We start from the raw sequence: 72,089 nt of genomic DNA, 5'->3' as shown, positions 1-72,089 counted from the left end.
TCCTGTCAGGACCCAGATGATGGTGTTAACGTGATAACCCGGTCCCGGCACACAGGAACAGGAAAGAGACAGACCACGGCGCCGGGACCCCTGGAAGGCTGTCAGACTGTGCGTTGTTTTTAAGGCAATCGGCAATGCATTCCAACTTTGCGTGCAGATGTAGGAGAAGCTGGATGCATATAATGATTTGTATTTAAGTCCCTTACAGTTAGGGTAATGGAGGTTTTAAAAAGTACGTGAGGAACTTTTTGTGTTTCTTGCTGGTATGTCTATAAGGTCTGACATATACGTCGAGGCCTCTCTGTGGATGATTTTATGAGCCAGGGTGCAGATTTTGAATGTAATTCGGTCTGTTAGTGGGAGCCAATGTAATTTGTTTCTAAGGGGACTGGCGCTTTCATATTTTGCTTTTCCAAATATGAGTCTGGCTGATGCTGGGCTATGGGTGTGTGTGTGTGGGGGGGGGGGGGGGGGGTAGGGTAGAGATGAGAAGGGCTGGTGCTGGGCTACAGGGTTGGATGGAGGGGTAGGGAAGCAAAGTTTGAAGGATATCATTTCTTAAATTATACTGTAGGATCCTGTTGTGTGTTGATATGTTTGCCATTATATTAGACTTACTCCTGGTCAAGTTTAAGATGTGCGATAGTGTAAACTATATTTTAAAATATTGGTTTTTCCATATGTTGATGCTGGGCATACTACTTAGAAATCCATCATCAAGTGCATTCTAACGCATTATTTTGTAGCAAGAAACACTACTCATACCTATATATTTATTTATTACATTTGTATCCCACATTTTCCCACCTATTTGCAGGCTCTATGTGGCTTACAGAGTTTTGATATGACATAGTCATTCCAGGATATCAGATACAATTAGTAATATACAGAGATTAAGAAAGGGAAGAGAGAAGGAAGGTGTTGGGCAGGTTAGTATAGATGGTGGATTTTAATAACTGGGTGGGTTGGTGAGGTAGTTTTGTAAGGCTATGGGTTCTCTTTGTAGGCCTTATTGAAGAGATGTGGCTTCAAAGATTGGCAAAAGTTATTTAGTCAATGGTTCTCAGGACTGTAGGTAATGCATTCCACAACTGTGTGCTCATGTAAGAGAAGGTGGTGGCGTGTATCAGCTTGTATTTTGGTCCTTTACAGCTGGGGAAGTGCAGATTGAGAAATTTGCCCACCCATATTAGCTCTGGGCCCACCCAAAATGTTAGGTCTGGCTACGCCACTGGCGCTATACAACATGATGATTGTACCCAGATGGTTATATGTGTTTCAAACACTCCCACTTTATCTTCCAAGGAAAGTGGAACAGCAAATAAACAAAATACTGCAGAAATTCCTTTGGAAAGGAAAGAAAGCAAAAATTGCTCTGCGGATTCTGCAGATCCCAAGAGAATACGGGGGCCTGGGCCTCCTGAGTTTGCAATACTTAACGGTAGCCTGTGGAATCAGGCACCTATATGACTGGTTTTGAAAGACAAGTGAATACTCAGCTACCACCATGGAATTAGGCTTGTTTGGCTCAGACAACTTTACAGGATTTTTGCATGGTAGCAAGCAACATCCCCCAGCAGTCCTACAGAAGTCACACATTTTGCCTACGATGAAAGCGGTGTGGAAATGGATCTGCCGCATGCATGGATTTTTGCCTAAAACTACCCCCTACCTGTCGATTTGTGGCAACCCGGGGTTTGAGCCTGGGACAAGCAATGCTGTATTCAACAGATGGAAGGAAAAGGGGATAGAATATCTGTATCACGTGCTCACAGACGAAGGGCATATCAGACCGTTTCCAGAACTGAGAGCTCAGTTCAAAATAAATTCAGCGGACTACTTCCATTATTACCAGTTAAGGCACTGTCCTGCTTATAATCGAAAGAGAAAAACGCCTATAGTGCGACCTAAATCGGGAGATAGACGTTTATCTCCCAAAAACGAATAAATCAGTATAATGGAAACAAAACTTTCAGTGCGTCCGTTTCGCTTGTACGCTCAGATACAAACGCCCAAATAAGGGGCGTGTGGTGGGCATGCTAGGGGCGGTGTTACGAGGTGGTCGTCTACAACGTATAACGGATAGCGAAATGATTTTGGGTGGGCGGGAACATGGGCGTCATTGCTTAGACCCGAAATAAAAGCGACCAGAGCAAGGGGGAAATCGTCTTTAGACCCATTAGCGATTGTGTGGAGTTGGAGAGTGGCGAGATCGGTGTTGGGAAAGCTGAATTGTTGGTTGCAGAGAAAGCTGAGTGTGTGGAGTACCTGTTACGTTTGTCTGTCTGCCCTAGTCGGAACGTTGTCACCCTCACCTGTCTCTTTTGTGTCTTACCTTTTGACCTTTCCCTACTCCTCTGCCTTGCTCTATCGGTCCCTTCCCCTTCCCCTCCCCCTATCCCTCTCCATTCACTGTTCCCACCTGTATATTGTATTCCCTGACCTCCGTTTGTCTCTGTGTTCCCTGTACTGTTTGGCGCGCGAGTGGCCAGAGGGCGTGGTGGCTAGCAGTGAGAGATCTGTGTGCTGTTCTTGTGTTAATACTACTAGTACTAATACTTGCACTGGTGGGGATATGGATGCAATTAATGCACTGGTGGCTGGCATGGTAGAGGAAGAGGCCACACACCGCAGGAGGTATTCATGGCCCCGAGTGTTCAGGCCCCGCACCACCTTCCTACAACTCACTGACCAGCAGTGTCTAACAAAGTTCAGGTTTAATAGGGAGACCATCGTGCAGCTTTGTGAGCAGCTGAAACCCCTCCTTCAGCCCCAGACCCGTAGGAATAACACCATCCCTGTCCACCTCAAAATCACTGCCTCTCTCTCTGTCCTGGCCACTGGGAGTTTTCAATCTGTATTAGCTGCTAACACAGGGCTCACCCAGGCTTCTATTTCACACTGTCTCACCCAGTTCCTGGATGCCTTTCTAACTCACACCTCTCACTACATCACTTTCCCCACCACCCCCCAGGCCCTGCACAACAACATGGCTGCCTTCTATGCTGTTGCTAGATTCCCCTCGGTCATAGGTGTGATTGACTGCACACAAGTCACATTCAGACCCCCCCCCCCCCCCCCCCCCCGGCCACATGAAGTCACCTACAGAAACAGGAAGGCATTTCATTCTATGAACATGCAAGTTGTGTGTGATGCCCAGGGGAGATATTAGACGTGTGTGCCAGGTACCCCGGTTCAAACCACGATGCCTACATCCTACAGCACTCGGGTATCTTCCGCAGGTTTGAACGAGGGGAGTTCACCGGTGGATGGCTACTAGGTAAGTGCAACATAGATATACCCATACTATTCCTCCTCCACTGGGCAACTCTCCACCCTGCCTTCCTCCACCTCACTCCACAACCCACTATCCTAATCCCCCCCCCCCCCCCATACCTGCTCCAAGCAATACACACTCATCTATCTCATTCTGTTTTTCTCCAAAGGTGACCAAGGCTACCCGCAGAAGACGTGGCTCATGACCCCTGTGGTGCACCCACAACCAGGGGCAGAAGAAACCTACAACAGGAGGCATCGGAGCACCCGGGGGATCATCGAGCGGACCTTTGGCTTGTTGAAAAACCGGTTCTGCTGTCTGGACCGGTCTGGAGGAGAGCTGCTCTACAGTCCAGAAAAGGTGGCCAAGATCTTTGTGGCGTGCTGCATGCTGCACAATTTGGCCCAGCGCAGAGGACAGGCCCTCCCAAAGGAGTCACAGCCACCAGAGGAGGCCCCAGATGAGCAGGAAGGAGCCCCCTCCACCCCCAGCCCACAGAGCAGAGCTCACTGCTTACCAGCTTGGCGTCAGAACCAGACAAAGACTCATAGAAACAAGTTTTCTGTGAAAGTAAGTGCACATTTATTTGTATTATTCACATAAGTGGTACCATCACACCACCACCACCCACCAACCCTCACCCTCCAGCATGTGCCATCACTTTCCCCGTCCCCTCCCCGTCCCCTCTTACCCCTCCCACAGACTTCCTTTGCAGCTGGTGCTGCAGGGGAAGTCTGTTCAGACTCCTCTGATGGGCTGCTCCCACTGTCCTCCTCTGTATCCATACAGCAGCCTGCGGCTTCAGCTGCGCTGTGGAAATCCGGCCACCTTGTTGGCTGTAGCATGGCCACAGGACCCAGAAGGGGAGCTGGTTTAGTGGGTGCTGAACCAGTGGCTGCTGAGGCGGACGATCTCAACGCCCACCTCTTAGCTGGTGGTTGCTGCCCACTGGAGGAGGTGGATGGCAGGTCTTGCTGCAGCAGCACCGGTGGAGTAGGTGCTGTGACCTGAGGGCGCAGGCCTTCAATGGTGTGCTGCAGCTGTTGGAGTTGCTGGAGCACCTCCTGGTGGGCTTGGCGCTGCGCCTGGAGCAGTTCCTGATGGGCTTGGTGCTGCGCCTACAGTGCCTCCCGCTGCAGCTCTAATTTTTGCTGCCGGTACTCCTCCAAGCGCACATTGTGCCGCAGCAAATCAGTGGCCAGCCGCAGTAGTTGCCTCCTTTGGCTGGATGGCCTCTGGTGAGGAGCTGGCCCCCTATATGCATCCTCTTCATCAGCAAAGTCAACCGGTGGTAGAGGTCCAGCCTCTGCTGGTGGTGCTGGTGGAGGTTGAGCCTCTACTGCTGGTTCTGCTGCTGCAGGTGGTGGAGGTACAGCCTCTACTGCTGCTGCTGCAGCAGGTGGTAGAGGCAGAGGCTGTACTGCTGGTGCTGCAGGCGGTGGATTTAGAGGCTGTACTGCTGCTGCAGGCGGTGGAGGTAGAGGCTGTACTGCTGCTGCAGGCGGTGGAGGTTGAGGCTGTACTGCTGCTGCAGGCGGTGGAGGTTGAGGCTGTACTGCTGCTGTAGGTGGTGGAGGTTGAGGCTGTCCTGCTGGTGTAGGCCTTTGTTGGGATTGGAAGCCACTAGGGCCAGCCTCATCAGAGTCATCACCTGTATAGCACAAGGGTGAGGAAGTGTGTTGGTGAAAATAACCCACTTTTGTCTTTCAGCATTCATATACATTGCCCCACGCTTCATGACCCAGCAAAGAGAGATGGTGAGGAGGAATGGAATTGACACCCATGTGAAAGAGAGCACCACAGGCAGCTGGGTACAGGTGGTGGACGGACAGCCAAGAGAGGACACCGCTCACACCTTTGTGGACAAGCTGTTTGTTGTATATTTGTTAAAGTGATGGACATTTGAGCATGTCTTGTGTTACTACTGACTTGGTAGACTGCCTAGAACTGCTTTATGACCCCGATTACAGGCTCCTTAAGTTGCATGCATGTGGCCCACACTGACTAGATCACAGAGGTGACAGAAGGAAATAGGCACAGTTTGGTGATGGGAAAATAGGAGGGAGTAGGAAGGAAGGGCCCCAAAGTTGTGCCACAGTAGTAACCTACACACACCCATAGGAGTCAAGTGTAAAGTATTATTGGGGGTGCTAAGCCCAGTGCAAAGAACCCCTCCCTGGACACCTACATGATATTTCTTCAATATTGGGGGTGCTCAAACACCCACAGCACCCACAGAGTCTACTCAAATAGAGCTTACAATTTAATTAAGATGCACACACAGGACAAGTAAGAGGGAAGCCAATGAATACGGTAGGGATAGGGAGTAAGGCTACAGAGCAAGTGAGTAGGGGTTAGGAGGTCAGGACACCATCATACAGGTGGGCGTTTATTCCACATATGAAGACAGCCTGAGACACACCCTGGTGAAACTCCTCCCCCTACCTCCCTCCTTCTGCCCCCCCCCCCCCCACTCCTCACCTCCCTCCCCCTGGCCCCAACTTATATAACACAGTGTAGTGCAGCACAACAGATACCCCAACCTCATAATGGACAACCTACCTGAGCCCTCAGGCTGGGCCGAGGTGTCAAGGGACCCGATCCCGTGGATGCCCTCCTGGGGTAGGAGAGCGTGAACCATCAGCTCCATGGGGGTGAGGTTGGCTGTGTCATGTGCTGCGGTATTGGCCCCAGCCTTCCTCCTCACATCCCTCCTCAGCTTGCGCCACTTCCGCTTACAGTCCTCGACGTCTCTCCCACAATGGAAGACTGCATTCAGCCTGTCACATACCGCCTCCCATTCCCGCTGCTTTGTGGTCGCAGCCAGCCTCTGCCCTCTGGGAGCAAACAGATTGGTGTGCCTTTGCTCTATCTCCTGCACCAGGAGCTCCACCTCTGCATCTGAGAAATTACCCTTCCGGGTTGGGGGCTGGCGTGGCGGCATTGTACCAATGGGGTTTAGAAAATACGGAGTGGGCGTTTATATCATCGCCAGGAATGCCCATGTTGGACGGGGAATAGGCGTGTCTGATATGGGCGCTTTAATTTCGATTATACACACAATTCCTAAACGTGCCCAGCTGAGGTAGCGATTTGGAGCGCATGAGTTCGATTATGGGTAGATAACTATGGGCGTCCCCCCTGCCTTCCCCTTCTTGATTGCCATTTAACCCGCGATTTTATGCGCTGGGAGTTCGGCAGTTCTGATTCACATTAGTTCACACATTTTACCCTCACTTATATTAAGGTTTGTGTTTGGCAAGGTATGCTTCGGTACACCTGTGTATTTTGGGGGGTTGTTATTTGTGGTTGCCCTCAGCCCACAACGCTTCCGTCTCCATCCTTTGAGCCTCTTCCTGTCTCCCATTCTCTCTGCCTGGTTGTAGCAGGCAGTCTGTGGAAACTAAAAAATTGCTACAATCGCACCAAATCAAGCACCCCTCAGTAAGGGTCATTTTACTGAGGCAGATGTCCAGCTAATGTTCCAGAAGATAGAAGGCGCACTACACATTTTTGAAACAGACGTTCATGGTAAGCTTTTATTTCTCTACCACCTCTTCTCTTTCTGCTCATCATCAAGGAGTGTCCATTCACTGTATGTAGTCTGCAGTCATGTCTTAGCTCTCTTTTCACCAGGTTCCTGTGCACTGGTTGGAGGCCATCAGCCCCGTACTGTGTGGTTCTGCCAGGTCCTCAGTGCTGTGGGCCAGCTGTTGCAGCTGCTGTATTGGTTCCCGGTAGGTTCAACCTCAAATCCTTGTTTGTGTGCTCAACCCCAGTCCCCATTTATGAAATGGCCACCCATTCTCACTTTTGATAGGAGGGGGAGGGGGAACAATATAGGCAATTCATGTTTTTAGCACAGTATTGAACACAGTCCTACAATCCTCCATAGTTCTGGAACAACAACATTTCTAACATGTAGGCTGCAAACTAGTTTCAAGATGGCCACAGGCAGGGGCGTATCTGCGTGGGGCCACAGGGGCCTGGGCCCCCGCAGATTTCGCCCTGGCCCCCCTCCCCCCCGTCAACCCTCCTCCGCTGCTTACTTTTGCTGGCGGGGGGCCCCAACCCCCGCCAGCCGAGGTCCGACCCGCAATCTCCATATTTCGTCTTCCTCCGTGGCCATGTGCTTCCAGGAAGTAACGCTGCAGTGCTGATTCGTTGAATCCAGTTCGGCGTCTGACGTGCTGCGACGTCAGACGCCGAACTGGATTCAACGAATCAGCACTGCAGCGTTACTTCCTGGAAGCACATGGCTATGGAGGAAGACGAAATATGGAGATTGCGGGTCGGACCTCGGCTGGCGGGGGTTGGGGCCACCCGCCAGCAAAAGTAAGCAGCGGGGGAGGGTTGACGGCGGGGAGGGGGTGGAGAGAGGCAGAGGAGGCGGCGGCGGCGGCGGCGGGGGGGGGGGGGGCATAAATGTGCCCTCCCTCTCTGGCTCTGGCCCCCCCTACCGCCGGATTCCAGATACGCCCCTGGCCACAGGTACTGCCTACTGAGCCCTTAAGACATGGTGAGGGAGAGAGTTTGTGGTTACAGGTCCAAACTCAAATTACCTGCAGGTAGCTGCACCCTGGTGGCTGCCGTGGCCTAGTGGTTAGATCACTAGCCTTGTAATCACAAGGTTGCTGATTCAATTCCCACTGCTGCACCTTGTGATCTAGAGCGAGCCACTTAACCCTCCATTGCCTCAGGTACAAACTTACAGTCCTCCTGGGACAGGGAAAGACTTGGAATGTAGGTCACCTTGACCTACTACTGAAAAAGATGTGAGCAAACACCATATTTATTTGTGCCCTTCTGTAACTCTTGTATTATATTGCAACTGTGATGCAGTAAGCCTCCATCTAATGGTTTTCCCATTGTTTTCCCTTTTCTCCTCAGCACTATATACCATTGCAGATGCATAGAATGTGAAAAGGTGAGGCAGCTGTTTGTAGCTCCTTGGTGGGACCCCCCACCAATTTGGTATGGTTGTGGGTAAGGGTGTCTGGTGATCACACTGAGAAAACATCATGTATTTGCTACCTAGGGTTATGTGCAAGAGTGTACTTGGCAGATCACAAGTGCTAGACAACAAATCTATTATTTATGGCACTCTGTGCTGTGGGGCTGTATGGTAAGGGGGAGGGAGAGAGGCTGGATGGCCATTTGTGTCCCTCAACAGTAAATAGCCATCCAGCCTCCGCGGCCCACCCCCCTGCACATAGGACCATGGAGGTTGGAATGAACAGGTGGGCTTCTGTATGGGCACCATTATCACAGACATGCATCAACTTTCTCATTCACACTTCACATTTCATGCAATGCATATTGCTGCCTCCTCTCACATCAACAGCACAATTTGGTTATATGTAATGCACAACGCACACACTGTTACATTAAATGTGAAAAAATATTTTTATGTCCAAACCCCAACATATTCCCCCCACCCCTACCCCTACAAATTCCCCCCCCCCACACAAAAATTCCCCAACACCCCTACATATCCCCCAACCCCCCTCCAACATTTCCCACCCCCCACAAAATCCAAACAATTCACCCAACATCCCCCCCCCCCCCACAAATTCCAAACAAACCACCCAACATCCCCCCTCACAAAATGCAAACAATCACCCACCCTTCCCCCTCCCAAGTCTATGAAGGGTGGCCACGGCCTCTTATCAAGGCCCTGTATAGCAGGGTAATGAGCAGCAGCAGCACCACCCTCAGTGGGCCGTGGAGCTGCTCATTACCCTGCCTAATGGTTCTGAGCTCCTGCAGTACCTGGTTCTGCCCATCTACCAGGTGCTGCAGGAGGCGCAGAACTGCAGCTGGGCCAAGGACTGGAGGTGGCCCAGGGGATGGAGATGATGGCCCAGGGGATGGAGGTGGCCCAGGGGATGGAGAGGCCTCAGATGGAGGTGGCCCAGGGGCTGGAGCTGGCCCAGGGGATGGAGATGGCTCAGGGGACGGAGACGTCTCAGATGGAGCTGCACGTGGGGAGGGGTCCTCCATAATGTCCTCATCAATGATGAGGACCCCCTCCTCCGAGTCCGACTCCTCATGGGCCTCCTCAGCTGGCTCCTCCTCCTCCTCCTGCTGGTGGCCCTCCTGGGCTGACTCCTTCTCCTCCAGGTGCCCCTCCTGACCTGGCTCCTCCTCCTCCAGGTGGCCCTCCTCATCCGCCTGCTCCTCCTGCTGGTGCTGGAGCCCTGTGTATGTAAAAGGAGTATGGATGAGATCAGCACATGCAACATGGCTTGCATAGTGCAGTAGCTGGGTGGCCTGAGCCGGGGGATGGGGGAAGGTGTGAGGAGGCGTGGCCTATACCCATGGGGGACTGAAATGCATCAGATGACATGACAGGGAACCCTGGAAGCTGCTCTGACACCACAGAACACACAGGACATGTTGGCAGACCACACTCATTGGTGACCAGCATGTTTGCATTGTGAGATGCAACGAGGGTTTGGTGACCTGTTTTTGTTGTTTTTTTGGGGGGGAGGGCGGTGGGAAGGGTGTTTAGCACATAAAATTTATGTGAGGGAGGCCATGACATCCAGTAAAAGTAGGGCCTCAGGCAGGTCTACCAGAACACACTATCCACCCATCCCAGAAAGGGGGAGAGTAAAGTGAGGCATGTCATCTCATTCATCTGGGGGGGGGGGGGGGGGGATGGTCATTGGAAGTTGCAGCCACAGTCATGGGAGGGCACCTGCAACCTGCGTCCTTGATCTGGGACAGATATGTTATTACTTACTAGTTGGCTATTAGCCACATGGAAAGTGATATTGTACAGGACATTTGCATTATTCAATAAATATATTTACAAATCAGTACAGGTGTCCTGTTTTTGAATACTTACGGCGAGCCCTGAGGTGCCGTCGCACTGCCCGGATGAGGTCTGGCCTCTCCCACCTCACACGGCGGAACCTTCTCCTCAGGACTCCAGGTCCCTGTGAACTCTGAAGCGTCTGTAAGATATAAGTTTGTAGAGCAGGAGTCAGGGGATGGTCCTTCTTGCCCTCTGCACACACATTCATTTGTCAATCAAATAGCAGAGAGGGTCAACACTGTTGGGGGGGGGGGGACCATCTCCATTGGTACAGATTCATAGGAGCCACCTTTTTAAAAATTTTGGGGGTGCTACCCCCAGTGGAGATCACCCCTCCCTGGACACATACAAGGAATTTATTCAATATTGGGGGTGCTCAAGCACCCACAGCAACCACCGAGTTGGCTCCTATGCAGATGATGCCATAGAGGTGGCCATGAGGCCAGAAGGTACCGTTTGTATGCATTATAATTTATGCTTGTAAAACTACTTTATATGTGTTATCATTACCATGTTATGAAGATCCTTCTGTATGCTATTTTGTTAAATGTTTCCACTATTCATGATGTATTGTAAGCCACATTGACCCTGCAAAGTGGTGGGAAAATGTGGGATACAAATGCAAGAAATAATGAAATAACGAAATACATTTTTGTAGGGATATGGAAATGGTCGTCCTTTCAAGTACATACATTTTATTACTGATTGTGCATGTACCTATATTATTCATTATCCTTGCATGTACACTCCAGTTACTGGCTACATTGATGAGGGAGCTGTTATATGTGTAAGTACAGAAGGGGGGGGGGGGGGGCAAACACTTACCTCTCAAGCCTCTCCCTGATGCGGGACCAGGCTGTCATGGCAGGTGGTGGTGGATGATGAAGAGCCTGTGCCGGTGACTAAGGCATAGCCGCACCAGCAGCAGGCTCTCCTCCTCACTGAAATTTGGCTCCCTCCATAAGTTCGCCATCTTTTTCAGTGAGAATAGGTGTGGGAAAACAAGTGCCTTAAATGGATGTCCTTGCGTGACGGACGTCGTTTCGTGCACAGCTCCGTATATGGATTACCATCCCATATATGGCCCTATCAGCACGTGGACGCCGTCGTAAGCATAGACGTCTTTGGCGTACATGCCTGGTTGTTATGCGTGCGGGCCCTTCATGCATGCGGAACTTGCCTTATATAGATTAGTATGAAGCACCCGACCCTTTTCACATATACACAATATGCATATAGCTGCATGTTCAGTAGGTGTACAATGCATGCAGTTCCGGACATCCAGATAGGGCATATATGAGGAATATTCAGTGGAGCAGCATGATCTTTCTGTAGTTGACGCGTATAAACGTCCCTCATATTTTCCCTACCTGGATGTCCAGAACAGCATGTACTGTACTTGCGGTACACCTATGTACATTCTTTTACACACTTTCTGATTTGGTCATTTTCACCTGCGATAATCGAACGTGTTAGGGTGCCCTATTTAGTAACGCTTATGCGCTCCTCATTTGGTCATTTTGCAACAGGGATAATCGATTGTCGAAAAACGCTCATACTATTTTTCGATTATATATGCCTGATTTTGGATGTTTTCGTAAGCACGTCCTAATGCGTACTTGGACGACCTTTCGATTATGCCCCTCCACGTGTCCAGTCTGACTTGGATAGACCTCACCGAGGACGAGAGGGAAGAACTGGCTGCTGCTATGTCGCTGGGGACGCAATTGAAAGTGCCCATGGCCTACCATCATCGCCACATCTGAGATACAATGCCAGAATTGGATTACGTGGGCTACGCGGCAAAATGGAGCCAAGATCTGGGAAGTCAGATAACCGAGACTATGTTTAAGGACCATGTGCAGTCGCTTTGGCAGACCACAAAACTGGCGGAGTACTGGGAAATACAATATAAATTCGCACTAAGGATATATGTGGCACCTAGAAGAGCATGTCATATGGGAGCATCACCGGATGGAGCATGTGGGAAGTGCCATCAAGAAGGGGGCTACATTGGCTCACATGTTTTGGACCTGCCCAAGAGTTGTTTGGTTTTGAAAAAGTATACTGCGACAAGTAACAGAACTCTGGTCTTGAAGATGGACATATGACCCAACGTTGCTTTTTGGACACCCAAGGCTAAGCAAGCCAACGCCGAAGGGATTCACAGACTTTGTAAAAAGAGCTACAGTAGTCGCGAAAAAAGCAATCCTGCAGGAGTGGCTGGGGAACAAACCACCATCACTGCAATATTGGCGAACTCAAATGCTTATACTTTTACGTACAGAGCATCTGGCAATGCGGAACCAGCCACGGATAAGACGACAACAATTCGAATGCAGATGGGCGCCCTTTTGAGAAACCTTGACCCCAATGGTCCGGAGCCAGATATTGAACTTATAATCCTCGTTGCTTCTGCTCCTGTAACCTCTGCTTGTTATTGGACAAAGAAGGGAAAAAGGGGGAAGGCTTTGTGGAGGGAAGGGGGGGTAGGGAACGGGGAGGGGAGGGGGAGTAGTTTATGGGGGAAACTACTAATATTAATAAAAAATACAAAATGTGAATATATGCCAACTGCTGATATGGAACTTACTTGTGTAATGTGAAATGTTACAGCTGATTATGTCAACGTAATAAAAATGATTGAAACATAAGTAGATTGGTGTTGGATACACAGGTATTCGATATGAAGTCCATGAAGTGTGATTGGCATTCTTGCCAATTACCTGGTGGTCTATAAAATAGGACCCACACTGCTGCTAATGATGTTGAAAAATCAAAAAACAACATAAGCAGAGTAATGCTGTCTAAATATCAAAAATCACAGGGGGAAAAAGTCTCAACAAGTGCGGCAATTAATTTAAACATGAAACCTATTGCACGCACAACAAGTCATTATTGACTGAAAAAAACCCCAATAAAGAAAATAATTAAAAAAAAATTTTTTAATGCTGTTATAATAGTCCAAAAAGTCTTAATGCAATGCTGTAAAATTCATGCATCAATAATTTAAACCAACTTGTGTGTAAACATGCCAGAAAACCACTTATCTTATCTTTGTGGTATAACTCCCAATCTGTTCCTACTTGCGTTTGGATTCCGACGGTCCTGTTTTGAGATTCTTCTTCAGAGAACCATAACGTGGAACAAAGGGAAACTGATGACACGCGTTGCTGGAAACGCGAGTAGGAACAGATTGGGAGTTATACCACAAATATATTACCAAACAGGAGTACCGTATGACAACATTGGCAACAATCCTACCTTTTCTACAATGGACTTAACAGATGCGTACCTTCATATTCCAATCTGTCTTTCATCCAGACCTACCCATAACTACTGTAACCTCCCTCCCCCCCCCCCCCCCCCCCCGGTCAGGCAGGCGATGTTAGCCGTAGGTTCTCTGAGGGTTGGTTGTCAGTAGTCGTGACCTCTCTCAGGAACTCTCTGCCGCAACCGGAAGGAGGTACAAATCAACTAACCTCGTCCCCCATCCTCAAAGGGCGGGAGAGGAATATAAAACTAAATTTAGGATAGATTCTGAAACAAGAGGACACCAGCCTGAAAGCCAAACTTGGTTATGTTTATTTGGTTCAAAGAAATGTTCCAAAATTACTAATCAGGGGATAACTCTTTTAATTCCAGAGTCACTTTTAATATCGACTACACAAAGACTCCAGTATTTTTTCTTTATCACAAAAACATTTTATTATATTGCAATGCCCGCTAACCTCACTAGCACTGCTGCCTACTATTAAAACCTCACACATTCACTCCTCCGCTCACCTTGCACACCTGTATTTAATTTAAATACAAAACAGTTGATTTTACATTTTAAACTGCATACTTATACTGTTTCGTATTGTGCATATGTTTTGCCATGCTTATACATTATATCATACTCAAATAATCAAAACTCAGTCCTGCCAGCAAAATAGTCCTTTTCCTACAAACGCCACGCCTTCCGCATGAACGCAGTGAAAATGTTTCCACATAAACGCTGGATGACTGTTCTTCATGGACAAACTCTATATGTCCGTTAAACCTCCGTTGGCTGTTCAAATACGCCACCTCCAATCATTAGTATGCATCACAATACAGGTGCTGTGTGCTCGGTGACTAACTCAACAGTCCACCATATCTGTTTCATGTTATGCCTGCTCCTCAATGCAGGACCGCATTTCACAAATCTTCCTCAGGAGGAACCACCATCAAATCTATAACAGTTTAAATATTACCATTACTATCATCAATGTACTCTTACAATCTTATAACACTATAACATTCCAACTAACACTTACTTGTTCTATACCTCCAGTGGCTGCATGCCAGATTGAAACTCCCTTAGGGCTGAGCCACAGACCCCTCACAGGAAATCACTGCACCTAGCAGGACTATTCTGCTTTTAAAAGGGAAACACTGGAACACCTCCCTACATCCTTAAAGGGGAAATGCCTTACACCCTTAAAGGGGAAATGCCTTACACCCATTCAACCTCCAAATTGAGCCCATTCGGGGCTACCGTCCCCCATGAAAAAATATACCGTTGTTCAATCACCAGCAACCTGGCACTAACATCACCACCCCTGTTAGATAAAGGAAAATGAGTTATGACAGCGCACTGAAGTTGTTCTATAGTATGATTGCATTGCATCCAATGCTTCACCAAAGGATTTTCCTGCCTATTATGTCGCAAATTACTAATGTGCTCTGCCAAATGATTTTTAAGTTGTCTTTTCGTATGTCCTATGTAGTATAAACCACAAGGGCATCTGATACAATAAACAACACGTTTTGTATTACACGAGGTGTGATGTCTTAAACTATGCCATTTGCTGGTGTGAGGAATAGGGATGGTGGAGGTGTCCCATTGATATCTACAATAAACGCACTTGCCACACGGGGAATGCCTGCCCTCCACTATGGGACTACTAGATCTTTTAAGCAACTCCCCGACGTTTGCCTGGCGTTTATAGGCCACCTTAGGGTGCTCGTTAAACACTGGGTGAACCGAGAGAACCTGCCAATGCTTATGAATTATAGAGCTAATACTTGAAGCTTTTATTGAGTAAGGGATAACACATGCCAAGGTGCTGCCCGGAGTCTTCGGCCTGGGTGCTAAAAGCCATGAACAATGGGCATATAGGGCCCTTTTATACGCTCTTTTAAGGATACACATGGGGTACCCACGGGTCAAAAATCTATCAATCATGATTTTGGCTTGTTTTTTAAATTCAATCGTGGAGGAACATAAGCGGCGTAGCTGCAAAAACTGACCGACTGGAACACCCCGCTTCAATGCGCTGTGATGGTAACTTTGAAAATGTAATAGGGTGTTGCGGTCGGTAGGCTTACGAAAAATGGTGGTAGTAAACGCACCCTCCTTAGATCTCATGAATTTAATATCCAAAAACTCAAGCTCTACATCATTGATTCTAGAAGTGAATTTAATATGCGGATTCACCGTGTTTAAATACTCAATAAAGACCGGCAGCTCATTCAAAGGACCCCGCCAGAATAAAATAATATCGTCAATGAATCTCTTCCACAAGACCACCTTGTCAAACCAAGAAGAACAATACACGTATCTGTTTTCAAACTGAGCCATATACTGGAGGAGCCCAGTTAAGATTATTTTAACCCCTAGGTTACACTACACCCCTGACATTTTCACTCAGTGCATTCTGTGGTTCTATATTTTCTTCCCACTGCACCATAACCACCTTAGGAAGGCACAGCTCTGAAACTACATGGTTTTTGAGGCGGATTTATCTTTACTCTTTTTTAACTAACTTTTTTAAATTTTGCATTGCTGTTTTATTTTTAGGGCCCTGTTTACTAAAGTGCGTTATAGACGTGTTAGCATTTTTAACGCACATTAACCATGTATACACCTACAATATCCCTATAGGTGCCTACATGGTTAGCATGTGTACTAATTGTTGGTGTATTAAAAAGGCTAGTGCACCTTAGTAAACAGGGCCCTTAGTATCAAAATTTCAGTGATACTTTAGTGCATCTTTTCATATTTTTGTTTTTTACTTTTTTCCTATTGTTTGCTCTGCACTCTCTCCCCTTTTTAGTATACATTTTTTTATGATTTATAAGGATATTACATCGTTTTATCATGTATGATGTGTACTCACAAGCTGACTATCCTGCTTATTTTCGAAAGAGAAGGGCGGCCTTCTTCCGACACAAATCGGGAGATGGCCACTCTTCTCTCAAGTCCGGCCAAATCGGCATAATCGAAATCCGATTTTGGCCGGCCTCAACTGCAGTCCGTCGCAGGAGCGACCAAAGTGTAAGGGGGCATCTTGGAGGCGTAGCAAAGGCGAGACTGGGGCATGGTTAACAGATGGCCGCTTTTAGCCGATAATGGAAAAAAGAAGGCCGGCCTTGACAAGCATTTGGCCGGTTTTACTTGGTCCATTTATTTTTAGGACCAAGCCTCAAAAAAGTGCCCCAACTCACCAGATGACCACCGGAGGGAATCGTGGATGACTGCCCCGTACTCCCCCAGTGGTCACCAACCCCCTCCCACACTAAAAAAAATTTAATAAAAACAATTTTTGCCAGCCTCAAATTCATACCCAGCTCCATGCCAGCAGTATGCAGGTCCCTGGAGCAGTTTTAGGGGGTACTGCAGTGCACTTCAGGCAGGTGGACCCAGGCCCATTCCCCCCTACCAGTTACACTTGTGATGGTAAATGTGAGCCCTCCAAAACCCACCCGAAACCCACTGTACCCACATGTAGGTGCCTCCCTTCACCCATAAGAGCTATGGTAGTGGTGTACAGTTGTGGGGAGTGGGTTTTTGGGGGGATTTGGGGGGCTCAGCACCCAAGGGAAGGGAGCTATGTACCTGGGAGCAATTAATGAAGTCCACTGCAGTGCCCCCTAGGGTGCCCGGTTGGTATCCTGGCATGTGAGGGGGGCCAGTGACTATGAATGCTGGCACCTCCCAAGATCAAATGCCTTGGATTTGGCCGGGTTTGAGATGGCCGCTCTCAGTTTCTATTATCGGTGAAAACTGAGTTCGGCCATCTGTAATGTCGACCTAAATGTTGGGATTTGGGCGGGCCGGACCATATTATCGAACAAAAGATGGGCGCCCATCTTTTTCGATAATACAGTCTGTTCCGCCACTTCCCTAGCCCGCCCTTAGAGATGGCCGGCCATGTTCGATTATGCCCCTCCACGATTCTTATATACCTGGTCCTTCTTGGCTATTTTTTTTATATATACACTTTTATCAATATGTATTTTCATTAATCATTTTACTGTTTTCTGTCATCCACCCTTTTTTTCTGATTATTAAGACTGAATATTTTAATTGATATCCTTCATTTATCCCAATGTATTACAATGTTCTTTTCTGATTACATATTAGTTTCTTTTCCTGCTGTTGATTCAGGTGTTATCATTACAAGGTATACTTCACTCTACATTCTGCACCCATACTTTGTGATTTTCAATCGCAAGGTCAGTTCTGTTTTTATTTCTTACATGCCTTGTAATTTGTTTCAATATATTGCTTCTGATGATGTCTTCATCTTCCATCTGCTTATTTATACTCTGATTGTTAATATGTTATTTATGCCCTATTTTAATATTTTTTATGTATGCATGTTTATTGATGTTTTATGATTGTAATGCTTTCTATGTATTTATATATTTAGGCAGACAGTTGTTCCATTAAAACACGGCCCCATGTCGGGTCATATACACATATCTGGTGATGAATAAAGTTGCTTCAATGACATTTCCTGGTCCACCCCACTTTCCTGTACTGACTTCTTCAATCTTGGCCCTCCCCATGATAGGGAGGATCCTTCACAGGATCCTTTGACACCCAGGTCTGGTGGTTCTGATCACTCCAAATTGGCCTTGAAGGACTTGGCATGCAGATCTGGTTTGCTTACTACTAAACAACCCTTACAATCTTCCTCTTTGCCGAAACCTTCTGATGCAGGGAGAATCCCAGGGCCGTGCCAACACGGTAAGCAGGGTAAGCACCGCAGAGGGGCGCCGACCTCTGGAGGGCACCGCCCAGGTCCGTTCACCTGCAAAATCTTTTACCTGAAGTTGTGATTGTCCTCTCTCCCCTGCCCTTCCCTCTCCACGTCAGAAAGTGAAGGCAGCCCAGCAGTGCTAACTGAGGCAGACACCTCTGCTAAAGTTGCTTAAAAGAATATGAGTGCTATATATGTCTTTGGTGTGGGAACAACTTTTCATTTGGGGTGAGCTTGAAGTGAACAACATTCAAATTAAAGAGAACAGGTTTGGAGGGAGGTGTGCAAGTGAGACTGGGGAGAAATAAAAAATAAATAGTGTAATTGTTTGTTAAAATCTGTGAGTGATTCAAAATTCTTGTTTTTTTTTTTTTTTCTGAGAGGAGGGCATGACTGCAATGATGTGTGCATAATTATCTTATCAGGTAACCTGAGATATCTACAGCTAAAAGACATTTCATTGGCTGATGGTTCAAACAGTAGGTTCAAAGAGGAAGTTCAGCTGTGAAGAGCTGGTAAGTGAAAATCTGATTGCTTTTTTTGTGTGTAATTACTAAATGTTTATTTCTTATATATCTCCAGCATTCATGATGTATTGTAAGCCACATTGAGCCTGCAAAGAGGTGGGAGAATGTGAGATACAAATGCAATAAATAAATAAACATAAAGCATTCTGCTTGGATAGGAAGAGTTTGTGATATGTGAAAATACATTTTGCTTTAATGAAATTGCTAAACTTTAGAGTCAGTGCTTTTTTTGTGTTTGTTTTTAGGTTATGGATTTTGTTTGTTTTTATTTATTAACCTTTTTATGTCTGTGCAGAAAGTGCCTTTGAGAAAGAACTTAAAAAAGAATCCAGCACTGGCTTCTGTTCTTTATGATCTGGCAGAAAGGCATCTGCTCACCCTATTGGTAGTTAAAGATGATATACTGCTTAGTCTGGGTGAGAGAGATATGGAGAATGACAGAAGGGAATGACTGTAAGGCCCACTTGGGTCTGCCCAAGCCTGAAACAGTGCTGCAGAGATTGCACAGTTTCTGGCTTTTATGTGGTTCAGGGGAGAGAGGAGAATCGCTGGACATGGATGAGAGGGGAGGGCAGGGAAGAGAGATTCTCTGGACATGGATGAATGGAGGAGTTGGCGGGGAGAGAGGAGAAATGCTGGTCTTGGATGGAGGAGAGGGAAGAGAGAATTATTGCTTTATATGGATACAGGGGAGGGACGAGAGAGGAGAAATGCTGAACATGGATGGAGGGGATGAGAGAGGAGAAGTGCTGGATGGATGGAGGTGAGGAAAGAAAAAAGAAGATGCACATGGATGGCGATGAGGGAAATGGAAGAGAGGAGAAAACTGCACATGGATGGAGAAAATAGGCAAAAGCTGGATCCACGTTATACCTCCTCCAGTAAATTCCACAGAGGAGGACACAGCTTTTACTTATGGATGTAGGGCAAGAAATGAAGAAGAAAGGAGGAAAGTAAAGAAATAAATGGTAAGGAAGCCCTGGAAACGGAGTTAAGAGAACAGATAGAGAGCAGCAGAATCAGAGACTCGGACCAATATGGATAGAAAAACAGTCACCAGACAACAAAGGTAGAAAAAAATCATTTTATTTTCATTTTAGTGTTTGGAATATGTCCACTTTGAGAATTTACATCTGCTATCTTATTTTGCAATGTATAACAATTTGTTTTCTAAGAATATTGCTGACAATTCCTGTCAGTGTGGCAAGTGGTGAGCGATCATTTTCACAGTTAAAAATCATAAAAAATTATTTGTGATCAAGTATTTCGCAAGAAAGGCTTGTAAGCCTTGCCATCTTGTGCCACACCGGGGTGGGGGGAGGGCACCAACTGATAGTCTGCAGGGGGGCACCACAGACCCTAGGCACGGCCCTGGACAATCCAGATGGAGGATCCATCCCCCTTTCAAGGCGGTGTACAGCAAGAATAAGTCAAACATAAGCAATAGACAATTACAGCAGTAAAAATGTTCAAACAATAATGCAAAGTATGGAATAGTACAATACAATACATAATAGAACATTTTTGGTATAAACAAAGATGGCACTTATAGATAGAGTAACAGGAGTAAGAAACTAAGGGACTAGTTTAAAGAAAGTTGCTTAAACATCATCTTAGCTAGGGTAGGAGTGGATAAACATGTCCTGTTATAGTATGTGCAGCCGGTGTCATTTGCTTCTTCTGTTAAAGGCCTGGGCTGAAGACCCAAGCTTTCACCTGCTTCCTGAAGTAGAGATAGTCTTCGGTTAAGCGAATCCTTTCAGGGAGTACATTCCAGAGTGTGGGGGCTACTACGGAGAAGGCTCACTTGCGGGTATCACATTGTATTGTCGCTGATACAGGACTACAGGACTGCATGATGTACTGAGGTTAGCAATGTAAGATGATACCTACAAATGTCCATCAAGAAAAATGATTTCAAAGAAAACATTGAATAGCTTCCAAAAACTGAGATAATACAAAATTTAGCAGATGCTATTTATGTTGCTATTACTGTAGATTACTGGACTTCCATGGCCAATGGAGTTTACTCTCACTTCATGGATAAGAACTGGATTCTTCAGTTGTTTACACAAGGCATTTTTAATTTCAGTGAGCAACATACATCGGAAAATGTTGAACAACTCATTATCTTGGATATAGATGATTGGAACCTGTGAGACAAAATAACCACTTGGAACAGACAATGCCCGAAACATGATCAAGGCTCCAACCGCATTGTTGTACAAGCTTGTTCCGGGTATGACACATTCATTTCAGCTTTCTGTAGATACCGCAATTATTTACAGCACTTATATCCCACAATATTCCCGCCCACGGGCAGGCTCAATATGGCGTACAATAGTTATTAAACATATAATAGTTCAAGATACAGTATATAAGGTCACAAGAGGAAAAGAAAAATAACTGAGGAGGGAAAGTGAGAGAGGATGGGTGATAATTTATCACTGAGAAAGTCATGAATCAAAAGGATGTGGCACCAGATGGACTCACAGCGTATGCTGTGCCAAAGAGGAAGGTCTTGAGTCGTTTCTTGAAGGTCAGGTGATCTGGAGTGAATTTGACCTCTCGAGCCAGCCCATTCCACAATTGAGTGCTGAGATAAGAGAAAGAGGAAGCATAGATGGTCTTATATTCGAGTCCACTAAAAGCTGGGTAGTGGAGATTGAGGTACGAGCGAGCTGACCTTTGGGAGTTCCTGGGCAGCAGGTTAATAAGAGTGTCCATATAGGCAGGGGCTTCACCATAGATGATTTTGTGCACCAATGCACAGATCTTGAAAGCGATGCGGTCCTTCACAGGAAGCCAGTTCAACCTCTCACGCAACGGTAGCAAGCTTTCAAATCTCGATTTGCAGAAGATGAGTTGAGCTGCTGTATTCTGAGCAGTTTGCAATTTTTTTAGGAGCACTTTTGTGCATCCCCCGTAGATACTGTTGCAGTAATCAAGATGGCTTATAGCTAGAGACTGAACTAGGTTGCGGAATACTTCTCTAGGGAAGTAAGGCTCGATACGCTTAAGCCTCCAAAGAGAGAAGAACATTTGCTTGATTGTAGAGTTTACATGCTGCTCCAATGTCAAAGATCTGTCAATCAGGACTCCCAAGATTTTTAGGGACTCTGAGATTGGCAGGACGAGCTCAGGAGCAAATAAAGCAGTCAACTTGGAAATTTGTCTTAGAAAGTGCTGAAAAATCGATACGCATTTCAAACATATTTGAGCTAACACTGCAGAGTTGCATAAACAACAAAAATTGAAAGATCAGTCAGAGGAAAGTTTAATACCCAAGATACACCTACATGTTGCAATAGCACCTATGATATGCTTCTATGACTTCAGAAACATATGAATGAAGCCATTGCGGTACTGTCCGAACAGAAGCACTCGCCACCTTGTCAGCAGCTGAATGGGAGAAGATAACATTTCAAGGGTGCTGCAGCCATGCAAAACAGCAACAGAACTGCTTGGATATGAGAAGTACATTTCGTGCTCTGTCATTTTATCATCAATCTTACATCTGGAGCATGAGTACACAGGTTCCAAAGAAGATCCTTTCATTATAAAATTCAAAGAAGCTTTTTGTGCTGATCTGGATTCCTGAAATCAGAACATTTTAACTAGGATTGGTTAAAATTTGCATCTACCTTCGATCCAAAATTTAAAAAATTGTCTTTTCTAAATCATGCCAATTGAGAAGCCACGTAGAATTCTATTAAGCAGTTGCTGTCTTCAGTAACTCTGTCTCTAAATGAAAGATGCCTGTTAAATTTGAAGCCAGATTCAGATGATGAAGATTATAGGTCATCAAGACCATACTGATGCAGACATTTTATGACTGTGTGGCGGCAGCTAAGAAAGCAAATAGAATGTTAGGTATTATTAGGAAAGGGATGGAAAACAAAAATGAGGACATTATAAATGCCTTTGTATCGCTCCATGGTGCAACTGCACCTTGAATATTGTTTGCAATTCTGGTCACCGCATCTCAAAAAAGATATAGTGGAATTAGAAAAGGTACAGAGAACGGCGACGAAAATGATAAAGAGGATGGGTTGACTTCCATATGAGGAAAGGCTAAAGCGGCTAGGACTCTTCAGCTGGAGAAAAGATGGCTGATGGGAGATCTGAAAGAGGTCTATAAAATAATGAGCGGAGTGGAATGGGTAGCGCTTGTTTACTCTTTCCAAAAATACTAGGACTAGGGGGCATGCAATGAAGCTTCAAAGTAGTAAATTTAAAACGAATTGCAGAAAATATTTCTTCATTCTGTGTGTAATTAAATTCTGGACAGAAGATCTTTCAGCCACACAGACAAAGTGATACTACTGACCTGGGCCTTTCAAAGTTTAGAAAGCTCTCAAAGAGCTTTGTGCGCATGTCCTCCACTTCCTGCCACTGTAGTAACAACATAAACACTGTAAAAGCTGCTGTGAAACACTCGGTTCTTTTTTCTCCGAAATAGCGTAATGACCGTCAGTGCCAGTTTAGTCCTTCTCCTTCCTCAGTGCTAGATTTTGGCATTGTCGTCCATCAACCTTATCATCTTCTATGGATTATACATACTCACGAAGAAGCTCTTCTCGATGCCAATGGCATCATAGCTCTACTCAGCACTGACATCATCGCCATCATAGTCATTCGACTTCTGGTTCTTCCAAATTAAGATGATCCTACAGATCTCGTAAGTCTAGCTCTACACATAGCTCACTTCCACCTCAGCATTCTGCATTAAAACATCAGTAACAAAATCAATCAACTGCAGAATTACTTCAATTTTTATCAAAATTCTTCCAATAACAGCACTTTCCTACTCCCATTCAGCCTTCCCAATATCAGTTTTCAGCACCGTCAGCTCCTCTACATCCTCCACAATCAGCTGATGAAAGAGCTTTACCATCTACATCTAAAAGCATTCTTGGTCTGTATCTTTTTCATACACTCAACTAGATGATGAGCATTCATTAATGCATTCATCTCCATCCTGACTGCAATCTCACTCTCATTCATCTTCTCCAATGTTTCTTAAGAGAACAAAGAGGGATACGCCTTCTATATCTCCACAAAATAATCCTCTTTTCAGGAAGATTTAAGTTATGCAAAATTCCTTTCTAAATTAACAACAGTTTTGGACTTACCACCTATATCCAGGCAACAGCCAGCTTCTGATAAGCATTCAGTCCTTAAATATTAAAATTTTCAAAAACAGACTATTTCTTTACCTTTCGATCAGTTTTTACAAGATATGCACACAACCATACAGTCTACTCCTTATTCTACAAAACCTGTTGTAACCAGGTACCTCTAGATGCAGCCAAGGATAGAACAATCTCCTCCAGCCACAGGCTCCCGGTACAGTCAAGAAATAAATATCCACCAGCAACTTCAATCTTAAGGACTTTATTCCATGTAGGTTTCTAGTACACCTGATACACAGTTCCCACAGCAGCATTCACCTTCAATCTTAAGCACATGTAAGCCACCTGAAAGTGTGTGGCAAATAGTCCCCTTTAAGCAGTAGGCTATCAACACACACCAGGGTTCAATACAGGCTCACAGTCAGCTTCAGTCTGGGCTATTTATCCAGTGCACAGTAACAGTAGTTCAGTTCCAGATAAAAGCAGTTCATTCAGTTCATCATAGTAAACATAGTAAGCATAGTAAATGACGGCAGAAAAAGACCTGCACGGTCCATCCAGTCTGCCCAAGAAGATAAATTCATATGTGCTACTTTTTTATTTGTACTGTCCTCTTCAGTGCACAGACCGTATAAGTCTGGCCAGCCCTATCCCCGTCTCACAACCACCAACCCCGCCTCCCAACCACCAGCTCTGGCACAGACCCTATAAGTCTGCCCAGCACTATCTCCGCCTCCCAACTACCAGTCCCGCCTCCCACCACCAGCTCTGGCACAGACCATATAAGTCTGCCCAGCACTATCCCTGCCTCCCAGCACCAGCTCTGGCATAGACCGTATAAGTCTGCCCAGCACTATCCCCGCCGGCCAACCACCAGCCCCGGCACAGACCGTATAAGTCTGCCCAGCACTAGTCCCGCCTCCCAACCACCAGCCCCAGCACAGACCGTATAAGTCTACCCAGCACTACCCCCGCCTCCCAACCACCAGCTCTGCCACCCATTCTAGGCTAAGCTCCTGAGGATCCCTTCCTTCTGCATAGGATTCCTTTATGTTTATCCCACGCATGTTTGAATTCCGTTACCGTTTTCATCTCCACCACCTCCCGCGGGAGGGCATTCCAAGCATCCACCACCCTCTCCATGAAAAAATACTTCCTGACATTCTTCTTGAGTCTGCCCCCCTTCAATCTCATTTCATGCCCTCTCGTTCTACCGCCTTCCCATCTCCAGAAAAGGTTCATTTGCGGATTAATAACTTTCAAATATTTGAACGTCTGTATCATATCACCCCTGTTTCTCCTTTCCTCCAGGGTATTCATGTTCAGGTCCGCAAGTCTCTCCTCATACGTCTTGTAACGCAAATCCCATACCATCCTCGTAGCTTTTCTTTGCACCGCTTCAATTCTTTTTACATCCTTAGCAAGATACGGCCTCCAAAACTGAACACAATACTCCAGGTGGGGCCTCACCAACGACTTGTACAGGGGCATCAACACCTCTTTTCTTCTGCTGGTCACACCTCTCTCTATACAGCCCTAGTAACCTTCTATATACGGCCACCGCCTTGTCACACTGTTTTGTCGCCTTCAGATCCTCGGATACTTTCACCCCAAGATCCCTCTCCCCATCCGTACCTAGCAGACTCTCCCCGCCTAACACATACGCCTCTCTTGGATTTCTACTCCCTAAGTGCATCACTTTGCATTTCTTCACATTGAATTTTAATTGCCAATTTTAGACCATTCTTCTAGCTTTTTCAGATCCTTTTTCATGTTTTCCACTCCCTCCGGGGTGTCCACTGTGTTACAAATCTTAGTATCATCCACAAATAGGCAAACTTTACCTTCTAACCCTTCAGCAATGTCACTCACAAATATATTGAACAGAATCGGCCCCAGCACCGATCCCTGAGGCACTCCACTACTCACCTTTCCCTCCTCCGAGCGAACTCCATTCACCACGACCCTCTGGTGCCTGTCCGTCAACCAGTTCCTAATCCCGTTCACCACTTTGGGTCCTATCTTTAGCCCATCCAGTTTATTTAAGAGCCTCCTGTGGGGAACCGTGTCAAAAGCCTTGCTGAAATCTAAGTAGATTACGTCTATAGCACGTCCACGGTTCAATTCTCCGGTCACCCAATCAAAGAATTCAATGAGGTTCGTTTGGCACAATTTCCCTTTGGTAAAACCATGTTGTCTCGGATCTTGCAACTCATTTTCTTCCAGGAAATTCACTATCCTTTCCTTCAGCATCGCTTCCATTACTTTTCCAATAATCGAAGTGTGGCTTACCGGCCTGTAGTTTCCAGCTTCTTCCCTATCACCACTTTTGTGAAGAGGGACCACCTCTGCCGTTCTCCAATCCCTCGGAACCTCTCCCATTTCTAAGGATTTATTAAATAAATCTTTAAGAGGACCCGCCAGAACCTCTCTGAGCTCCCTCAATATCCTGGGGTGGATCCCATCCGGTCCTATGGCTTTGTCCACCTTTAGTTTTTCTAGTTGTTGATACACACTTAAACCACAAAACAGAAGTTTCTACCTTCTACTCTCTTTACCTTCAGGAGGGGTCAACATTTTTAGGGATTTCTCATACCCACCTTACATCCGCTTCACGGGTAGATTCAATACTTTAGGAACCTCTCTTACCCAAGGGTTTTCAGCCTGCAAATACTTTGGGGACTTTCTCACACCCAAGGCATTTCACCCTGCATCTGCTTCTCTCTACTCTCTTCTTCCCTTCTCTTCCTCTTGGGACTCCTTCCCCTCTGCCTAATCAATCCCTGGCTTCTGCTCTCACAACCAATCATTCTCCTCTCATTAGCTTCCCCCACACCCACACCAGCTGAGTTAAGCCTTAGACTAAAGATGAGCTCCTGCACACAGGGTTTCCTATCTCTCTTTCCCCCTAGTGGCAGTCAGTCTACACGTCCTGCCAGCTTACACCCATGTCTTCCCCTATTGCAGCTAGGAGTCCAGTCCGGGTTCTTCATCTCACTCCCTGACTCCTTGCCAGCAATGCCTTCTGAGACTTGTATTTCAGACTGAAACTGCCTTAACCTAACTATCGTGGATGTGACTCTTTCACACTGTAAAGCACAATTTAGGTGCAAAATACAAGGTTCAGAATATTTTGGGAGATTTAGTATATTTTGGGACATGGAAAAAAACAATTAGCCCACTCTTCAACAGTGGTTAAGTCGGCTGTGAGAAAAACTAAATCTACCAATGTCCATCTAATCTTCCAAATAAAGATTTAAAGTGTATATATCAGATGAAAAAGAAATCTTTTCAAGCTGCAATGTTAGCAGCAATAATTTCTGTGCATCAATATCACTTTGTACAGTATCTCTGTACCATAATGGACGATTTACTTAAACTTGCTGACAATTTCTCATCTAACATTCAGCAACATTTCCAAAAAAATATGGTTAATTTTGAGGAATGCTCAAAACATATGATAAGAGCAGCCAGTGAAGGCTATGATACATCAATTAGAGCAGCAGCGACTGCTACTACTACTAGAAGACTAACACGGCTTAGAGCTTCCGCTTTAAAAGAAGATATATTTGAGAGAGTGGCTTACTGTACTGGAGATGATCTTTTTTGTGTGACAGTAAAGAAGTTAATTGAAGTTGTGAAAGAAGAATGTACAACACTAGATACAATAGAAAATGAGACAAAAAAATCACTTAAAATCAGGTTATAAATGTTTGCCTTATTTCACATCGAAAAATCAATATCAAAATTGTTGTTCACATCAAAGATCCTGAGATGGTAATAAAACATCTACGTAAGTACATAAGTAATGCCACACTGGGAAAAGACCAAGGGTCAATTGAGCCCAGCATCCTATCCACGACAGCAGCCAATCCTGGCCAAGGGCACCTGGCAGGCTCCCCAAACGTACAAATATTCTATACATGTTATTCCTGGAATTGTGGATTTGTCCCAAGTCCATTTAGTAGCGGTTTATGGACTTGTCCTTTAGGAAACCGTCTAACCCCTTTTTAAACTCTGCCAAGCTAACCGCCTTCACCACGTTCTCCGGCAACGAATTCCAGAGTTTAATTACACGTTGGGTGAAGAAACATTTTCTCCTATTTGTTTTAAATTTACTACGCTGTAGTTTCATCGCATGCCCCCTAGTCCTAGTATATTTGGAAAGCGTGAACAGATGCTTCACATCCACCTGTTCCACTCCATTCATTATTTTATATACCTCTATCATGTCTCCCCTCAGCCGTCTCTTCTCCAAGCTGAAAAGCCCTAGCCTCCTTAGTCACCAAGACAACAATATAATCCAAGATTCAACAAAGTTCGCAAAACTCAATTAACTGCAGTTTCAGTTAGGGAAACAGTGTACTAGTTTTTGACCAAAGTACTCTTCAACCAATTCCAGTTGGAAGATGAATTCAGAATTTTTAAGAGGCTTGGGAAGAAATAACAACAGACAACTGGGTACTGCAGATAGTATTTCTAGGATATTCATTGCCCCTTCCCAGTCTACCACCTCATTGTTTACCAAACATTTACCCTATTCCACTGAACCAACTTTTTCTTCTCCATCAAGAAGTAAACATACTTCTAGAAGTACAAGCAATAGAAGACATCCTTCTTGAACAGCGCAACAGAAGTTTTTATTCCCAGCACTTCCTCATAAAAAAGAAGGGAGGTGGATTTCGAGCCATCCTAGATTTACGAGCACTTAACAAATATATTATCAAACAGGAGTACCGTATGACAACATTGGCAACAATCCTACCTTTTCTACAGTGGACTTAACAGATGCGTACCTTCACATTCCAATCTGTCTTTCATCATGACAGTACCTCAGATTTGTCATTGGAGATGATCACTATTAGTTTGAGGTCTTACCATTCGGCCTTAATTCAGCCCCCAGGTGTTCACCAAATGTATCTTAGTAGCAGTAGCTCACTTGCACCAGAAAGGTTGTCAAATCCTTCTATACCTCGATGATTGGCTCATTGTAGCATCATCTCCCCAAGCCAATCTACAGACATCACATGCTAAAATTCATCTTCTTTCTGTTTTCGGTTTTCTCATAAACTAAATAAAGTCACATCTGATACCAACTCAACAATTAGACTTTATCAGAGCAACTCTAATTATTCCATTAACAAGATCGAAACTATTGCCACAAAGATTCAGAAATTACTCTCCCTTCTTCATCACATTTAATCTGTAGAGATCACAACAGTCAGAGCATTGTTGGGTCACATAATCGAACGGGGCGCTCAAGTTTTCCTGAGGATGTCATCGCAGGACGTCCCGCGAAGGGGTGGGGAAACCCGTATTATCGAAACAAGATGGGCGTCCATCTTTCGTTTCAATGATACGGTCGGGGACACCCAAATCTCAACATTTGGGTCAACCTTAGAGACGGTCGTCCTTACGATTTTCGGCGATAATGGAAACCGAAGACACCCATCTCAGAAACCACCAAATCCAAGCCATTTGGTTGTGGGAGGAACCAGCATTCGTAGTGCACTGGTCCTCCTCACATGCCAGGACACCAACCGGGCACCCTAGGGGGCACTGCAGTGGACTTCAGAAAAAGCTCCCAGGTGCATAGCCTAATGTGCTGAGCCCCCCAACACTCCCCCCCCCAAAAAAAACCACTTCCCACAACTGTAGACCATTACCATAGACCTTAGTGATGAAGGGGGGCACCTAGATGTGGGTATAGTGGGTTTTGGGTGGGTTTTGGAGGGCTCACATTTACTACCACAAGTGTAACGGGTAGAGGGGGATAGGTCTTGGTCCGTCTGCCTGAAGTGCACTGCAGTACCCGCTAAAACTGCTCCAGAGACCTGTATACTGCTGTGATGGACCTGGGTATGATATTTGAGGCTGGAATAGAAGCTGGAAAAAATATTTAAAAAATTTTTTTTTTAGGGTGGGAGGGGGTTAGTGACCATTAGGGGAGTAAGGGGAAGTCATCCCTGATTCCCTCCGGTGGTCATCTGGTCATTTAGGGAACATTTTTGTGGCTTGGTCGTAAAAAAAAAAGGACCAAGTAAAGTCCTCCAAGTGTTTGTCAGGGACGCCCTTCTTTTTTCCATTATCGGCCGAGGATGCCCATGTGTTAAGCACACTCCAGTCCTGCCTTCGCTATGCTTCCGACACGCCCCCAGGAACTTTGGTCATCCCCGCGATGGAAAGAAGTTGAGGACGCCCAAAATCGGCTTTCGATTATGCAGATTTGGGCAACCCTGTGAGAAGGAAGCACCATCTTGCAATTTGTGTCAAAAGATGGGCTCCCTTCTCTTTCAAAAATAAGCCTGATGGTGTCAATAGTACATGTTCATCCATTAGCGCACCTTCATATGCGTCCTCTTCAATGGCATCTCAAGCATCTCTGGGTACAATCTGTTCACCCTCTCAGTTCTATGAATCCAGTACCCACCAATCTCATCCAACAATTGAATTGGTGGACTCTTACTTCTAATATTTTCACAGGAGCTCCATTTCAACCACCTTCCCCATTCGTCATTCTAACAGATGCATCAAAATAGGGATGAGGAGCACATCAACAAACCATAATGACACAAGGGTTTTGGTCCCCAGCAGAAAAATTCTGCAGCATCAATCTGGAGTTGCGTGCAATTTGACTTGCATTAAAGGTGTTTCATCAATCTTTACACAATCAATACAGGTTCATACAGACAATCAATTAGCCATGCAGTATGTGAACAAACATGGAAACATGGGTTCATACTCCCTCTGCAGGGAAGCAGTTCTAATTTGGAAATTCATTCTTGCCCTGAACTCACATGTCTCAGCAGTTTATGTTCCAGGCAATCTCAACACATTACTAGACTCAGCAGAAAATGTCTACCTCACGAATGGTCTCTCAAGACCACAGTTACGCCAAAGCTTTTTGCGAAGTGGGGTCAAACAGATATTCCCTCTGTGTGTTCCCACAGAACAGCAAATGTCAACAATTTTTCTCTAGGTTACCAAGTCAGAACAGTCTCACACAAGATGCTTTTCAAATTTTGTGGTCCCACAGTCTCATGTATGCATTCTCTCCAATACCGATCATTGTTAGGACAATTCAAAAAGCACAATCAGAAGCTGCTCAAATGAGTCTTATCACACCTCATTGGACCAGGCAACCATGGTACCCAGTGCTACTCAATCTAGCAAGTTCTCCTCCTCTATTTATTCCTCACTTACCACACCTTACAACACAAAATCAAGTTCAACTTTTACATTGAAATCTGCAATCACTGAACTTAGTAGCCTGGCTAAGTCATCCTCTCATCTAACACCTGATGTATTCTATCTACAAGTTCTAGATGTACTTCTTGCTGCATGAAAAGAGTCTACTCGTCAATCCTATGCCTCAAAATTGCATTACTATATTCATTGGTGTCAACTGCAACATATAAATCCAATTTCATCGTCCATATTGTCAGTTTTGTATTATTTGCTTCACCTCTCCATTTCTGGGTTATCTTACTCTTCTATTAGAGTTCATACAGCTACTTTATCAGTGTTTCATGATACTCTTGAAGATCTTACTTTAGTCAGCCATACCATTGTGAAAAAATTCTTCAGAGGCTTAATTAATCTTCTGCCACCAATTCACCTACCTCTTGTGGCTTGGGATCTCAATTTGGTACTCAACATATTAACCCAACCACCTTTTGAACCAATGGATTCTACTCCTTTGACATTTCTAACTTGGAAAGCCTTGTTTCTTATCACTTTGACTTCATCTAGAAGAATTGGACAGATTCAAGCATTAGTATCCTACCCTCCTTGTACTCAGAGACTCCAAGACAAGGTAATTCTATGAACTCATCTCAAGTTTCTTACCAAAATGATATCTCCATTTCATCTAAAACCAAAATCAAGACCTGGTTATTTATACAAGTGTTCAAGTTCCAGATAATTAAGATTTTCCTACTATCCTGTGTCCATCCTTTTCTCCTCAGCTCTTTTATATGATTATTTTATTCCTCCTCCTCCTATTCCTTCTCTAATCTATTATACGTGTCTCAGTACTGTGTGAATGCCTGCACTATCCTATCAAAAAATGGAGTTCCATTTCTGTTTCTATATGTGTTGTAGAAAGTACACCACTCAGTTCTGCCCAATCATTAAAGCAGTATAGAAAGCACTAATAAACTGTAAATCAGATGGAATTACCAGTTTTCTATCCTCCTCCTCATTACTCTGCCAGACATCAGTGTTTGCATATGCTAGATTGTAAACATACTCTTACTATTTATCTTCATCACACTTCTTCTTTCACAAGACCTTCACAATTGTTTCTTTCTATCAGTGACCTTCATCATCAAAACCAGTTACAAAGAGAACATTGTCTATCTGGATTTCTGCATGCATCCGTTTTTACTGCCTTCAATCTCAATCATATGGTATTCCTCTATTCCTTATATTACCACTCACAAGAGCTATGGCATCTACTCAAGCTCATCTTCGACACTCCTCCTTTATTGGACTTGTCGTACAGCAACTTGGTCATCTCTGCATACCTTCACTCAGCATTATTGTCTTGATGCTGCATCACTGAAGGATTCTTCATTTTGGTCATACTGTTCTCTCGACTGCAGAGTGAGTGAGAACATTACACTACCACCATACTTAGGTACCAGTCTTACTACGCATATATTTGAATTGCTTTATCTATACTACTTAAGACTAATACCTTTATGTTTTTACTTCTCAGCTTGGAAGTCTTCGGCTGTGTGGCTGAAACAGTCTTTTATCCTGTTTTGAGACTCAGAGAAGAACCGAGAAGAACTGATAGGCTGTATTTGGCGTTTGGCAGCCCCACCAGCCACAGACTGTGTTTTGGGCCTGCCAACCTGTAAGGGCTGCTTAAGACCGTATTTACTGAATTACAGAGGTATGTTATCTTGTGTTCATGGCCCTGTGATATAATGGACCTTGGGGTTCAGTTAATACAACACTTGTTTTTCATTTATATACCTTTGTCTGTGTTATTTCACAGGCCAACCCTCAACCTTCACTCTGGTATCATAGTAACATAGTAGATTATAGCAGATAAAGTCCTGTATGATCCATCCAGTCTGCCCAACAAGATAAACTTATAGCATGAGAGATGGGAAGGTGGTAGAACTAGATCTCAAGAAAAATATCAGGAAGTATTTTTCACAGAGAGAGTGGTGGATACTTGGAATACCCTCCCATGAGAGATGGTGGAGATGAAAATGGTAACGGAATTAAAAAATGTGTGGGATAAACATAAAGGAATCCTTTTCAGAAGGAATGGATCCTCAGAAGCTTAGCGGAGATTTTGTGGCAGCACCAGTGGTTGGGAGGCAGGGCAAGTACTGGGCAGACATCTATGGTCTATACCCCGAAAATGTCAAGGATAAATCAAGGTCAGGTATAGTTAGGCAGACTGGATGGACCGTACAGGTCTTTATCTGCTGTCATCTACCATGTTACCACGTTACTACATATGAATACTTGATCTTTATTTGTCCTTGCCATTTTCAGGCAGAGACTGTTCTCGAGATACTGAACCTGTCATTGAAACCCTCCTCCAACCCATCCAAATCTATCCAGCCATGATCAGGGCACAGACCATAGAAGTCTGCCCAGCACTGGCTTTGCTTTCCAATTACTGGTGTTGCCATTTAATCACCGCTAAGCCTAAAGGTCTGACCAACTTACTCCACATAACTAAAATATTGTCTTCTGGAAGACTCCATCATCCTCTCCCCACCAATGTTCCAGCCCCATGTGTAGAAAATTTCAGAACTCTAGGCACACAGGAGTCAAACACTGCAAAACAGAAAGAATTCAGTGATAAAATATTGATCACTTCTCCCAGTTTAAGAAAGCAGTGATAACACACACCTTACCACAGGCAAAGAAAAGGCAGAGCTTTGGGTAGTTTTGACCTATGCAGTCAATAATCAAGTCTGCCACAAGAAAAGAGAAACCTTCCAGCTCATTCTTGAAAGAGATGGGCGCCCGTATTTCGACCCAAATCGGGATATGAGCGCCCTTCTCTCATGGGCGCTCAAATCGGTATAATCGAAAGCCTATTTTGGGCGCCTCCAACTGCACTCCATTGCGGGAATGAATAAAGTTGATGGGGTCGTGTCAGAGGCGTGATGAAGGCGGGACTGGGGCGTGTTTATTGGCTGAGGTGAGATGGGCGCCCTCGGCCGATAATGGAAAAAAATAGGGTGCCAGTAGTGAGAATTTGGGCCGGTTTTTTTGGACAATGTTTTTTCACAAATAAGTCCCAAAAAAGTGCCCCAACTGCCCAGATGACCACCGGAGGGAATCGGGGATCCCCTCCCCTGACTCCCCCAGTGGTCACTAACCCCCTCCAACCCAAAAAAAAACTTTAAAAACTTTTTTCTTCCAGTTTGTATGCCAGCCTCAAATGTCATACTCAGGTCCATCACAGCAGTATGCAGGTCCCTGGAGCAGTTGTTAGTGGGTACAGTGCACATCAGGCAGGTGGACCCAGGCCCATCCGCCCCTACCTGTTACACTTGTGGTGGTAAATGTGAACCCTCCAACCCCCCCCAAAACCCACTGTACCCACATGTAGGTGCCCCCTTAACCCATAAGTGCTATGGTAATGGTGTAGAGTTGTGGGGAGTTGGTTTTGGGGAGCATTTGGGGGGCTCAGCACCCAAGGTAAGGGAGCTATGCACCTGGGAGGTATTTTAATATTTTTTTTTAATTTTTCAAAGTCCCCCCTAGGGTGCCCGGTTGGTGTCCTGGCATGTGAGGGCAACCAGTGTACTACGAATCCTGGCCCCTCCCCCGACCAAATGCCTTGCAGTTGTTCGTTTTTAAGCTGGGCCACTTCGGTTTCCATTATCACTGAAAAACGAAACCGCCCAGCTCAAATCTGCCCAAATCCGATGCATTTGCCTGGCGCAAACCGTATTATCGAAACTAAAGATGGACGTCCATCTTTTTTCGATAATACGGTCTGCCCGCCCCTTCGCGGACCCGTTCTCGGAGATGGGCGCCCATGGTCTGGATGCTTTGCTTCATCCATCAGTATGCACAAAATTACATCTGGAACTAAAAATAAAGCATGGAAGTAACAACTTTAAAATACTAGGTGTTACATCGGATGATACAATTTAATATTAAGGCTTAGATTTCATCTGTTGTTAAACTTTGTTTCTATAAATTTAAATTGATCCATTCAATTTGATATTTATTTCATCAGCTTGCTCTTCAGATATTAGTCCATGCTTTAGTCATTAGTAATTTAGATTCCTGCAATGCCTTCTATCAAGGTATCAAAACTTCCGACATCTAACATCTTTAACTAACTCAAAATATGGCAGACTAATCACGTGAGTAAAAAAGTATGAGCATGTTACGTCTTTTCTCAAAGGGACACTGGTTACCCCGTCCCACTGCAATACGTATCAAATAATATTACTACTTTATAAGATTCAACAGTTGAGTCAGCCATATTTTATAATGTTTATTAAATTCGTATTATCTTAGTAGGACACTTAAAAGAAGAAGGTGGAAATGGATTTGATATACTGTACCATCTTTCTATGGGTACAAACAAAGCAGTTAACTTATGGTCCCCACATTTAGGTCTTATTAAATATGAGTACATTCAAAATAATCCTTGTCCCCACCGTGTAAAGCTATCTGGGATTCATTCAACCCCAAAACAGAGGAGGCTTTCATAAAACCTTGCATGACTTACAGCCAACATCCTTACAGCTGGCATCAGAGGCCTTTTTGAAAGGGCCACAGTTGTTTACTGTTGTGAAAGGGCAAATGCCAATGGCACTAAAAGGTCTGTCTTGTGCCCCCTACTGACAAGGACAAGCTGGAAAACTACTGACCAGTGTCTAACATCCCTTTTCTGACAAAACGTATAGAACAGACAGTCTGTCTCAAAAACATACTGTGGGATCCTTTTGGCACTCGACAGGCGTGCGTTAGGCCACCATGTTAATTTTTATGTTAATAGCTAACACAGCTTTGTAAGTAGCCCCCAAATGTTACTACTGTTTCACATTAATACGATGAATGCAGGAAGACCCTGAAAAGCTACTCACATGTATAAGGTTTAATCCAACAATGTATCAATGACAAAATTGTTATTGACTGTTATATTTACTTACATTTTATGTTCAAATTGTGAATAACATCTTATTTTAGCTAAAATAATAAAAAAGAAAAATATGTGAACTGTAGGATGGCCTTGACCAGTGATGCAGCTTCTGCAAAAACAAACACAGATAAGTCACTTTGGATTAGCCCAACAAATGGTAACAATAATAAATTAATCTATCATTTGCACAAATTTTAATCATTCCAGTTTTTAGTTAGGAATTTTCTACTGTTCCTTTCAGGCCTCAGCAGAATAATGAAGCACTTAGGGAGAAAGATACAGCCCAGAAGTCCAGCACTTGAAGCCAGGATAGCAAATATCTCCACTGCTACCACGTACTTGCCCTTTGTGCTCAGATACGTTGGGATGAAGGAGACCCAGACACTGCAGAACACCAGCATGCTGAAGGTGATGTACTTGGCCTCATTGAAACTGTCAGGTAGATTTCTTGCTATGAAAGCTATGATGAAGCTGATACCAGCCAAAAATCCTAGATATCCCAGAACACAGTAAAATGCAACTTTTGACCCTTCGTTACATTCAATTAGTATTGTTCCAGTTTCTGATCTCATATTAAGATATGGGAAGGGAGGAGCAGTACACAACCAGATGAGACAGAGAAGAGCCTGAAGAAGGGAGCAGGAAAGGACTATAGAGTTTGAGAACCTGGAACCCATCCATTTCCGGAGCTTGTTCCCAGGTTTGGTGGCTTGGAAGGCCATGACCACAGTAATGGTTTTTGCTAATACAGAGGAGAGTGAAATGGAAAACGTGATCCCAAAGACAATCTGTCGGAGAATACAAGTCACCTTTTCAGGACGGCCAATGAATATCAAAGAACAGAGGAAGCAGAGCATGAGTGAGATGAGGAGAATATAACTGAGGTCTCGGTTGTTGGCTTTCACTATGGGAGTGTCTTGGTAGTAAATGAAGATTCCCAGAATAACAGCAGTGATGAGAAAGAGGAAAATTATGATGAAAGTCAAAGTTATCCCCAAAGGCTCTTCATAGGACAGGAAGGTTATTACTTTTGGGATGCAGGCATCTCTCTTCTGATTAGGCCATTGGTCCTCTGGGCATGTTATACAGGTATCCATATCTGAGAATGAAAAATATTATCTTATTATCTCATAGCATCTGTTGCAGAACATACATGAATGTCTATGTACTTTTATAGAAGAGACTCCTTCCAGGCATCTTCTAGGCACCTAAATATTAGTGTCCTTTTATAAACTTACCCCCTATCAGCCAAACCTTTTTCAACCACACCTCAAATATTGTACAGTATTCTTGTAGTTGCATAGCATTATTACAAAAGGTACAGAGAAGTTTGATTAAAAGGATAGATCAAATCTCATATTAGGAAAGGCTAAAGAAGTTATGGCTCTTCAGCATGGAGCAGAGGGGAGATATGCCAGAGGTCTGTAAGAACAGGTAAACATAAAATGTTTGTTTACTCTTTCAAATATACTTGGACAGCAGAGGCTGGTAAGAATAAAGGAAATAACCTTTTATGTATAATGAAGAAAATAGAAAATATCCTTTTATGTGCAATAAGTAAGAACAAGAGGAATCGTATGTTTTAGAAGAAATGAAACTTATAACTGTATATAAGTGCAGAATGAGAAAGCCAAACTGAGCAGCCTTGTAACTCAGTCTGAATGTCTTGCTGGCTGTGTGACAAAAATGCTCCAGAGGGAACAATCACTTTTGTACCGACTAAGAGAAATACCAGTAAAGATTTTACTTGGTTGCTGCTTATCCGAGTCTGATTGTCTCTCTTATACTAGCCAAGGAGTGTATCTCCAAGGCTGAAGTGTCTTCCCCTCCCAAAGAGCAAGGGACAGAAGTACAGTAGTTAGCTGCATTATGAAAATGTTAAAACAAATTCCTGGAGGAAAAATTCTTAAAACATTATTAAGGTAGATCTGGGGCAAGACAAAGCTTATTCCTGGGAAAAAAGGGACATGAAGTATCTACTTTTTGAGATTCTGCTATATACATGTGACTTGGATTGACAACTGTTGGAAGAGGATACAAGGTTAGATGGACCTTTGGTGTAACCCATTAGGGCAACTCTTATGTTCTTATGTTTGCAAATTTGGACAAAAATCCTTGATTACCCACAAAACAGAACATTTGCAGGCTCATTTTCGAAAGAGAAGGACACCCATCTTTCGACACAAATCGGAAGATGCCTGGTTGGTGTCTTGGCATGTAAGGGGCACCAGTGCACTATGAATGCTGGCTCCTCTCATGACCAAAGGACTTGCATTTGGTCGTTTCTGAGATGGGCGTCCTTAGTTTCCATTATCGCCGAAAATCAGAAACGACCAAGTCTAGGGACGACCATCTCTAAGGAAAACGTAACTGTCAAGATTTGGGCATCCCTGACCGTATTATCGAAACGAAAGATGGAGGTCCATCTTGTTTTGATAATACGGGTTTCCCCTCCCCACCACAAGGACATTTTGCGAGGACGTCCTCAACAAAACATGGGCGACCCCTTCGATTATGCCCCTCCATGTGTTCTAAAGTTCTGACTGATATCAATAGAAGTCAAGAGTAACAATACCACTAAACACTGGGAACAACTAAATAATTTTTCCATCATATCAATTCTATGTGCCCCATATTTTCAAATCCAAATGCTCCCATAAAGCAGCTTACTCTAAAATTTCACCATTAGTGTGGGAACACTTACCAACACCTATTTTCTAGGCAGTTAGGGTTCCCTGCTAATCAAGCGCTAATCAGTTGCTGCATGGAATATAGCTGCGCTGATTAGCACAGAATACGCCTATTCTCTGCCCCAAAGACACCCAGCACCCCACACTGAATATTGGACCGATAGTTTATATAAAACATATCTATGTGAGTACTAAATTTATCTGGATATTGGTGATCAATACCTTGCTTTTTTTTATAGCCATATCCGTTAGTATTTTTATAATGCTGACTGCAAAGGCTGGATATGGGCTCAATGATGAATAACCAGTGCCCAAGGGCATGTCTCATTATAATGTCATCGCTCACCAGTTTGGTTGGAGATCTCGCCTTCTGAACAGCGAATACAGTCATAACAGCAAATGAATTTTCCTTCCCTGGTTAATTTCCTGAATCCAGGAAGGCAACTTGGGTTGCATCTGGACTGAGGAGGTGCCTGAGGATTGAGAAAATAATCGTACAAAGTTGTGATAACACTGGAATACGACTTTTCAGATGCAGTTTCTTTGTAAACGTGAGGTGGTTCTAGCCTTTTACATTTTTTATCTCATTACCAAGCTACTCAGGAGAATATGGGAATGTGGTATGAGCACTATATTTTGAATGGAAGATAAAATATAATTTAATTTAATTAATTTTGTTTTTTTGTAAGCTACTTAACCATAAAGTTCAAGTTGGTTAGGGTGGTGGACTTTGGTACTGGGGAACTAAGTTCGATTCCCACTTCAGGCACAGGCAGCTCCTTGTGACTCTGGGCAAGTCACTTAACCCTCCATTTCCCCAGGTACAAATAAGTACCTGTAAGCCGCATTGAGCCTGCCATGAATGGGAAAGCGCGGGGTACAAATGTATCAAAAAATAATGAGTACTTTGCCCAATCTGCACATGTACATTTGGAAGACATAATGCTGAATTTTACTATATGGATCATTAGTGGCCCTCTATGACCCACTGATACTCATTTACTAACAATGATGATTAATATTGCAACATCAGACATTCGTCATTGGAGCACAACAGCTAGTTTGCTCGCTCAGATCCAAAAAAATCTCAGAGCTTCCACTTCACCATGACATTTACAACACCCTTGCAAAACACCTTCTGTTGAGAAATTCAGTCTGTTTTTACCTTCCAGCCCACACCTGACTGTAAGCAGTCTGAGGTGCAAGATATGGCTGACCACAAAGGCAAGCTGGCAACTTTAAAAGTCATTTGTGGTCATGGCTATACCAATTTCAGTCAGACTGTAGTCAATAAGCATTCAAAGGACGGCAGTGGGTCTTTAGAGGTGATCCACAAGGCCCCTATCCTGCTTATAATCGAAAGAGAAAAACGCCCAAGAGCCGACCTAAATCGGGAGATGGACGTTAATCTCACAAAAACGAGTAAATCCATATAATCGAAAGCAATGTTTCAGTGCGTCCGTGTCGCTCGTACGTGGACGTAAAAACGCCCAAATAAGAGGCGTGTCGGGGGCGTGTTAGGGGCGGTGATACGACGTGGACGGGTACAACGTATAACGAATAGCGAAATGGCTCTGGTTGAGCGGGAAGATGGGCGTAATATGATGGACCCGAAATAAAAGCGACCAGAGCAAGGGGGAAAGCGTCTTTAGACTCATTAGCGATTGTGTGTAGTTGGAGAGTGGCGATATTGTTGGTGGAAGAGCTGAAGTGGTGGTTGCAGAGAGAAAGCCGAGCGTGTTCAGTACCTGTGACGGTCGTCTGTGTGCCCTGCCTCTTTTTGTGTCTTACCCTTTCACCGTTCCTTACTCCTACTCCTTTGCTCTATCGCCCCTTCCCCTCCCCCTCCCCCTCCCCCTCCCCATTCACTCTTCCCACGTGTATACTGTATTCCCTGACCTCCGTTTGTCTCTGTGTGCCTGTACTGTTTGGCGAGTGAGTGGCCAGAGGGGCGTGGTGGCTGGAAGTGACAGATCTGTGTGTGTTGCTTTTTGACTACTAGTCCTAATACTTGCACTGGTGGTGGGGATATGGATGCACTTAATGCACTTGTGGCATTCATGCTACACGAAGAGGCCACCCACCGCAGGAGGTATTCACGGCCCCGAGTGTTTAGGCCCCGCACCACCTTCCTACAACTCACTGACCAGCAGTGTCTAACAAGGTTCAGGTTTGATAGGGCCACCATTCGTCAGCTGTGTGAGCAGCTGAAACCCCTCCTTCAGCCCCAGACACGTAGGAATAACCCCATCCCTGCCCACCTCAAAATCACTTCCGCTCTCTCTGTCCTGGCCACTGGCAGTTTTCAATCCGTATTAGCTGCTAACACAGGCCTCACCCAGGCTTCTATTTCACACTGTCTCACCCAGTTCCTGGATGCCTTCATAACTCACACCTCACACTACATCACTTTCCCCACCACCCCCCAGGCTCTGCACAACAACATGGCCGCCTTCTATGCTGTTGCTAGATTCCCCTCGGTCATCGGTGTGATAGACTGCACACACATAGCCCTCAGACCCCCCCGGGCACACGAAGCCACCTACAGAAATAGGAAGGCATTTCATTCTATGAACATGCAAGTTGTATGTGATGCCCAGGGGGAGATATTAGACGTGTGTGCCAGGTACCCCGGCTCCAGCCACGATGCCTACATCCTACAGCACTCGGGCATCTTCCGCAGGTTCGAGCGAGGGGAGTTCACTGGTGGATGGCTACTAGGTAAGTGCAACATGCATGTACCACCCATACTAGACCTCCTCCACTGGGCAACCCTCCGCCCTGGCTTCCTCCACCACAACCCACTATCCAAATCCCCCCCGCCCCCCCCTGTACCTGCTCCAAGCGATACACACTCATCTATCTCATTCTGCTTTTCTGCAAAGGTGACCGAGGCTACCCGCAGAGGACATGGCTTATGACCCCCCTGATCCACCCACAACCAGGGCCAGAAGAAACCTACAACAGGAAACATCGCAGCACCCGGGGGATCATTGAGCGCACCTTTGGTTTATTGAAAAACCGCTTCCGCTGTCTGGACCGGTCTGGAGGAGAGCTGCTCTACAGTCCACAAAAGGTGGCCAAGATCTTTGTGGCGTGCTGTATGTTACACAATTTGGCCCAGCGCAGAGGACAGCCTCTCCCAGAGGAGCCACAGCCACCACCAGAAGAGGCCCCAGATGAGCTGGAAGAGGAGCCCCCTCCACCCCCAGCCCACAGAGCAGAGCTCAATGCCTACCAGCTTGGTGTAAGAGCAAGACAAAGACTCATTGAAACAAGTTTTAGGTGAATGTAAGTGAGCATTTATTATTTACATACAGTGCATATGTGTTTGGTCAACCCCACCACCACCACCACCACCCCCCTCCCTCCCACACCCACCCCCCTCCCACCAACCCTCACCCTACAGCATGTCCCATCATTTTCCCCTTCCCTTCCCCCGTCCCCTCCTACCCCTCCCACGCCCTTCCTTTGCAGCTGGTGCTGCACGGGAAGTCTCTTCCCCCTCTTCGGAGCTGCTGCTCCCAGTGTCCTCCTCCCTATCCCCACGGCAGCCTGCGGCTTCGGCTGCACCGTGGAAATCGGGCCACCTTCTTGGTTGTAGTGGTCTGGCCACAGGACCCAGAATGGGAGCAGCAGGAGTGGGTGCGGAGGCTGAGGAGCGCAATGCCCACCTCTTAGCTGGTGGTGGTTGCTGGTGGTCAGTGGAGGAGGAGGTTGATGGCAGGGGCTGCTCCAGCAGCACGGGGGCTGGAGTAGGCGCGGTGCCCTGAGGGTGCAGGTGTTGGATGCTCTGCTCCAGCCGTCTCAGTTGCTGGAGCACCTCCTGGTGGCCTTCACGTTGCGCCTGGAGGAGTTCTTGGTGTGCTCGCTGCTGTGCCTCCAGTGCTTGGCGCTGCAGCTCCAGTTTCTGCTGGCGGTACTCCTCCAAGCGCACGTTGTGGCGGAGTAGTTCCGTGGCCAGCCGCAGGAGTTGCCTCCTTTGGGCGGATGGCCTCTGGCGGGGAGCTGGGCCCTCCTCCTCCTCACCAAAGTCCTCCGGTGCTGGAGGTGCGGCCTCTGCTGGTGCAGGTGGTGGTGGTGGTGGTGGCAGAGCCTGGACAGCTGGTGCAGGTGGTGGTGGTGGTGGTGGTGGCAGAGGCTGGACAGCCGGTGCAGGTGGTGGTGGTGGTGCTGGCAGAGGCTGGACAGCCGGTGCAGGTGGTGGTGGTGCTGGCAGAGGCTGGACAGCCGGTGCAGGTGGTGGTGGTGGTGCTGGCAGAGGCTGGACAGCTGGTGGTGGTAGAGGCTGGACAGCTGGTGCAGGTGGTGGTGGACGCGGAGGATGCACAGCTGGTGCAGGTGGTGGCGGCTGGACTGCTGGTGCTGCAGGCTGTGGAGGTTGAGGCTGGACAGATGGTGTAGGGCGTTGGCCTTGCAGGCCACTAGGGCCAGCCTCCTCTGAGTCTTCACCTGTATAGCACAAGAGTGAGGAATAGTGTTGGTGCAAATAACCCACTTTTGTCTTTCAGCATTCATATACATTGGTATGTCCCCCAACCTGATGACCCAGCAAAGAGATGGTGAGGAGAAATGGAATTGACACGGGTACGAAAGAGAGAGGCCCGCAGGCAGCTGGGTAGAGGTGGTGGATGAGCAGCCAAGAGAAGGACACCACTCACAACGTTGTGCACAAGCTGTTAGTTGTATAATTGTTAAATTGAACAACATTGCAGCATGTGTTGTGTTACTACTGACTTGCTAAACTGCATAGAACTGCTTTATGACCCCCATTACAGGCTCCTTCAGTTGAATGCATGTGGCCCACACTCAGTAGAGCACAGAGGTCACAGGAGGAACTAGGCACAGTTTGGTAATGGGAAAATAGGAGGGAGTAGTAGGGAAGGACGGCCCCCAGAGTTCTGCCACAGTAGTAACCTACACACACCCATAGGAGCCAACTGGAAAGTAGTATTGGGGGTGCTAAGCCCAGTGACCAACACTCCTCCCTGCACAGCTACATGATCTTTCCTCAATATTGGGGGTGCTCTCACACACACACAGCACCCACCCTGTCTGCTTGCTCCTATAACACACATGACCACTACCACTACTCAAATAGAGCTTACAATTAATTCTATAAATATGGGCACACAGGACAAGTAAGAGGAAACCCAATGACAACGGTAGGGATAGGGAGTAAGGGTAGAGAGCTAGTGAGTAGGGGTTACCAGGTCACAACAGCATCATAAAGGTGGCCTGTTAATATACAGAAAGACAGCCAGAGATACTCCCCCCCCCATCCCCACCCACACCCACACCCACCTCCCTCCTCCTGCCCCCCACTCCTCACCTCCCTCCCCCTGACCCCAACTTCTATAACACAAGTGTACTGCAGCACAACAGATACCCCAACTGCATAATGAAACACCTACCTGAGTCCTCAGCCTGGCCCGAGGTGTCCATGGAGCCAATCCCGTGGATGCCCTCCTGGGGTAGGAGGGAGTACACCATCAGCTCCATTGGTGTAAGATTGGCAGTGTCATTGCCTGGGGGATTGGCCCCTGCCTTCCTGCGAACATCCCTCCTCAGCTTCCGCCACTTCCTCTTGCAGTCCTCCACGTCTCTCCCAGCATGGAAGACAGCATTCAGGCTGTCCCGTACTGCCTCCCATTCCCGCTGCTTTACTGTTGCTGCCAGCCTCTGCCCTGTGGGAGCAAACAGACTCCGGTGCCGCTGTACAATTTCTTGTACCAGGAGCTCCACCTCTGCCTCGAGAAAATTACCCTTCCGGGTCGGCGGCATGCGTGGTGGCATTGTACCAATGGTGTTTTCGAAAATACGGAGTGGGCGTTTATATAGGCGCCAAGAACGCCCATTGAGACGGGGGAATAGGCGTTTCTGATTTGGGCGCTACTTTTTCAATTATACACATAATTCCTAAGCGTGCCCAGCTCAGATAGCGATTAGGAACACATGCTTTCGATTATGAGTAGATAAGTATGGGCGTCTCCACCTGCCTTCCCTTTCTTCATTGCCATTTTACCTGCCATTTCCTGCACTGAGACCTTGCCGGTTGTTCGTAATAATCATTTACAGGGTTTTACCCTCACTTAGCATGCTTGGGTACACCTGTGTATTTAGGGGGGGGGGGGGGAATAATTGTTGGCCCTCAGCCACCACGCCTTCCGTTTCCTGTCTTCCACATCGCCTGATGCTCCCTTCCTTTCTCCCATTCTCTCTGCCTGGTTGTAGCAGGCAGTGTGTGGGGGCCACGAATTTGCTACACTCACCCCAAATCAAGCACCCCTCGGTAAGGGTCATTTCAATCAGGGAGATGTGCAGCTAATGTTCCAGAAGATAAAAGGCGCACTACACAGTCTTGAAACAGACGTTCATGGTAAGCTCTCGTTTGTCTGCCACCTCTTCTCTTTGTGCTCATAGTCAAGGAGTGTGCATTCACTGTATGTATGTAGTCTGGAGTCAGATGTTAGGTAGCTCTGTTTTCACCAGGTTCCTGTGCACTGTACTGTGGGGTTGGCAGGTCCTCAGTGGTGTGGGCCAGCTGTTGGAGGTGCTGTATTGGTTCCCGGTAGCTTCCATCTTCCTTGTTTATGTGGTGTACCCCAGTCCCCATTTATGAAGTGGCCACCCATTCTCAAGGTCCATAGGCGGGGGAGGGGAGAATGATTAATGCAATGGATGTGTATAGCACTTTATGCAACACCTTCCTAAATTGCTCCATAGGTAGTAGGGTAGGGAACATGCACATTACATTGTTTTTAATCGGTAGCCTGGACAAAATGATCGAGGTGGCTACAGGTAGTGCCACTGAGGCCTATGACGTGGTGGTGAGGGAAAGGGGTGTGTGTACAGGTACCAACCCAAAGTAACTGGTGGTGGATAAAGCCTGGTGGCTGCTGTGGCCTAGTGGTTAGAGCACCAGCCTTATAATCATAAGGTTGCTGGTTCAAATCCCACCTAAGGCAAGTCACTTCAGAGACAAAGTTGGACACAAACCCAGAATACTTGAATGTAACACACCTTGGTTCACTACTGGAGAAAGTGTGATCACACCTGCAAATAATGAGCACCATTGTTATTTGTGCCCTTCCCTAACACAAGTATTACATTGCAACTGTGATGAAGTAACCATCCATCTATTGGGTTTCCCATTGTTTCCCTTTTGCTCCTCAGCATTATATACCATAGCTGATGTATTCAATGTGAAAATATGAGCCAGCTGTTTGTAGGTCCTTCTTGGGCCCCCCCCCCCCACCCCACCAATGTGGCTTGTGGGTAAAGATATGTGTCCATCAGACAGCAAACACTGTGTATGTGGTACCTGGAGTTATGTGGAAGTGTGTACCTGGCAGATCACACGTGGTACACTATTAATCTCTTATTGATGGCACTCTGTAATGTGGGTCAGTATGGTGGAGGGGAGGGAGGGAGGAAGGGAGAGAGAGATGCTGGCTGGCCATTTTTATTAATGAACACAAATATCCATCCAGCCTCCCCGGCCCAACCCCCCTGCACATATGGGCCATGCAGGTTGGAATGAACAGGTGGCGTTCTGTCTGGCCAACATTCTCAGACATACATCACCTTCTCATTCACACAGCACATTTAATGCTATGCATATTGCTGCCTCCTTCCTCTCAACTCAACAGCACCATTTGGTGATATGTAATGCACAAGGGAGACAAACACACACACACACACACCCTGATAGTTATATTATAACAAAAATTTATTTGCCCCCCATCCCCACCCCCACCCCTACAAAATAACCCCAACAATGCCCTCCTCCCCCCCACAACTCCCCACACACCCCAACAATTCCCTCCCCCACCCCCCACAGAACCCCCAACATTTCCCTCCCCCCACACACACAACCCCAACAATTCCCTCCCTCCCTCCCCCCACACACACAACACCAACAGGCCCCCCTATTTAAATTAAGGGCGGCCACGCCCTCTTAGTAAGGCCCTCTGTAGCAGGGCAATGAGCAGCCCCAGCAGTACCCTTAGTGGGCCCTGGAGCTGCTCATTGCCCTGCCGTAGGGCTGTCACCTCCTGCAGCAGCTGGTGCTGGCCAACTATAATCTGCTGCTGGCCATCTACCAGCTGCTGCAGGAGGCGCACTACAGTCGCTGGCCCAAAGGCTGGAGGTGGGCCAGGGGACATGGATGATGGCCCAGGGGATGGAGGTGGGCCAGGGGACACAGAAGCTGGCCCAGGGGATGGAGGTGGGCCAGGGGACACAGAAGCTGGCCCAGGGGATGGAGGTGGGCCAGGCGATGGCGCTGCAGGTGGGGAGGGAGAGCCCTCATAAGGAGCTGCAGGTGGGGAGGGGTCCTCACGAATGTCTATGATGAGGACTCCCTCCTCCGAGTCCTCCTCCTCCTCTTCTCCCTGGTGGGCCGCCTCCTGGCCTGGCTGCTGCTCCTCCTCCTCCTCCATGTGCCCCTCCTCCTGCTCCTCCTCCTCCTCCTGCTCCTCCTCCTCCTCCTGCTCCTCCTCCTCCTGGAGGTGGTGGCCCTCCTCATCTTCCCGCTCGGCTTCCTGCTGGTGGAGCCCTGTGTATGTAAAAGGAGTGTGATTGAGATCAGTGCATACAACATGGCTTGCATAGTGCAGTAGCTGGGTGGCGTGAGGCAGGGGATGGGGCAGGGTGTGGTAAGGCGTAGCCTATGCCCATGGGGAATGAGCTGCATCAGATGACATGACACAGAACCCTGGACCCTCCTCTGATACACACCACGCAGGACATGTTGCCATACCAAATTCATTGCTGACCAGCATGTTTGCATTGTGAGATGCAACGAGGGGTTGATGGGCAGTTGTTGTAGGAGTTATTGGGGGGGGGGGGGGCAGTGGGAAGGGTGTTGAGCACAATTCTTTTATGTGAGTTAGGCCATAACATGCAGTAAAAGTAGGGCCTCAGGCAACTGTACCAGGACACACTAATCAGCCACCACAGTAAGGGGAATAGTAAAGTGTGGCATATCATCTCATTCATCTCGGGGGGGATGGTCGGACGTTGCAAGCACGCTCATGGGAGAACCCCTGCAACCTGCATCCTTGATCTGGGACAGATATGGTATTACTAGGTGGCTATTAGGCACATGGGAAGTGATATTGTACAACACATTTGCTTTATTCATAAAATGTATGTAGTAATCTGTACAGGTGTCCTGTTTTTCAAAATACTTACGGCGAGCCCTGAGGTGCCTTCGCACCGCCCGAATGACGTCGGGCCTCTCCCGCCTCACCCTGCGGAACCGCCTCCGCAGGGACTCGAGGTCCCGGTGGACTCCAAAGCGTCTGTAAGATATAAGTTTGGAGAGCAGGGGTCAGGGGTGTTGGTCCTTTTTGTCCCCTGCACACATTCATTTGCTATTCACATACCAGAGAGAGAGGGTCTACAGTGTTGGGGGGGGGGGGGGGCACCTCCATTGGTAGTGAATCATAGGAGCCACCTTTTTTCCATTTTGGGGGGTGGAACCCCCAGTGGAGATGACCCCTCCCTCCATACATATTTGATATTGGGGGGTGGGGTGGTGAAGCACCCACAGCAGCCACCGAGTTGGTTCCTATGCAGATGATGCCAGAGAGGTGGCCATGAGGCCAGACAGTACCGTTTGTATACATTATAATGTATGCTTGTTAAACTACTTTATATGTGTTATCATGACCATGTTATAAAGTATGGTATAGGTTTCATTGGTCTCATGCTTCCACTATTCAGAGGCTCCAAAGAGGGGTTGGAAAATGTGGCCTTCACATAACTAACGAAATTGTCACATAACACTAATAGAATAGTCACATACCTAACCTAACGAAATACATTCTTGTAGGGATGTGGGAATGGTGGTCGTTTCAATAACATACAAATTATTGGTGATTGTGCATGTTCCTATATTACTCATGATCCTTGCATGGACACTCCAGTTACTGCTGGTAACATTGATGACGGAGCTGTTATATGTGTAGGTACAGGAGGGGAGGGGGGTTGGGCCATAACCTTACCTCTCTAATCTTTCCCGGATGCGGGACCAGGCTCGCATGGCCTGCAGCCTGGGGGGCAGGTGATGGTGCTGAATGAAGAGCCTGTGCCGGTGCCTTACACACAGCCGCACCAGCATCAGGCTCTCCTCCTGCCCGAAGTTGGGTTCCCTTCGTTGTGCCATTTTTCCACGTGTTGGAAAAGAAGTGCCTTATATAGACGACCTTGCGTGAGGGACGTCGTTTCATGCACAGCTCCATATATGGATGACCATTCCATATATGGCCCCTATCAGCACGTGGACGCCCTCGTAAGCATAGACGTCTTTGACGTGCACATGCCTGCAGGAGTGTGAAACGTGCCTTCTATAGATGAGTATGACGCACCCCACCCGACCCTTTTCACATATACACAATATACATTTACTGCATGTTCAGTAGGTGTACAGTGCATGCAGATCCGCACATTTAGATGGGCACATATGATGAATGTATGGGTGGAGCAGCATGATATGTCTGTAGTTGACACATATATGCGTTCGTCATATATTTCCGTACCTGGATGGCCTGAACAACATGTACTGTACTTGCGATACACCTATGTACATTATTTTACACACCACGTGATTTGGTCGTTTGCACCTGCAATAGTCGACCGTGTTAGGGCGCCCAATTTAGTCACGCTTATGCGCTCGTCATTTGATTGTTTTCTTACAGGGATAATCGATTGTCGAAAAACGCCCACACTATTTTTCCATTATACAGGTCTGTTTTTGGACGTTATCGTAAGAACGCCCTAATTCGTACTTGGACGATCTTTCCATTTTGCCCCTCCATGGCATCTACCAAGCAATAGAATACATCCTCAATGTGTGTCCATTCACATGTCTGCCTGGTGATCTTGAAGACCTCACCACCCACTGGCAGTAGTGCAGTTAGAGGACTCCTACTGAGCTTATAAGGAACAGTGATCAGATTTGGTATTCTTATATGTTTTATAAAAACACGCATGATAGGGTTTCTGGATAGTGAGGCTGCACAACAGACCGTGGTAGGCCAGGTTCCCTTAAATACAACTAAAGATCAGACAAAAGATGGCAAATCAATAGTGTCAAGTACTAAGCATCATGCAAATAGGAACAACAAACATACTCTGAAATGTCTATATGCAAATGCTAGGAGTCTAAGAAATAAGATGGGAGAGTTGGAATATATTGTACTAAATGAAAAATTGGATATAATAGGCATTACTGAGACCTTCTTTCGGCCTTCCGTCACTGTGTCCCGCCCTCCATCCGTGTGGGCGGGACACAGTGGGGAAGGCCCGAAGACGAGGCGATTTCCTTCTGCATTGCACGCAGGGCAGACGCGAAGGAAGCGCTGCCTGCGAAACAGCTTCACACAAACAACTTGCGCCTCTTAGGTGTCCCTGAAAACCTGGAAGGTGACTATATTTCAGCATTCTTGCAACCTTTTGTCTAAATTATTAAATATCAAACTGTAAGTTACCTTAGACATTGAGCGCGCGCATCGCATCGCCAAACAACCTGTATCAGCAAATGTTTCCAAGGCCCATAATTATCAAGTTCTTGCAACACACTCACAGTATCTTTGACCCACCAATCGGTACCTGTCTTGTCTCTCTGACTCAAAAATTAGTACCTGTCTCTCTGATCTGCCAATCGGTACTTGTCTTCATAAGCGCCAGTTAGTCTGCATAGCAGGGTGCACGCACGTGAAAGCTCCAGCGCTGTGACAGAAAAACTGTTTTACTATGTGTTTTGCTGGTGGGTTGCTGGGTTCTGCATTACTCAGGTTAAAAAAATATTTAAATATAAATCTCTTTTTTTTTAAACTTGGGCATTGCAGAGCTCACTCCCACCCAGAAATCCACCAACATTAAATATAAATGGTGGGTTTTTGGATGGGGGTGGGTTCTGTAGTACTCAGGACGTGTTTAAAAAAGAAAGGTTTTATATTTAATGCTGGTGTGCATCAGGATGGGGGGGAGAGAGAGATTGTGAAGGGCAGGGGAGATGTCAGACTTGGTGGTACAGGTAGGGGGCAGGGCAGGGATGACGCTAGGCTAGTGGGAGGAGTGGGGGGTAGGGAAGGGTAGGGCAGATTCCTGATTGGGATGCTAGGAAGGGAAGGGTAGGGCCAATGATGGGCTACAGGGATGGAGTGTTGGAGGGTAGGGCTGATGCCGGGCTACAGGACAATTTCAAAATTTTGGTCATTTATTCTGCAATTAATGGTGGTTGATCTGTGTTCTGCCTGTGACCGAGGTAAGAGATTCTGCTAGCTTGTGGTGTGTGTGGGGGAATCTATATTAGTCTGACTGACTTGTCTGGCTTTTCAATAGGACATGTACTGTTATTGTGTATATTCACTGCTGCCTTTTTAAAGGTGCAGTTATTGGTATTTGAGTGTTCAGAACTGGTGGTGTTAAGGTTTGCAACATAGGTTCCGAATATGTATGTGGTTTATGTTGATTTAAGGACAGCTGTTGGCCAGACTGTATATTAAAAATCCATCATCAAGTGCACTATAAAGGCATTATTTAGGAGTATCCCAAGAAACACTACTCACGCCTATATATACATAGTGCCCACCCATATTAGCTCTGGGCCCACCCAAAACGCCAGCTGTGGCTACGCCACTGCTTCAATTATTCAAATACAGACTGGATAAATGTAACATCAGGACACGCTAGAGAGGTACAATTCCTTGATGAAATCAAGGACAGCTTTATGGAGCAGCTGGTGCAGGAGCCGACGAGAGAAGGAAAAATTCTAGACTTGGTCCTTAGTGGAGCGCATGATCTGGTGAGGGACGTTATGGTACTGGGGCCGCTTGATAACAGTGATCATAATATGATCAGTTTAGATATCAACCTTGAAGTAACTATACACAGGAAGTCAAATACGTTAGCGTTTAACTTTAAAAAAGGAGACTATGATAAAATGAGAAGAACGATTTAAAAAAACTTAAGGGTAAAAACTGTACAACAGGCATGGACGCTGTTAAAAAATACCATCCTGGAGGCCCAGGCCAAACACATTCAGCGAATTAGAAAAGAAAGACAGAAGTCCAAAGACAGTCGGCCTGGTTGAAAAGTGAGGTGAAGGAAGCTATTAGGGCTAAAAGAAATGCCTTCAGAAAATGGAAGACGGAACCTTCTGAAAATAACAAAAATCAGCATAAGGAGTGTCAAAGCAAATGCAAGTTGCAGATAAAGAATGCCAAGAGGGATTATGAAAAAAAGATAGCATTAGAGGCAAAAAAACATAGTAAAAATGTTTTTTGGTATATTAAAAGCAGGAAGCTGGCAAAAGAATTGGTTGAGCTGCTGGATGACCAAGGGGTAAAAGGGGCAATCAAGAAAGATAAAGACGTAGTGGAGAGATTGAATGAATTCTTTGCTTCGGTCTTCACCGAGGAAGATTTGGGTGGGATACCGGTGTCGGAAATGGTATTTCAAGCGGACGAGTCAGAGAAACTTACTGCCTTCACGGTAAACCTGGAGGACGTAATGGGGCAGTTCAACAAACTGAAGAGTAGCAAAACTCCTGGACTGGATGGTATTCATCCTAGAGTTCTGATAGAACTGAAAAATGAGCTTGCGAAGCTACTGTTAGTGATATGCAATTTATCCTTAAAATCGAGCGTGGTACCGGAAGATTGGAGGGTGGCCAATGTAACGCCGATTTTTTAAAAAGGTTCCAGGGGAGATCCGGGAAATTATAGACCGGTGAGTCTGACGTTGGTACCGGTGAAAATGGTAGAGGTTATTATTAAAAACAAAATTACAGAGCACATCAAAGGACATGGATTACTAGACCAAGTCAGCACGGCTTTTGTGTGGGGAAATCTTGCCTGACCAATTTACTTCAATTCTTTGAAGGAGTAAACAAACATGTGGACAAAGGGGAGCCAGTTGATATTGTGTATCTGGATTTTCAAAAGGCGTTTGATAAGGTACCTCATGAAAGGCTACAGAGGAAATTGGAGGGTCATGGGATAGGAGGAAATGTTCTACTGTGGATTAAAAACTGGTTGAAGGATAGGAAACAGAGAGTGGGGTTAAATGGGCAGTATTCACAATGGAGAAGGGTAGTTAGTGGGGTTCCTCAGGGGTCAGTGCTAGGACCGCTGCTTTTTAATATATTTATAAATGATTTAGAGATGGGAGTAACTAGAGAGGTAATTAAATTTGCTGATGACACAAAGTTATTCAAAGTCGTTAACCCGCGACAGGGTTGTGAAAAATTACAGAAGGACCTTACGAGACTGGGAGACTGGGTGCCTAAATGGCAGATGACGTTTAATGTGAGCAGTGGGCTACTGCGGCTAGGAAAGCAAATAGAATGTTGGGTATTATTAGGAAAGGTATGGAAAACAGATGTGAGGATGTTATAATGCCATTGTATCGCTCCATGGTGCGACCGCACCTCAAATATTGTGTTCAATTCTGGTCGCCGCATCTCAAGAAAGATATAGTAGAATTGGAAAAGGTGCAGCGAAGGGCGACTAAAATGATAGTGGGGATCTGACGACTTCCCTATGAAGAAAGACTAAGGAGGCTAGGGCTTTTCAGCTTGGAGAAGAGACGGCTGAGGGGAGACATGATAGAGGTATATAAAATAATGAGTGGAGTGGAACAGGTGGATGTGAAGTGTCTGTTCACACTTTCTAAAAATACTAGGACTAGGGGGCATGCGATGAAACTACAGTGTAGTAAATTTAAAACAAATCGGAGAAACTTATTCTTCACTCAACGCATAATTAAACTCTGGAATTCATTGCTGGAGAATGTGGAGAAGGCAGTTAGCTTGGCAGTGTTTAAAAAAGTGTTAGAGGGTTTCCTAAAGGACAAGTCCATAAACCACTACTAAATGGACTTGGGAAAAATCCACAATTCCAGGAATAACATGTATAGAATGTCTGTACGTTTGGGAAGCTTGCCAGGTGCCCTTGGCCTGGATTGGCCGCTGTCGTGGACAGGATGCTGGGCTTGATGGACCCTTGGTCTTTTCCCAGTGTGGCATTACTTATGAACTTATGTGCATGGTTCACTGGTTTCCATTTTACATCTGACCTGGCTGAACAAGTCCTCCCACACAATTGTCTTCTCATTGATGGTAAAGCTCTTCTCTGGTGGAGCATAAGGATTATAGCTTCCAACAATGTCATTACTCCGTGTCCCATCAGGTAGAATTACTGTGCTTATAATATCATATCCAATGGCGAGATCACCATTCTCATCAAAAAACATTTCTTCACCCAGAACATTGTTAAAATGAAGCTTTTTCAGATAATGATGAAGCTAATGGGAAGCAAAACATTTTTATTAATGAACTCACTGCAGGAATACATTCATAATATCAAACACATATAATCTCATTTTAGGGATGGACTTTAATTTCACAGCAACATGATGTAATGGATGTTATCTGGATAATTATTCCAGCTGCATGTACACGGTTATCTACCTATCTATCTCTACCTATCTTTATAGCTATATAAAAAGCCCTGTGGTTGCCTAGCCCCGATATTCAGTGGCACTAAACCAGGCATAGCTATTTGAATATCAGCTCTGACCACGCATGTTTAAAGTGGAACCAGCAGTTATGCCAGCACCCGCATAAAGCGGCAGAAATTAGGACAGCTAATGGTTATGATGGCTAAATCAAACGGAAAAGTGAAAGAGAAGCCCTAATCCACAGACTGCAACATGGTGGAGATGGATGATGGCACGTTTATTCAAACAATTTCCTCAGCAGTAGTTGAGGCTCTGGATAGCCATTTCACAAGGTATCTGCACAACTGAATAACATGGCCTGAGATAGGGCACTGCATGCAGAAGGTAGAGAACCATACTTCCAACATGGCAGAGGTCTTGTCACAGGCCCAAGCCCAGCTGGCTCTCATGCAGAAACATTTACCTTTGATGACAAGATAGATAATTTGGAGTAAAAGTTGCACAGGAACAACCTCTGTTTTATTGTTCAACTTGAATCTCTGACTCAGAATTTATAGAGTTTTAAGAAACCAAGTTGGTGCAAAAGCAAATGTCAGATACGAGGCTGGGGGATTTCCATGCAAGTATCAAGGAGATGCTGAAGCAAGGAATTTAAATAAGTCACCTGAGCTGAGAGAAGGAGAGAAGGTGAAGGGGGCATGACTGGCAAGAAGTGTGTGTGTGTGAGGAGGGGGGGGGGGGGGGGGGTGGAGGCGCAGGAACAGAGAGAGAAAAGGAATCAGACCAGGGAACACAGACATAGAGGAGGGGACCAGGGAAAGAGAAGGGAAGTGAGGGGTGTGGGTGGAGGCACTGGAAAAGAGAGAGAAAAGGAAACAAGCAGGTGATTAGAAACATAGAAACATGACAGCAGATAAAGGCCATATGACCCATCCAGTCTGCCCATCCTCTGTAAACCCTAATTCTTCCTGTTCCTAAGCGATCCCATATGCTTATCCCATGCCTTTTTAAACTCTGGAATCCACCACCTCCAGTAGGAGGCCATTCCACACCTCCACCACCCTTTCTGTGAAATAATACTTCCTCAGGTTGCTCCTAAGCCTTAGACCAGGGAACAGAGAGAGAGTAGACATAGAGGAGGGGACCAGAGAAGGAAACCTCACCAACTTGAACTTTATGGTTAGGTAGCTTACATTGCCAACAGAGTAGATAGGAAAAGAAACATGTTGAGTAAGATTAGCGGCAGAGGTTAAACCCAAGAAAGATGATGCACAGTCAGATAGGGCAGGATGAAGTCACCTAAAAGCAGCAGAGGAGAGTATATGATCAAAAGAAGAAAGCTCATTGAATGCAGAGACAGATGATAAGGGCAGATGTTTTGACAAATTGGAAAAAAGATGTATCCGCTTTGGAAGTAATTTATAAATAAAGCTCTGACATCTGTGCAAGTAATACTACTCTCATCATTTTATATATATGCTTTACAATCCACTTGTATTTTTGAAATTGGTGCACATCTCTGAGCAGGAAGCATCTGTGTGACTATACAGACTTCACTGCATCCTGCAATTATAGACTATCACATGTTTCTGAAAATAACATTCCTCAGTCAAAGGATATTACCTTCCATGGTGAAAAATCCAAAACGTTCTCACGTTCTCCACGTAACAGGATGCTATTTCTAGAACCAGAAGTAATCATGTCATGCAGTGCATGTGCCACACCATACACAGCATTGTACACATTATAACTGCTTCCAAGGATTACGATGTCACAGTGTAAGATGTAGTCAAACGTTTCATCACTGCTGCAGGATCTTTGGATGCTCTTAGGGCACTTGTTGTTACACAGGTCCTTCCACCAAGACTCTATGAATGCATCACTTGAAAACAGAGCAGGATTCACCTCACGGACAAATTTGTGAAAGCTTGGAATAGTCCTCTTTCCCACAGTGAAAGCAAAGGTGTTTTTCCTATCGACATTGTTTGAGGGAAATAAAAATAACCATTCAGCTGTTATGATCCAGACCTTTCCCGGTACTTGCCAAATGGGTGTATATCTTATAGCATCTGTGAAGTCTCTATTACAATACAAAATAATCACCTTAGCTGAAGATGTAATGATGGTGTTGTAAATATTAGTAACATTTTGAATCATGATTGAACTGGACTCTTGGATGGTTTCTATGAATTCAATGCAACCTCCACTCTGCTCAATCCCTTCTCTCAGGATCTGCACAGCCCTCATGCTGTTTTCATCATCAGCTGCAATGACACCGACCCAGTTCCAGCCAAAATGCTTCAACAGTTTGACTATCCCAGCACAGAGGTGCAGCTCACTAGGGACAGTCCGGTAAAAATAAGGAAACTTAACTGTGTCGCTCATGACAAGATTCCCTGAGATGTAACTTATCTGTTGAAAATAAAAGATTGAATTTTTCACCATCCTAGTCTTAAGATTACATTTCTTTCACATATCAAATATTTAGAACAAAATTATACTAGACAGAGTAGAGGAGATAAAGTATTAGATGATGTGGAGGGGCATAATCGAAAGCGAACGCCCATCTCCATGGGCGTCTATCTCCGAGAACGGGTACGTGAAGGGGTGGGACAAACCGTATTTTCGAAAAAAAATGGGCGGCCATCTTTTTTTCCGATGATACGGTTTGTGCCAGCCAAATGCATCGGATTTGTGCGGATTTGAGCTGGGCGGTTTCGATTTCCAGCGAGAATGGAAACCGAAGGCGCCCAGCTCAAAAACGAACAAATCCAAGGCATTGGGTCTTGGGAGGGGCCAGGATTCGTAGTGCACTTGTCCCCCTCACATGCCAGGACACCAACTGGGCACCCTAGGGGGCACTTTTAACAATTAAAAAAAAGTTAATTACCTCTGAAGTCCATAGCTCCCTTCCCTTGGGTGCTGAGCCCCCCAAATCCCCCTCACTCCCCACTCCCCACAATTCTACACCATTACTATAGCACTTATGGCTGAAGGGGGGCACCTAGATGTGGGTACAGTGGGTTTTGGGGGCGGTTTGGAGCGCTCCCATATACCACCACAAGTGTGACAGGTGGGGGGGGGGGATGGGCCTGGGTCCACCTGCCTGAAGTGCACTGCACCCACTAACAACTGCTCCAGGGACCTGCATACTGCTGTGATGGAGCTGGGTATGACATTTGAGGCTGGCATACAGGCTGGAAAAAAAAGTTTTTAAAGTTGGTTTTTTGAGGTGGGAAGGGGTTAGTGACCACTGGGGGAGTCAGGGTTGGTCATCCCCGATTCCCTCCGGTGGTCATCTGGTCATTTAGGGCACTTTTTTGGGACTTGTTCGTGAAAAAAAAGGGTCCAGAAAAAGTGACCCACATTCGCGCTAAAAACGCCTTTCTTTTTTCCATTATCGGCCAAGGGCGCCCATCTCTCCTCGGCTGATAACCACGCCCCAGTCCCACCTTCACCACACCTCCGACACGCCCCCATTTCTGCAACAGATTGCAGTTGAAGACGCCCAAAATCGGCTTTCGATTATACCGATTTGGGCGCCCACGGGAGAAGACGCCCATCTCCCGATTTGGGTCGAAATATGGGCGTCTTTCTCTTTCGAAAATAAGCTGGAAAGCCAACTGGTATGACGTATTAGAAAAGCTGTACTGAGCTGTTGGGGAGACACAGCAGAGCAAAAGAGGGCTGTGCACAGAAAATGTTTATGTTTTATTTCTTCTTTTTAATTCATTTTAAATGTCTTTGGCTTCTTTTCCTTAAAGTCAATGAAACAAAGATAAGGAATAATGAAACAGTAGGATAAAATCTCCCTTCTCCCCCCAACCTTCCTCCAATTGACTTCTGTGACCCCCGCCCGGACCATCTTCAATCCCTTTCAAACCTCAGAGACCCTGCATTTATTCACTTTTTCTAAAGGTGGGAACACTCAATCCTTGTTCCAGTCCTGCAGCTTCTGTATCTCAAAATTGCTGCTGAAGGGTGGATGTTAGTTTTACCTCCAGAAGGCTGGCTAACACCTGCTGTGTTCCAGGAAATGGTGCTACTGAGATGTGCTCATGGGTTTTATAATTGGTTCAACAGGAGTTACACTTTAGAACACACTTATCTCTGTCCATCCCCAAATATATGCCTCAACAGTCAAAATAATAAAATATCATCTTCCCAGCAACTTCTGATTAGACATATCTCAAACATCACTGTCACTACTTCTTTCACAATGTAGAGAGAAATAGTTTTGGATGGGTTACTATAGGCAATGCTGTGCACACCTTCATCGATCCAATAAATTAACTTTTTCTCAAACGGTGTAAACTTAGGAGTTCAAAATTATGAGCAGCACCACTTAAATTTCAACAGCTTCCACAGCACCAACAACCTCCACCAACATGGCCAAGTCTTGCTATTTCTTCAGGAGAGAGGTCCAGCTCTATATATCTTGATAGAGGTCTATAAAATAATGAGTGGAGTTGAATGGGTAGTTGTGAAGCATCTGTTTACGCTTTCCAAAAATACTAGGACTAGGGGGCATGCGATGAAGCTACAATGTAGTAAATTTAAAATGAATTGGAGAAAAGTTTTCTTCACTCAACGTGTAATTAAACTCTGGAATTTGTTGCCAGAGAATGTGGTAAAGGTGGCTAGCTTAGCAGAGTTTTAAAAAGGTTTGGACGGCTTCCTAAAGGAAAAGTCCATAGACCATTATTAAATGGACTTGGAGAAAATCCACTATTTCTGGGATAAACAGTATAAAATGTTTTGTACTTTTTTGGGATCTTGCCAGGTATTTGTGACCTGGATCGGCCACTGTTGGAAACAGGATGCTGGACTTGATGGACCTTTCGTCTTTCCCAGTATGGCAATACTTATGTACTTATGTATTGTCTTGTTTCTTTTCTCACATAGAAAAAAGATGGGCGTCCAAAAGACATATTTCTAGAAACTTAGGCACACAGATTTGAGAATGTACGTTTCCACACATTGCAGTAATTCTGTAAAGTCACGTAGCTGAAGATGGCAAGAACATGTATAAATATTGTATTCTAGTCACTTCTGCAAATAAATTGACCTACTACATAATATGAACTAGCAGAAAAGTACACGACAATATTTCTTGGTGCACATATTGTGGATGGCATGCACATGTGTGGATGAGGTGCAAAGGTACATACCTAAATTATAGAATCATATCATGCTATTCTCTGAAGGTAAGTAGGCCATAAGTATTCTCAAATCTGGGTGACATCATCTGGATGAGCTTGGTGTGGACCCTGCCTAGCATATAGCTACTAGAAAATTCTAGCAGAGTCCTACTGGACATGCGCAAGTGCCTCTTCACACGACGTGTAATTGCAGTTCCTCAGTCTATGTTTTTCTGTGGAGCTGGGAGGCCGCTTCTTTGTGGTCAGCACTTTTCACAATACCTTTTCAGTGGCTTCCCATGCAGGCTTTCCTCATATTTTTCCACAATTATTCTCAAATCTGGGTGACGTCATCAGACTGAGCCTGATGTGGACTCTGCCTAGCATATATAGCTACTAGAAAATTCTAGCAGAGTCCTGCTGCACATGCGCAGGTGCCTCTTCGCCCGACATGTATGTGCAGTTCCTCAGTCTACGTTTTTCCATGGAGCTGGGAGTCTGCTTCTTTGTGGTTTCTCTTCAGCGCTTTTCACAGATACCTTATCAGCGGTTTCCCATGCAGGTTTTCCTCATATTTTTCTACCATTTTCTTCACCTTCACCTTTATTTTTTTAGGTTTTCATCTCATCAAGTTTTCTTTCTTTCTTTTTCGTTCAGCTTTTCAGGTCCCCTTCAGGCCTGAACACCAGCCTCAGTTGAGCCTTGCCTCTTTTTGTCACTCAAGATTGAGGAGTCTAATTTAGCCACAATTCTTTACCTGATGTCCAAGAAGATGCCCAGTGGCTTTAAAAGGTGTGCCCAATGCAGTCAGATAATTTCAGTACTGGGACTCATATATCTGGTGCCTTGGGCTTAACCATGAGCCTAACTCTTATTCTCTCTGTTTAAAAATACTTTTAAGGACATAGAAGATGTGTCAGGTCCAGAAGGAAAAACTTTTTGTTTCCTTGAAGGATGGTCCATCAACATCAGCACTGGAAACTTGAAATTCGATGGCTGCTCAGACTTCAACTACCAGTGGAAGAACACCAGCATCGAGGAGGTGATGATATTAGGCCCTGGTACCAGCCAGCACTGGACCCAACTCCGAAGATGCATTCGGATTCGATGTCATCCTCATTGGCACCAAAGGACTGTGATGCTGAGTGTTGAGGGAAACCAAAGAAGCATAATCATTGTCCTCTTAAAAGCACCTTGCTAGTGCGTCTTGGTTACTAGCAATGCTGATGCTCCAGCATTCCTAAGTGGATAGTGTCCCCTTTTTAGTAGAATCTCCGGTGTCCAGTCACCGAGCAGCCAGGATCCCACTTCTGATTTGACACTGGTTTGTCCCTGAACCGACTCCCCAGCCTTTGATAATGTCTGCCCTCAATGAGCAGTCCTAGGGCATGCTCAGGGAGGAGCTGGAGCAGATGTTTCAACTGCACACCATTCAAGCATCAAGAGTGTTTATGCCAGATGCAGCTCAGCCAACTCCTTCCTGAGGCCCCTATTCTGTCTGTTGAGCAGTCTCCGACTCCTGTGCCTTGATGGTTGTCGACATCAACATCAACCCATGATGTACCACTCTCTTCACTGGGACAGGAAGCTTCCTTGTAATCTGATAGTAGGGCATCCTCTGGTACATCGATATAGTTCTACTGAGCCAGGGCAGGCACAGACTCACTGTACACATCCGGAGTATTGTGAGGAGTCTGACATGGACTGCTCATGGAAGTCAAAGGAGAATCCGCACTTATTGGATGTAAGTTCTATGGAGTCCCTTCTGTCTCCTCCCTGCCTCAAGAGGGATGCAAATCTCAACCTGGGAGTCTCCCATTCACAAGTTTGGCCAAACCATTCAATTTGAAGATGGAGGAGGAGCCTAGGACAAAGATGTAATCTGTCTTGGACTATGCATCTCCTCCTAAAGAAGGGGACCACAGTTCCATTATACCCTATCCTTAATGATGAAGAATTGGGAATCTCCCCTTTCAGTGTAGGTTGTACCAAATAAGATGGATACTCAGTATCTTATCCAGAAGGCTCCCGGATTAAAGAGAGCACAATTGCCTCACCACTCTCTGGTAGTTGAGTCTTCCCTAAAATGAGCTAGAAGTTTCAGGAGTTATGCCTTGGTTCCCCCAGGTAGAGAAATGTGGATCCTGTACTCATTTGGGAGGAAACTCTATTAGGCCTCAATATTCATTAACTGCATCCCAATCTACCAGCTCTACGCGAGCATAGAAAGTGCATAGGAGGCTTAAGTCTTATAGACTCCCTCCCCCAGGAGCAGGCCACTGAGCTTTACCAGTTAGCCAACAAGTAGCTACAGTGCAGGATATAAATGGCCCATGGGACTTATAACATCTTTGATATTACATCCAGACTCTCTGCTATTGGTGTGAGGATCCACAGACTCTCAAGGTTGTGTGTCTCTGACCTGGAACCAGTGGTTCAAGAGGTTAGTGGATGTACCTTGAGATAAACTTTTTGTTGACAAGGTGGAGGAGGTATCAGACCTTATCAGGAAATATACTGACACCAATTGCTGATCAAAAGCACATTGTAGGAAAGAGCGCAAGAGACAATGCGGAGAAATATTCCAATATTTAATGATTGGAATACATAGAAGCCCTGGTTGATACAGTGGAAGTTTGGGATTTTCTGCCCCTATGAAGAGCATATGCATTGATAGTGCTTGCCTCACAAGTCTGAAGCAGCAAGAAGGTCACAGCTTGGCAGATGTCATGCCACTCCCATGGCTTGCCTCCAATTGAGAGATGTCCAATGGACTCTAACTTCCTGAGAAGCTGTGAGAGAGGAGGACAGATCTCTGGAGAGAACATTATTTTATTTCTGTGGTTTGGTGCTTTAAAGATTGGGGATAAAAGAGAAATTGTAGGTTTATTGATCAACACAGTTTGAATTTTAAAAAGCAAACTTTATTAAATAGTTTCTATTATGTAAAACCCTTTTCCCCATAGTTTTAAAACTGGAACTTTCTGCCACAGCCTACACCTTTTAACAGATAGCCTCTAGAAGGCACAGCAGGGCCTAGTTCAGTTTTCATTTCTGCCCACCCTCCACAAATCCCACCCAAAACTAGCACATCTCTTCATTTATAGTGTTAATTTATAGTCTATTATTCCAATTAGGATAACAAGAGGGAAGCCTTTATTATAGAGTTTTAATTAAATTTCATTATTTTCTGAGAAGCAAACACATAGTTGGAACATAAGAATAGAGTCGGGCAGACTTCTAGGGTCTATGTCCCAGAAACACCAAAGAAAGACCATGATCAAGTATAAAATATCAGTTCATTGTTGATTTAATCTTGAATTGATAATGAATGTGACAATTGGGCAGACTGGATGGACCATTTGGGTCTTTATCTGCCTTCACTTACTATGTAAATAAATCATACAAAATACTAAATAATCTAAACGCTCTTTATATTAGTCTAATATCTCAACATCTTAACAAGTTTTGAATTATTAAATAACTCAATAATACTAAGACACAGACAGCAGTCTAGCACCAAGAGGGATGCTATCCAGTCTTTTGCATTGAGTGCCACATGTATGATTATCTCCCAGTTGGTGATAGGTTATATGTATGTGCCTGATGCAAAGAGCTCCTAGCTCTCAGAGAACAAATTCATTCTCCTCAGGCTAGAGTAGCAGACTTAGAGGAGCTGAGAGAGACAGAGGTACATAGATGAAACCTACAGAGACATTGTGGAGCAGTCCCAACTCAAACCTGGCAGCTCCTATGCTGCCTTAGAGGAGGGAGGTCTCCTAAAGGGAGAGTATTACCCTGGTGAAGTTGGAAGTAATCCTGTAGCCAAGGCCTGCCTACCAAGGGATGCAATGTCATCTCCCACCGAGGATGTGTCTCTGGGAACTTCTGAACAGAAGGGAAAGAATAAGACAACTGTTGTAGTTGGTGATTCAATTATTAGATAGTTGGGTGACTGATGGACATGATAATTCCCTGCTCACTTGCCTCCCTGGTGCAAAGTTGGTGGACATCATACATCATTTACATAGAATTTTAGATAGTGCTAGGAAGCAGCCAGCTGTGTTGGTACATGTGGGTACCAATGACATAGGAAAATGTGACAAGGAGATTCTGCAAGCCAAATTTAATTTATTAGGTAGAAAGCTGAAGTTCAGAACCTCCAGGATAGCATTTTCAGAAATGCTCTCCATTTCCACATGCAGGATCCAAGAGGCAGGCAGAACTCCAATGTCTCAATGCATGGTTCAGACAATGGTGCAAGGGTGAGATATTTAGATTTGTAAGGAATTGGCCAACATTCTGGGGAGAGGGGGGGGGGGTCTGTTCCAAAAAGATGGGCTCCACCTTAACCAGGATGGAACCAGGTTGATGGTGATAACATTTAAAAAAGGTGATAGAGCATCTTTTAAACTAAATTGGGGGAGGTGAAGCCGACAGCCACCAAGCAGCGCATGGTTCACTGCAGGAATCCTTGAAAGATACTATTGAAACAGGACATTTAGGGAATCCCAATAAAGGTTTCAATAATGGGGAAAGAAAGCCAAGAGTTTTCAAGCGGAGAACAGAATAAAGGATGTAAATTATCCCCTTTAACTTCAAAGCTGCCTATAGATGCAAGGAAAAAAGACAATTTGACGTGTCTATGCACAAATGCTAGAAGTCTTAACAATAAGATAGGAGAATTGGAGTATATAGCTCTAAATGAAGAGGTAGATATAATAAGCATCTCAGAGAGCTGGTGGAAGGACAATCAATGGGACACTGTGTTAGCAGAGTACAAATTATATCACAACGACAGAGTGGATAAAATTGTTAAGGAGTTGTGCTACATGTTAAAGAGGGAATTGAGTCAAACAAAATTAACATTCTACATGAAACAGATAACAGTATGGAATCTCTATGGATTGATATTTCATTCTAAATGAGGGAAGGAGTATACTGGTAGGAATGAATGAACAGACAGATGAAAATATGGCAAATTGGGCAACATTATATGGGTGACTTCAATTATCCTAATACTAACTGGATAAATGTTACATTGAGGAGTGCTAGGAAGGTAACATTTCTAGATGTAGTAAATGACTGCTTCTTAGAGCAGAAGTCACTAAGGAAATCTACTGAAGCAGCTTTTAATTTTCAAAAGGGCAACTTTGACAAAATGAGGAAAATGGTTAAAAGAAGCTGAAAGAATTGGTTGCAAAGGTTAAGACTTTAAATCAAGCATGGACGTTGTTTAAAAATATCATCATGGAAGCCCAGACTAGATGTACTCCACATATTTAACCATGCTGTCATTTGCTCTTTTTCCCAGTGGAAAAAAGAGCAAATGAGAGCATGGTTAAAAGGTGAGGTGAAATACACCGTATTGGGCTTGAAGAAGCCAACCAGATGATCAATGTGGAATAATGAATTAGATGAGTAATATCTGGGGATAAAAAGGTTAATACCACGTTTTTCTTATTTCTGTTTACTGTTTAATTGATCTCCTTGTCTTGTTTCACTCTCCCTATTTATTGGTCTAAGGAAGAGCATAGAATTACCTGATTGAAATAATTCCTATATATTACCTTCTCTGTATTCATGGGAAGTTGTTTTATCACTTGTAAAAATTTAAATGGTTATAAATAAAATTTAAAAAAAAAGTGAGATGAAAGAGGATATTAGAGCCAAAAGAACATCCTTCAAAAAATGGAGAAAAGATACGAATAAAGAAAATATGAAGCAACATCATCATTGTCAAGTCAGATGCAAAGCACTGATAAAGAAGGCTAAAGGAGAATATGAAGAAAAACTTGCTGTGGAGATGAAAACTCATAGTAACACATTTTTAAGGTATATCAGAAGCAGAAAGCTGTGAGGGAACCTATGGGACTATTAGATCAGGAAGGAGCAAAAGGAGCACTCAGGGAGATCAAGGCCATAACAGAGAAATTGAATGAATTCTTTGTTTCTATCTTCAGTCTTTACAAAAGAAGACGTAAGAGATCTACCTGGACCAGAAATGGAGCTTAAATCCATAATTGACTGATAACACACAGAAAAAATAAATAAATAAAAAAGTCACAATTAATACCTTTTATTAAATTTACATATTAGATATGTATCATATGTCAAAGAATAAAGTGGTTGCTCAAAGCATATACTAACCACAATTGCTCAACTACAAAACACTATGCACAACTTTGTGCAAAAACACACTCAGAACCTTACTGTACCATAAATATTACACTGGGCAGAACCTAATACACCAATATACCACCCATACGGAAAATGCAGACCGTCAACAATATGAAACAAGGATCATAATATCACAATTCTCATGTAGAGCCACAAAACATCCTAATTCATGTTTAATGTGGGATAAAATGCCATACATAAGTAAATAAATATAAACATTTAATGTTGAGCACCTGATTCTCAAAGTGGACATATTTCAAACACTATAATGAAAATAAAATCTTTTCTACCTTTGTTGTCTTGTGACTTTGTTTTTCTGATCATTCTGGCCCAGTATCCGATTCTGCTGCTATCTGTCCTCTTAACTCCGTTTCCAGGGCTTCCTTTCCATTTATTTCTTTACTTGCTGCCTTTGTTCTTCATTTCTTGTCCTCGCTCCCCTGCCCCCCTCCAGCCATCCATACCCACCCATTGATTCTCTCCTCTCCCCTGCCCCCCCCTCCAGCCATCCACACCCACCCACCCATTGATTCTCTCCTCTCCTCTCTGTTCCCGGGCAGATTTTCTAACAGGAGCTGCTCATCCAATCAGAGAGCTCTATTTGAATGCAGATTAACATACAGACATTAATGGGAATGTTTAGTCAAAAACACAAGCTAAACCCTTCGTTTTTGGATCAAAGTTCACATTTTTTATCAGAGCCATGCCCTAACATTAAGGCTGTAAACATTTCCAACAATTTTTACCCATAAATATGCAAATGAGAACCTCCCAGAAATGGACTAATTTGCATATGGCTTGAGCAAATTTGAGTACATAGCATACCAATCCCACTTCCTAGCACCTAAATTCTGCAATTAGATTTAATGCAAATACTTTTAAAACTTATTTTTAGCACTTTTAACATTTCAGGGGTCAGTGCAAGTCTCTTTGGTGTGAACTGCTCATGTGCAGGAATTCATGATCCTAGTTAAATATCTCCCTGGCAACCCAGGACACCTCCAGCCAACTCCCCTGCTCTGCTCTCCCAGCAGTAAGATAATCAAATTACAATTGGTTATACACAAGGCTAGAGGTGGCTTTCACTGCAGCCAGCTGCTGCTATTTAAACCCCCCAGAGCAGCAGGACTGGCAAGAGAACTACTATTAATACTATTTAGCATTTCTATAGAAACAGCTGATCCATCCTGCTGTGGCTGGGGAGGCATAGCCTTCCCAAGCCTCTTATACCGGGGTGCCTATGACTGGATGGTATACATCCCAGGGTAATGAAAGAACTCAAACATGAAATTGCTGATCTGCTGTTAGTGATCTGTAACATGTCATTATAATTGTCCATAGTAACTGAAAACTGGAGGGTGGCTAATGTGACACCGATTTTTAAAAAGGGTTTCAGAGAAGACCCAGGAAATTACAGACCAGTAAATCTGACTCAGTGCTGGGGAAAATGTAGACTATTATAAAGAATAAAATTACAAAATCACATAGACAAACATGGTTTAATGGGACAGAGTCAGCATGGATTCAGCGAAAGGAGGTCTTGCCTCAACAATTTACTTCATTTCTTTTATGATGAGAATACACATGTCGATAAAGGTAAACCAACTGATGTAGTGTATCTAGATTTTAAAAAAGTTTTTGTCAAAGTACCTCACGAGAGACTCCTGAGAAAATTAAGGAGTCATGGGATAGAAGACAGTGTCTTTCTATTGATTATGAATTAGTTATTGTACAAAAATCACAGTACGGTTAAATGACCATTTTTCTCAAAGGAGGAGGGTAAATAGGAGAATGCTGAAGGGACCAATGCTAATTAACATATGTATAAATGATATGGAAATCTGAACAAATGAGGTGATTTAATTTGCAGATCACACTATTCAAAATTATCAAAATACATGCGGATTGTAAAAAATTGCAGGAAGACCTTAAGAAACTGGAAGGTTGGGCATCCAAATGGAGATGAAATTTAATGTTATCTGTTGGAATGTATTGTATTTTACATGCATTGCCTGTCACCTATTATTTCTCTGTGATTGCTCTGTGACCTCTGATGTGAATTACTTAGAGAGGTCACACCTATGCAACTTCCTGTGGGGGTTAGACACAGCACATGGAGCTCATGATCTCTCCTAAGCTGAGAGGATCTATGGTGGTGTGAGCATCCATTACCATCTAAGCACATGGAAGGAGCTGATAATACAAATGTATAGTATTATGTATATATAAGCCTGTCTGATTATAATCTAACTACAAACTGTGAGTAAACAGATGTTTTGTTACTTCAACTTTAAAGTGACTCAGCAGTGAATTATTCTGGGGTGTATGAGAGAGATGAAGAAAAGAAATTAACATTTCTAAAGCTGAAGCTGTGTGTACTAAAATCTGCTAATTATTTACTACAAATAATCCAACAAAAGGGTTATGGGCCCAGTGCCAGGAATTGAAAAAGAAGAAAAATATTACTAGGCAGTAAAAAAAGCCACATTTTTCTCTTAAGTTTTAAAAGAAAGATTCAGTCTGTCTCTCTCTCCCCCCACACACCAAACAGCAGGCAAGGCTAAGAAAATGGCTGAGGGAGGAAATTCACCATTTTTCTACTCTCTCAAGGTGCCTAAATTAACTGAATTTAATTATCAGCAGTGGGAACTAAGATTCATATGTCTCCTTCAAGCAAAAGGATTGAATATATGCTTAGACCAAAAAAGAACAGCTGAAAATATGGCTGAATGGGACAATGCAAACTATTATGTGAAGTGCATGTTTTTGGAAGCTCTCTCAGAGAAACAAGCCATATTAGTGGAGGGAAAAGATACACCAAAGGACATTTTATATAAATTGAGAACTATGTATGCAACTACATATGCAAAGCAGCAACCAATTTGGTTAGCAGAGTTGAATGAAACCAAATTAAGGGATAAAAGTAAATGTAATGATCACATTATGCATCTTATGTCTTCATTTCAAAAGTTAGAACTTTCTGGAATTCCCATGTGTGATGCATTGAAAAGAGCATTTCTTTTTACCTCACTATCAAAGAAGTTTGATGTTTTTAGGTCTGTAAATGAAGCCATTGAAGGGCAATCTTTTGAACAGGCAACATCAAAACTAAGGCAGGAATGCATAATAAATGATTCTGAGGAGATGTGTTCTCAAAGCAAGTCAGAGAGAAATGAAACAAATTTCTTGGCAAAGAACAGAGGAAGGCGGAGCTATGGGAAAACTCCACCCAAGGGCAAGCTGATTTGCTACTCATGTGGAAAGGAGGGACATGTATCTAAATGGTGTAAGGAAACACAAAACACTCCCTCTAGCTCACCTAAGCCAATGGAAGAAAAGAATTTTCCAACCAGGAAATGTATGAAAGACAATGATAAACAAAAGGGCTTTCTAATGGCAGAAAAATCTTTGACTATGGTAAATAATAATTCAAATGAAAGTACTTGGATTTTGGATTCAGGGAGCACATGCCATTTAACCAATTGTAAGGATTTCTTTCAGGAAATGAGTCCAGAAGAAGGTATTCTTAATACTGCAAACGCAGGGACTGCTCAGATCCAAGCAAAAGGTATTGGATTCTTAAAATGTAAAGTGTCTAATGAAGTTAAAGAAATTCCTGTAAGTGATGTCTTGTATATTCCCCAAGCAGTTTGCAATATGCTTAGTGTATCTACATTAGATAAGAAGGGATTTGTGATTCATTTTGAAAACAGTAAGTGCACAATCTCTAAAAATGATGAAGTGTATGCTGAAGCTTTTATGCATAATGATGTTTATAAGCTGAACATTTCAGGTGAAGCCTCACATATGGCGCAAGTAAGGAAGAATGATGGTAAATGTAGTCTGGAAATCTGGCACCGCCGCCTGGGACATCGTGATTTTAAGGTGATCCAGGATCTTTACAGTAAGCAACTAGCCACTGGCATTCAGATAAGTGCAGATACTGGTAAAATGGAGAAATGCATAGACTGTGTTACTCAAAAAGGTGTGAGACCCTCATTTCCTGCATACACAGGAAATAGGAGTAATAAAGTACTGGACTTAATACACAGTGACTTATGTGGACCGTTTAATATCCCATCATTGGGAAATAACAGATTTGTGCTAATATTCTTGGATGATTTCTCTAGATACTGTGTGGCCTATTTGCTGAAAGAAAAAAGTCAAGTCACAGACATGCTGAAGAAATACGTAGCCATGGTGAGCAATAAATTTGAAAGAAAACCAAAGGTTCTTCAGACCGACAATGGTGGTGAGTTCACTTCACAAAGCATGCGCACATTTCTAGAACAAGAAGGCATTCAGCATATCACAACAGTAGCTTATACACCAGAGCAAAATTCTGTTGCAGAGAGAAAATTTAGGTCACTTGTGGAAATGACCAGGTGTATGCTGTCAGATAGCAATCTCCCTAAAAGACTATGGGGGGAAGCCATTCTCACAGCAGTGTACCTACAAAACAGAATGCCAACTAAAGGCGCTGAGCGCACACCACATGAGACATGGCATGGTAGGAAGCCAAACCTGTCACACATAAGAACATTTGGAAGTACAGCATATGCTCATGTACCAAAGCAAAGAAGGCATAAGCTGGATTCCACAACAGAAAGGGGCATTTAGTTGGCTATGCTCCAGGACACAAAGGATATAGAATTTTGAATCTGAAAACTGGCATTGTTGGCATAAGACATGTTACATATTTTGATGAAAACAAAAGGGTTGATAAAGGCTGGATTATCCCAGATGAGCCTTATCATCCAGAATATGAAACTAGAACCATAATAGACATGCCAGTGTATATAAATGCCATACCAAGGCAGATGTCTGAAAGCAACTCACCTGTATCTAACGAGGAACAGGCAGAGGAAGCAGACACAGAAAGGATCATTGCAGGAGACAGTACAGTTGGAGAAGGGGAATCAATTGGAGAAGGACTCTCAGATTTAGAGGATGCGGAAAGGTCAGACCAACCTGTTGTCAGACGCTCATCCAGGGAAAACAAAGGTGTTCCACCCCCAAGACTGTCTTACCTAACAAAGTCAGCAGAAGCTCAAGAGCCCTTAACATGGGATGAGATTGAGAAAATGCCAGCAGAAGAAGCTGCTGAATGGCATAAAGCTGCACAAGAAGAAATTGATGCATTGGATAAAAATAATACTTGGATTCTTACAAAATTACCTCCTGGCAAGAAAGCTATAGGATGCAAATGGGTATTCAAGTTAAAAAGGAATGCACAAGGAAAAGTGGAAAGGTATAAAGCCAGATTAGTGGCAAAGGGATATCTTCAAAAATATGGAGAAGATTTTGATGAAGTGTTTGCACCTGTAGTGAAACACACGACAATTAGAACACTTCTGAGCATTGCAGTCTCAAAAGGCATGCAAGTCAACCACATTGATGTGAAAACAGCATTTCTTCATGGAGATATAACTGAAGACTTGTACATGGAACAGCCAACAGGTTTCATAAATACAAAACAAAGACAGCTAGTGTGTAAATTAAACAAAGGTCTTTATGGATTAAAGCAAAGTGCAAAATGTTGGAATGACAAATTGCATGAAATATTGACAAATTTAGGATTTAAGCAAGGTGAAGCAGATAAATGCTTGTACACTAGGTGCAGAAATGGACAATATGCATACATTTTAGCTTTTGTTGATGATCTGCTCATTGCAAGCAAAAGTGAGCAAGAGTACAAGGACATTGTAAAATATTTAAACCTCAATGTTGAGATAAAAGAACTTGGTAATGTGTCATACTATCTTGGTATAGAAATTGAGAAACAAAATGATGGTTCTTATCTTCTAAGCCAGAAGCAGAAAATAAATGAGCTTATTGAAAGTTTAGGTATGCAAGATGCCCAAGTTGTAAGCACTCCCATGATCACTGATTTTCTGAAGGATGAAACAGTAAGAGAACCTTTACCAGATAACATCCAATATAGATCAGCCATAGGTAAGCTTTTATATCTAACTACCACATACAGGGCTGATATAGCAAATGCAGTAGGAATTTTGAGCAGAAGGGTCAGCTCACCTACCAAATCAGATTGGACTGCAGTTAAAAGGATGGTAAGGTATTTAAAAGGTACCATTGATTGTAAATTAAAGATTTCAGCCAATAGTAATCCAAAACTAATATGTTACTGTGATTCGGATTGGGCAGGGGATCATTCTGATTATAAATCCACAAGTGGATATGTGTTTATGTATGGAAATGTACAAATTTCATGGGCCAGTCATAAACAAAGTATTGTGAGTCTGTCTTCTACAGAAGCTGAATACGTGGCCGTATCGGAAGCGTGCAGAGAACTGATGTGGATTGAAAAACTTTTGCTGGATTTTGGAATAGCTGAAAAGAGACCAATCCAGATAATGGAAGATAATCAGAGCTGCATCCGACTGTCACAGAATGACAAGGTTCAGTCACGCACCAAGCACATCGCAACGAAATACCACAACGTGCGAGAGCTGGCGAAAGAAGGGGTCATCAGTCTACACTATTGTCACACCAGTGAGATGACAGCTGACATCATGACCAAACCATTACCCAGAGAGCGTTTTGTGAATCTGCGTATAAAGCTTGGACTTTGTATGAATAAATAATTGCATGACAGTTATGCATGAGAAGGGGTTTGTTGGAATGTATTGTATTTTACATGCATTGCCTGTCACCTATTATTTCT

At 44.6% G+C, this 72,089-nt stretch overlaps 1 protein-coding gene across 1 annotated transcript; it reads right to left on the bottom strand.

Annotated features, from left to right (window-relative positions):
• Positions 1-36,113: 36,113 nt before the first annotated feature.
• LOC115464684 (vomeronasal type-2 receptor 26-like) lies at positions 36,114-56,489 on the bottom strand. The gene is made up of 4 exons (XM_030195044.1): positions 55,707-56,489; positions 53,700-53,927; positions 38,956-39,082; positions 36,114-37,018 (listed from the first exon to the last, which is right to left on the bottom strand). Exons 1-4 carry the CDS (start codon positions 56,466-56,468, stop codon positions 36,114-36,116), a joined length of 2,022 nt encoding a protein of 673 aa, XP_030050904.1. The 5' UTR covers positions 56,469-56,489.
• Between the last annotated feature and the right edge of the window lie 15,600 nt (positions 56,490-72,089).

Source organism: Microcaecilia unicolor, chromosome 3 (assembly GCF_901765095.1).
Source record: "Microcaecilia unicolor chromosome 3, aMicUni1.1, whole genome shotgun sequence".
In the NCBI taxonomy this organism is placed as follows: Eukaryota; Metazoa; Chordata; class Amphibia; order Gymnophiona; family Siphonopidae; genus Microcaecilia; species Microcaecilia unicolor.
The sequence above is the reverse complement of the archived record's forward strand: the minus strand, read 5'-3'. Positions and strand labels throughout refer to the sequence as shown.

Bases quoted from the DNA above. Each gene is read 5' to 3' on its own strand.
- LOC115464684 (XM_030195044.1), bottom strand. From the start codon at position 56,468: ATGAGCGACACAGTTAAGTTTCCTTATTTTTACCGGACTGTCCCTAGT. The intron at 53,928-55,706 runs GTAATATCCTTT...GCTTCCCATTAG, and splicing joins TGGATTTTTCACCATGGAAG to CTTCATCATTATCTGAAAAA. The intron at 39,083-53,699 runs GTCAGATGTAAA...CTCAATCCTCAG, and splicing joins GGGAGGACTTGTTCAGCCAG to GCACCTCCTCAGTCCAGATG.